General features: G+C 41.6%; 1 protein-coding gene across 4 annotated transcripts; it reads left to right on the top strand.

Moving 5' to 3' along the window:
• Positions 1 to 5,828: 5,828 nt before the first annotated feature.
• MTHFD2L (methylenetetrahydrofolate dehydrogenase (NADP+ dependent) 2 like) lies at positions 5,829 to 57,038 on the top strand. Of its 4 annotated transcripts, XM_075089938.1 has the most exons (11): positions 5,832 to 6,047; positions 16,347 to 16,531; positions 17,843 to 17,965; positions 22,689 to 22,841; positions 23,633 to 23,740; positions 29,416 to 29,508; positions 36,140 to 36,265; positions 48,960 to 49,073; positions 55,264 to 55,384; positions 56,144 to 56,296; positions 56,605 to 57,038. In XM_075089938.1, exons 1-11 carry the CDS (start codon positions 5,902 to 5,904, stop codon positions 56,657 to 56,659), a joined length of 1,377 nt encoding a protein of 458 aa, XP_074946039.1. In that variant the 5' UTR covers positions 5,832 to 5,901; the 3' UTR covers positions 56,660 to 57,038. The 4 variants fall into 4 exon arrangements, with proteins under 4 accessions (XP_074946040.1, XP_074946041.1, XP_074946039.1 ...); XM_075089939.1 differs by lacking the exon at positions 29,416 to 29,508 and having other exon boundaries at positions 5,829 to 6,047; XM_075089940.1 differs by lacking the exons at positions 48,960 to 49,073; positions 55,264 to 55,384; positions 56,144 to 56,296; positions 56,605 to 57,038 and adding an exon at positions 44,452 to 46,170 and having other exon boundaries at positions 5,831 to 6,047.
• Positions 57,039 to 59,198: the final 2,160 nt, after the last annotated feature.

Below are 59,198 nucleotides of genomic sequence, written 5' to 3'. Positions count from 1 at the left end.
TGTGATATGTAGATGACAGCTATTTTGGAGTCTACATACTTGTCAGGAAGATTTGGGATGAGATTTGGGACAAGATTCGGGACAAACACAAGTTTTCAATAAAGAAAATGCCATGAGCTTAGAGAGCCTCATATCTATAACATTAGCAATACAACATCTCTTCTGAATTTTTAACATGAAAACCATATTAAAAATTGTAACCTGACTATATAATTTATAGGTCTTTTTAGTTATGCGAATGAACTGGAGAGAAGTTACTTCCTGGGATTGTCTACAAACGAGTGTTTTACCAAAAACTTTAGTCATCGAGTGATTAGATCTATCAAAACCAAAAACCGCTGAAGAATGGTTTGGCAAGTGACAAGAATGAAGATAATTAGTGTGGGTTTGCTGGGAACTTCAGTGTGGAATTATCTTTTTTTTAAATCATAAAGACATCTTCTGCTGACTTTAGTAGCAGTGCTAATTGTATTTGCACACCAAAGTAAAAGCAACATAAAATGCTGGCTTAATGTTTTGCTGATGTATGTTATCAGAAAAATAATTTTCATTTGCGGTTTTCTATTTTTAATAGCATAAGCTTTAACGTAAGATCCACAGGAAGATCCCTTTATCAGACACAACTTGTAATGTGTGATTAAATGATATGCTAAAAGTCTTGGCAATGTTTATGATTCTTAATGATTATTTTAGAATAACCTAAAAGAGAATAAAAATGCAATTAAGATATGTCAATCTAGCTGAAGAGAAGCTTCCCAAGGCTGAAAATCCTTGAGCAAAGAGCTCAAGCACCAACCTGACACCTCATTTTCACTCGTGCAGAGTTCTATAATGAGTCGAAGTATTTAAGAAGAGTTGTGGCAGAGCAAATATGCCTGACTATTACAAATTTAACTTCTCTAAACTTGACTGGGAAATGACACAGCTTGAGCAGAATTTGCTTAAACTTACAGAACATATTACATTGCTTGCCATTCAGATAGACTTCTTGGTTTGTCTGGCTAATATTGAAAAGCAAAGAAAGAGTCAAAATATTACACACTTATGCAAAGATATTACAGAATTTGAGGCTTGCTACTATTTAGGAATAGCTGTTACTATTAATAATAGTAATTGGCATTACCATCTACCAATGATTTTGTAATAACACAAACTGTTGTTTCACTTAAAATAAAATCAAATTAATTTCCTTGTTTCTCCATGAACACATAGATTTAAAGGATCCACCAATATTTAAAAGGCATTATAAATATTTATCTCTGTGGCTAATGACTCCTACTTTATTTACTTTTTAAAAGTAATACCAGAACCTTTGCTCCAGATTTGATCCCACACCAAATGCTAGAATTTTCCCTTTTCACATAAAAAGGTACTTTCTATTGCTTCCACTTTATGTTTCTTTAGAGTGCAATAGTAAGACAGGGTGCAAAGAAAAGGAAAACCTTAATCTATTTTAATTGTGCTAGGGAAAGCTGAGAAAAAACCCCATCCTCAATATTTAGGACCTCCATAGAAATACAATGCACTGGTACTGAATGACACAATCTACCTAACTCACGTCAGTGCTTCCAACACTGTGCTCACTTAAGAAGACGTTTCAGTGTCAGACCATGCCAGACAATAAATGCTAGTTATTAATCCAAAATGCATCTATCCATAAACTTTAGCACTGTGAGAACATTGGTTTATTGCCTTGACATCTGTAGAAAGGGATGCCAAAATAAGTGAGATTAAAAACTCTCATTTAAATGGACTGGCTGGGTATTATTTCTTCAGTTTGTGCCTCAAAACTGCATATTTGAGCCAAGATTTTTCTACACACGCCATATTGACTGGTAGCCTGAGAACTCCTAATAGCTGCATGAAAAGCATAGGCAAAGAGTTTTTAAAAGATTGCCTGTGCTTTGACATCTATGTTTCACTTCAAGACCCTAAATATGACTTTGTCATGAATCTAGTTCTCTTTCATTTCCTACAAAATAATTCAGTATGTGTTTTCTATTTCAGCTGACAGCTACAGTGAACATAACTTGTGTTCCTGTTTGCTTCCCTGCCACGATCATCCGGGAGCAGGTCCTAAGGGAAAATAAGATATTAAAAGAAGCGAAGTGACTGGAGGCTCTATTATACCTTTCAGAAAAAATGACTACGTAGCAACAGATGTAGTTAAGGCCATCGCTAATGAGTGTCACGACACTGAAGCAGAACGTTGGCTTCCCAAGAAGCGTATTTAGGAAGACGGCAGCAGGAGGGCTCGGGTAAAACGGGGCTACCGTGTGGCATGAGTGCCTCCCGGTGGCCAGCTTCCCAGCTGGCATCGCAAACCACAGAAGGCCAACCCTTGCCTCTCTAATTATCCTAATACATCCTCCAGACTTTCTGTATCAACAGGAGATGAAGGCGCAGTCCGGATTACTGGTGCGTATTTTAAGACAGCCATGGCACATAGCATCACACGTGGACACATGCAGAACGTACTGATGAAGGAAAACCCTTCCAGCTTCAAGCAACATTCTGTGCTGCCTTCTTTTCCCCCTTGCACTTCTCAAGGGAAGCTGAGTGATGTTGGACTAAGGTGCAAAATACGTATCTGTTAAATAAATCTGTACCACATCCTTTTTCCTTTAGTATCTCTCCAGCTCCAGCAATAGCCGTGACTCTCACTATTGGTTACATTCTAAAAATTCCCTGTGTTCTGCTGCTGGGCCCAGGTTTTAAAAACAGTTTGGTGCTGTAGAAAGGAGACTCAGCAGCAGGTGCTGAAAGATCATGGGACCTGGAGCAGGGTTTCTTAAAACACGGTAACATGTTCATCCCAAATACTATGTTCATCCCCAATATTAGTGTTCTCTGAAAACAGAGGCTGCAGGTGGGGTGGGGGTAGGTCTACTCGAAGATTAAAAAAGGCCAGCAAACGAATTTTCTTGAAATACAAAGCTTCCCAAGGGCCACAATATCTTTTCTTAAACTAATTTTTTTTTCCTAAAGGAAGATTATTTTTTTCCTTAAATTAAGACTCCAAAATACGAGGTGCTTCACCTCCCTTCTCAGCATCTGTCTCATACAGATGTACACCTTCCAGCAGCTGGGAAGGCAAAACAGAGAAGAAAAAAGAGGAGAAGTGGACCAAACGTCATAATACTCTCCCAGGGTATAAAAAGAAATTACTCACAAAGGTTTTTGCAAAGCAACATTTCCTGATACAGGTTTTCAGAAGGTGAGAGAACAACGCTTCTTGCTAAACCACCATGTTTGACTTCCTCTTCACACACAAATAATTACTAAGAGATTATTTTAAGTAGATTTCATTGTTCATGCCCAGGACAGTATATTATAACTATAGTCCTTAATCATACATACATTAAAATACTCCAAGTATAATAGACTCTGAAACAACCTTCTTCAGAGCTGACAATGCCTAACTCTGCTTTGACTGTTATGCAAATCAAATGGCATATTTTCAGCTTTATCCTTTGTACCAATTTCACCAGTGTATTTTTGTGGATCATATGCACACTGTTATTTATTATTGTAGTATTTTCAGAAGATTTGCTATACAACGTATCCAGCAGATCTTGAGCAATAGTAATGCGGTCACTCTTTGTAGGCTATGCTCTGCAAACTGCTAATTATAAATATTTCTCCTACGGCAGTGGTGAGCTTTCAGATTTTTTTTTTTCAGGAATGATACGAAAAGGCAGTATACCATTTTGGTGTAAATGACTGATATTGGTAGCATTTTTTTATATGTGCATTACTACACGTAGCTTCAGGGTCAAACCTGAGGTTGCCAGTATGGTGCAATTTGACTGGTGTGAAAGTTAGTTTAAAATGTGGTGGTTTGGGTTTATTTTAAAGTTGTAATATTTAAGTTCCAAACACCAATGGGATCTAAAGCCTAAATAGTTAACTCAGGTCAACAAAAAAAGTTTTGCCCTCATATTACTGGAAACCAATTTTAATTTGTCTGTAGGGGCCAGTATGAATAGCAGGAATCCAATTGCTACAAAAGGTGAGTTTGCATAAAAGATAATGGGCAACTTTTTTTGTTGCTGTTTTCAGCATCGCTGACTGCAAGAATATGCTCGCCTACATTTATCAAATATTTTGTAACTGGTGTACTTGTGAAGTAAAGCAATCCTTCAGTCACAACTTGCATAGCACATTTTATCAACTGCTTTTATAATACAACCACTTTTTTCTAGTGTACTAATTTGGTAGAAAATATGTGGTGGACATTCCATTTGCGGAAAAATTTTAATGACAGCAATTCAAAGTTTTGTAGTTAAATATACAAACCTTGCATTAAAAAAAAAGAGTGGACACTTTTTAATTCTAGACAAAAAGAAACTTTTGATGGAATTCTCCTCTCTGTAATACCAACTTTTAGGACTACTGATATTTTTTTTAATTTCCCCATCATGTTTTCTGTTATCCTCTTCAGCTTTTCTTTCTTTTCATATCTTGCTTATTCTCTGTGTCATATATATACCTCCTTCAAGTAACCTACTCCCTTTTTCAGGATTACTTGCAATTCCTTTTCCCACCACCACGTAAAGTGTCAGTCTATCTGTATTTGAACATCTCTGTTTTTATGGAACCGTCGATAAGACAGTCCTAAAAAAAACAGCATTCCAAAAATGGCTAGATTTTATATAAATGAGCTTAAATATTCAATTTACATTCATAATCTCCAGTTCTTTAGAAGCTGGATTGCATAGATTAGCATTTGAAGATCTTTATTCTATCTTAAAGATCTACTATCTGTTCAGGACTGTAAATTTTCACAGGACTTCCTATATCCTCACATTCATTTTTCTCCAAACAGGATAGTAACAAGAAATAATCATGGGAGTAAGTGTAGGTAACCATGCCAATGAAGCTTGGATAAGTGTCTGAAAAAAAAGCTTTATTATGAATGCAGGACGTATGCACTAGTTGGTGTGTGAACTTTGTTGCTGCTATTGTTTATAAAATAAGAGATGGCAACCTAAAGGGGAAGATTTAAATAATATCGACAATACTGGAAGATAATAAGTTTCTAAGAGAACAAGTCATTAAAAATCAGTACGCACATTGTCTGTGGAAGCACCTGAGCCATGTTCCTGAAGCAAACACCTCACCAATGAAAAAAAATTGCCAGTACCATAGCAGAAGCTGCAGCTTCAGTAGTCTGTTGCATCTTTTCGAAGCTTTTGCCAGCTTCATAAAGGATTTTGCCAACTGTCAGGAGGCTCAGTATTGTAGCTAAGGTGCAGTTAGGATTTTGGCATGCTTTGCATATGCTATTTCTGATCGGTTTTTCTTCTTCCCCTCTACACAGAGGAATTTCTCCTCACTTTTTAGTGAAAATTAGCCATAAAACATGACAAAAAGCACCAATATGTGAGTTGCAAGGAAGTCCAGATTTCCCCTAGGAAAACACGAGGGTGCAGCTGCGCCGCTGTTTGTCTGGGTAGCTCTGACTCGGTATCGGCTTTGCCCATACCACGTTTTGGCGGGAAGAGAAGTTCACAGGAATCCGAAGTGGCAAATGAAGGCCGCCTCTTGCGCCGCCATCGCCCGCAACACTGCAGGGTGGCAGGGGCTGAGGAGGCGGGCAGCGGCTCTGCTGCTCGCGCCCTCAGCCACACACCCGCCGGGTTTACCAGCCCCGGGCTCGGTTCGCCACCCCACGGGCGATGCCCTGCCCACGGGTGTGTCCTCACAGAAGGCGCTGCGGCCTTCGCCATTCGCCCGGCGCCTCAGGCCCGCCCCGCTCCTCTCACAGCGGCCGGCAGCTCCGCCCGGCCCTCGGCACCGCGCCCTGCCCCGCCCCGCCGCGGCCCGAGGCCCGCTACTTGCCCTGGCTCCGCCTCTCGTCGCTTGGTTGCGGCGGTGTTTCCGTCCGTCGGGACCGACATGGCGGCGGCGGCCGCGTTTTCCTCCTTGTCCTCCTCCTCGGCGCTGCGCACCGGCTTGGCGCCACTGAGGACATGGCGAGCCCTCTCGCGCCCGCCGTCCCGCGCCGCCTACAGCACCAGCAGCTCTCCTCGCAGCGCCGCCAGGTACGCCCCGCCGCTCTTACCGGCGCGTCTTCATTCTCCCTCCTCCTCCTCCTCCTCCTTCTCCTCCCGGAGTGGCGGGGAGCTTTCTGAGGAACGGCGAGCCGGGCGCGCGCGCCGCCGTTTAACGGCCGGGCTGGCAGCGCGCGGCGGGCAGGGCGGGCGCCAAGCCCTGAGGGGAGGGCGGCGGGGGGGCTTCTTTCCCGCCTCCGCCGCCGCCCGCGGGGTGGCCGCCCCCGGCCCCTGCCGAGCCGGGGGGCTCCCCGGGAAAGCGGGGCACCGCGGGGTCTGTGCGGCGGGGACGGAGGTTCGGAGGGCTGCGGCGCTAGCCTTGCTGATCCAGGGGGGCTTTAAACGGTACGTTGACATGGGGGGGCCGTTGGGATGTGGCCCTCCTGCTTCCTCCCCGAGGGGAGTCTGCCTGTTAAACACTGTGCTCCTGGTACCTTAGAGAATTTCTCTGTTGGTTTACAGAGAATTACTGCATATATTAAATTTTTGGCATCTGTGATTTTCGTTGATAGCTTTTAGGTGGGTATTTTAATCTTTGCTTAAAAATATCCTTGTCTGTAGGAAGGGATCTGTGATGGTGATAGCATCATACACTGTTCCCGACTGTTATCCGCAGCGTGACAGATTGTTAACGTGCTTCACTGACAAGGCGCCAGGCAGTTAACATATACCACAATTGTATTATATTTTCTGTTGTCCTTAAGCAAGTCACTTTATACAGTAAGCCCAATACATAATAAGACAGAAATTGGTAGAGCAAGATACATGAAATTGAGGGAAGGGGAATATGACCTGCTTGGTGGCCCAGCAGACCGCAGCAAGGTCAAAGGCGATGGGGTCTCAGAACAGCTGTGAGGGAATTCCACCGAGTTACTGCCAAGCTCCGATTTTATAGCTGGTGTGAAGCCCCCAGTCCCCACACATCTTTGTACCCAGAGTCTTAATTGCCACAGCACACCCTGCTATGACTCCTGGAGCTGAACGGGGCGGGGGGGGCTCTTAGAGCAGATAAATGAGGGGCAAGGAGGGAGGAGGACCTTATGGTTCAGCGAAAATATTCACACTTCTATAATTTAAGAGCAGCACAGCTAAACCTTCATCCACAAGTTGTGCTTGTGATTAGTGTTTAGCTGCGAGAGGGTGACAGCATCTTGATTCAGTTTAAATACTTCCCCAGGGTGTTTTGTTAGAAACTGTCTAGGCTCTTGACATAAGTTTAGGCCTAATTTTCTGGCAGCTGATAAGCAGCGTAGGAAGTGGCAGAGGCATGTTATTGGAGTCTGCACAGCTGGGGCTAAGCAAGGGGTGACCACGAAGGCTTTACCTGGTTCTGCCCCTCATCTCGGCCTCATTGTGGCGTTCCCCTCTTCAGCAGATCCCTGTCATGAGTCCAGTCCCGGGGTTGGGACCCCACAGACAGCCTGTCCTGTTGCATCTCGCTGTCTTCAGCAAGGCAGGTGGTGTGATGCTCTGGTGCTCCATTGTTCCTGAAAGAGAAAAATACATATTAAAAAAAAAGAGATAAGTCTAAATAATAATAACAACTTAAATAAATAAACCCCACGTGGTCGTGCTGTGTCTCACGTAGCACTGCAACAGGCAGGGGTCTGCCAGTGTTTGCTGAAAGCCTGGATCCCTAGAGCGAGCAGGATGCACCCTAGCATAGTGAGGACCAGTCTCTGGACCTTGTTACCTCATGTGTTTCGTTTAATGTGCTGGCTGGACTGAGCCTCTCGTATCAGTGGTGCAGCACGGCAGATAGGAGTGCCTGTCTGCCTGTGGATGCGAGGGTTTCAGCTGAGCTTGTGCTTGTCAGGCTTTTCATTTGTACTGAAATTGCCTTAAATACTGACCTGAAAGTTTGCTCGGTTCAGCAGGTCAGAAGTAGCCCACACTGAAAGCATTGTCTTTGCGTTGTGTTTTCAAACATGAAAAGATTAGTAAGTGTACCATGATGATTGAAGTAAGTGTCTGACCTCCTAGATATTCAGCATATCTTGCGTAACAGAGGATTCGATTCTTCCAGTTTTGGCACAGATAGCTGTATTTCTGGAACTGTGCGTGCCCCCTTCTGTTCTGTGCTGCTGGCAACTGTTTTTTCCAGTTCTGCAAAAAGTAAATGTTCCTGTAATAATGATATTACAGAGGTTTTCATGTGGCATGTATGGGACTGACAAGATCCCATTGTGATACTCCATATGATTTTGGGCTTTTAGTGTACAGGTTGATCTAAAATAGCAGATGACATATTTGTTTCTGTAATATCCTGCAAGTCACTGGATGCACTAACGAGAAAGATTCGGTATGTGAATTGTTCTGTTGTAAATTCACACAGAGGGTCCATAAGTGGGTAGGATGACAGTGGGAAAGGATGGCATAGTAACATATAACAAATCTGACATTATACCTGGTGAAGTTTTTCATGTGGATAAAATTTAAAATAATACTTCTTAACTGCAGTGTCTTGAGTAGTTTGCTGCAGTGTAACCTGGCTGTACAGCTGAAGCTTTTCTTTTTTGTCTAGTTCATGTATATTTCCATTGAAGGACTTAAACTATCTAGACTCTAAACCTAAGACACATCAACATATCATAATATTTGCTATTTTTATATTTGACAGTTGTGAAAAACTTTCTTGAGAAAGTTGTATGCACAGTCTTTTTAATAAGTAAATAAAAGACTTCTAAGAGGATTACAGTGCAACTAAGGAAAACGGCAAGGTGCTGGAAATTTTTCCTTAGCTATATATTTCAAGCTTGCTTTTTTTGTTCCTTCCATGAGAGTTAATTTTATAACTGGGTGGTTTTGCTTAGACAGAGTTCTGAAGGCCCAAGTACCAAATGCGATAGTGTCTGTGGAGTTGTGGTGAAATATTCTTCTTGATATTTATTTCATGTATGACAATACTAGTTGATGTGTAGAAGACAAATGACAGTTGAATTCAGGAAGTCGCAGGCATTTTCAAGGGGGTCTTTGTTTTACTGAAGTTGCTAGAATTGGAAGGTGGGCTGAATTTAAGTGTATTTTGTGCCACAGGTGTGTACGTGTATGCTGCTGCTTCATCTTTCCCTGATAAAATCTCAGCACCCTATGTATCACATCTGGAGAAATGCTCAAAGCTTTAATGGTTGTTGAGTAAATCTAGACATGTGTGGTATGAATAGGTGGTGTAGCAGAAAGTAGGTTCTTGGTGCAATATACTTCATAAAAATAGATGAGCTATGTCACATGAAAAGTGATGTTAGTGCAACTGTTTCTTACTTTTGGGAAGGTAATTTCTGGAGTATGAAGGATAGAGAGTAACCTTGGAAGGAGGAGAATTAGGAACTTCTTGGTCTGGAATGGTAAATGAAAATGTATTGCCATCTGATTTGTTTCCTTTTTAGTATTTGCATCTGAACCCAGGAACAGTTTCTGCTTTTTAGCCACTGGCATTTAAACAAGTTTCTTTCAGTAACTTGGTAGGTGGTAGTAAGAAGACTGTGGTGGTATTTTGGGTGCAGTTAAAACGTGTAGACATTGAGGTTTTTTCCGGAAGTGCTGGCAGCATCTGTGTGCTTCCAAATATGATCTTATTTAAGCAAAAAGTTCTGTCAAGAAATGGATTAACTATGTTACGGGTGGGATGATGCCGCTGGCAGTTTGTTTGTATTTCTAGGATTATTTTCTTTTTTTCCTCCATCTTAAAGACTCGCAGATGAAAGAAGTTGTTTCAGAGCTCACCACTGGGTATTTCTTCCATATGCTATTAGGGTAATATTTTGGAATTCTTAATGTTCTATCATCAATGTGTCTATAAAGTTTAAACAAGTGTTTCTGAATAAATATAGTGTCTGCTGGCTTTCAGATATTTTCCCCGTGTTGAATTGTTAAACGTTTTTCATGCTTGAGTATGCTGATAGACAGACAAATATGCATCTTATGAATATAATAAAACATTAATCATATGTTGTGTTACTCCAGTTGTGTAGTCTCTTATAGTGGAGACAGAGTGCAAAACTAGTTTTAGACAATCTTATAAAGCACGGTGGTTTTGGGGGCTTTTTTTTTTGTATGGTTTTTTTCTCCCCCTTGCTGATGTTCTAGGTGCAGACTTGTTCGTTCCCCAGAATATGGTACAGAAGAAAACCCAGCTGATCACAATTGCAGTACTTTGAGAGCTGGTCTAATTTTAACATAAACCAGGAAGCTTTATTGTTTTTGCAAATGACTCTGTACTACTGTCATTGTGGCAAACTAACTCAACACATATCAAACATCAGTGTTAAACGTGTTTGTGTCCAGATATACGTTAAAGCTTCGAGCCTATCTATTTGCAGAGAGTATTGAAATGAATATTCAGGGTGGTCGGGTGAAGAAAAAGATTGCTGTCAAGCTTTTATTCTCTTAATACCTAACCACACATCTTTTAATCTACTAGGGCTTTTGGGGCTTTTTTTTCTCCTTCCCAGGGAGGTTTTCCTTGGAATTAAAACCAGGCTTCTGTTACAAATAGGTAATGCATACTTCCACGATATACTGAAATTGTACCCCTGTCTTAAAATTCTAGATGAAACTGTAAACCCACTAGAACTAATAATGATCAAGTGACGTAAGTACTGCTGTCTTCCTAGAAAATAGAGGCAAAATGCCATGACATAATTTGCTTATTTTATCTGTCAAGCAAAGTTCAAGCAACAGAAGTTGAAGCAGTCAAACACTACATGTAAGAATGAAGTAATTCATTAAGGTGATTAAATTTCATTTATTAAAATCTTTCATAGCAAGAACAGTATGTTGTGTAGCTGGTCACCATTACAGCAGAGAGAAATCATCATGAAGACTGAGATAATTCATTTTAGGACATGGCTAGATGATCTTAACTTGTACCACCTATTGAAACATTGACGTTTCAGTTTATTTAACTGAAATACATACGGTTAAGGGTAAGCACTAAATAATTGTGTTCATTTTTTTTAACTAATAAAGTAGACCAGCAGAATCGTAATGTATGAATAGCTGCTAATTGTGGAATATCTAACTGTGTAAAAGAACAACATAATAATGTCTGTATTCTAAGTAATGTAATGTTTTACATTGGTTTACCCTTGGTTTTGGCCTTGGACTTGTGAAAAATAAGGTGTTGGCTGATTTAGGGCAAAGCTATTTGCTCTATATGAGGGTGACACAAGCTTTCATATCTATTTGAAAACTTCTCTTAGGAAACATAAGAAATGATGATCATTTCAACATAAGTGGTGGTTCCTGCAGTAGTGACATTTACAGCTTGGTTAAAGCGATGGCAGTTCCAATGCAGAGGTAACCTAGTGGATATGTGGAGTGCTTTTAATAGCCTGGGGCTCATGACACTGGGGCACTTTGTTTCCAAGCCATTCTAAAAATTGTTAGTTGTGTTCCAAAGAAGATTTGCATTAGTGACACTGTACTGACATTGGGAAACTATGAGCACACGTGGCTCAAGACAGGTGCATGATCAGATGATGGGGGCGAAGCTTTCTTGCCTTGAACAGTAGAGTTCAGAGGAGGGGGAAAATTGTCATGAGATCTGCTGTTCTTTCCTTGAGAGAGAGAATAGTGCTTCTCTAACTTGACAGGCTCTTTGTCTGTAACTCTGTAAGATACAAAGCTGACCTTTCACACTCCATTTTTCAATTATTTGGTTATTAAAGTTACTCTGTGGTTCATGGTCAGTTTCCAAAGCGAAGGCTGAAAGTTCTAGCTGAAGATTTCTTTCCTGTGTACTTAGTCTTCACTGAGATTCTCCCTGAGACCTGGAGTCACTTTCATAAACATTTACAATAAATATGCATGCTATTTACCATCGGCCTTCCCAGCACCATTAAGTTACGAATACGAAAAGCAGAACTGCTCTTTGCATTGATACCTTTTTTTAAACTTCCTCAAAGTATCCTTTTTGCTGTTGGCATGCTAGAAGAGGGTAGCCCTTTTAAAATAGGCCATCCCATAACTTCTTGCTGAGGTGTGATTGTACTTGTTTGCTTTGGAATGTATGAACTAACCTGGAATAATTTTCATCTTCTACACCTGGGCTGCCCCAGAGCATTAAGTTTTCAGAGTAGTCTTAACCTGCAACACATTTGTTTTAAGGCAAGTTTTTGTCTTTTAGAATTGACTTTGGCTGAGGCTTGTAAAGCTTCAGAAAGATCCAAGTGTTGAAGAGCCTTATCACAGCGCCTCCTGGCTAGGTTATATTATGTGCGCCTTGGTCCTAGCTTATAACGTGTGTGTGTGTGAGGGTTTTTTTTCCTTCTCTATGTGTTCGTCTATGGTTTTGTGTTTTTAGCACTGTTCTTCTGTTTGTTTGCTTTGGTTTTGACCCTCGGATGACTGAGAAGATTGAATGTGCTGGCGTGAGAATGGTCAGATTTAAGTGAGGAAAGATCTTGAAAACCTAATGAGCTTGTGGCTAGATTTTAAGGAGGAGGCATGCACTTAAAATAGCCTAAAGATTAAGAGAACGTATCTTTGGGCAACGTCTTTACAGTAAAAATAGCATAGAAATGGGGTACGCATTCATACAGATTGAAAATATTTGTTGGCACCAAAATACTGTTAAATCCTTGTGTTCCTAAATGTTTGTGACATTGCCACGCAGATTAGCATTAATTGCTTATTTGCCATAAAGACTACATGGAATTAAGTGTGTTGTGCCGAAGGCATGTATAGTTAAAACATAAATAATGAAGATGAGAGCGAGACATCTGTGAAAATGAGCACATACAGAGCAGGCAATGCAGGAAAACAATAAAACCACATCTGTTGTCTTAATTATTTTTCTTTACATAAATATATTTAAGTTAAACAGGACAGAAACTTGTGTTTGGGAATCACAGAATCCCAGAATGGCAGGGGTTGGAAGGGATCTCTGGAGATCATCGTGTCCAACCCCCTGCTTGAGCAGGCACACCCAGAGCAGGGGCACAGGACCGTGACCAGGTGGGGTGTGAATGTCTCCAGGGAAGGGACAACTCAGCCTCTCTGGGCAGCCTGTGCCGCTGCTCTGGCACCCGCACAGGGAAGGGTTTTTTTCTCACATTCAGGTGGAACTCCCCGTGTTGCAATTTGTGGCCATTGACCCTTGTTCTGTCATTGAGCACCACTGAAAAGAGTCTGGCCCCATCATCCTGACACCCACCCTTCAGATATTTATAAGTATTGATCAGATCCCTCCTTGGTCTTCTCTTCTCCAGGCTGAACAAACCCAGGTCTCTCAGCCTTTCCTCACAAGGGAGATGCTCCTGTCCCATGATCATCTAGCTAGCTCACCACCAGACTCTCTCCAGTACTTCCCTGTCTGTCTTGAACTGGGGAGCCTAAAAGTAGCTAGGGCAGATGTAAAATTGAAGGAAACAAGGTATTCATGTTTTTTGTGTGCTAAGTACGTTTGTAATACTTCGCTTTCCTGACAAACAATTGGATAAATTGTTCTCAGTAGAGTGGGGTTTCTGTGGTGTTTTTTTTTTTTTTAATATTAGGCAATGTGATTTTTCCTTCCTTCCTTCCTTTTTTTTTTTTTAAAGTTTAATCTTGCTAAACTATGTCAGTTACAAATGCTAGTCATGTTGAATTAATTTATTCAATTCAAAGCAGGGGTTACAATCTGTGTGTGTGTCTACACATGTAAAGCTCTTGACCTCAAAGAAGGAAGTGAAGGATGTTTGCAGAAGGGAAACCCTCTCCTCCTCAGGCTTACTTTCTAGTAAGTAAGATCAAGTAATCAGTCGGCGGCCTTTGGTTAGGAGCTGATGAATTGGGAGTGTGTCTGTTATTACAGTGCAGCACAGTTGTGCTCGTTAGGGGAGGAGTGAACTTGTCCACTAATAACTTCGTGTTCTTGGTAGTTCTGCTTCTGGGGAGCTGGCGTTATTTTACTGCATTTTTACAGACAGGGTAGTATTTATTTTCTTCTTATATTATTAGATGCTTGTGCTAAGAAACTCTGTTAACTATATGTATGTAGCATGTTACGATTCTTGGAGTTTCATTGAGAAGATGGGAGGTTCAGTTAGTGAAGGAGATAGTGTAGATCAAAGCTTGAACTGTGGTGGAATACGTCCCTTGGACATGTACAAGATAAGAAGTACTTAGGCTTGCTCACAGCGAGCAGACAGGCAGGAAGATGGAGAAGACTCCACAGAGCAAGAGAAATAAGCAAGGTAAGGTAACACCTGTGCTTCAGAGATCTGAATGAAATAGTACTTGTGAAAGTGCTGTTGAGCTCCGGTGCATTCTATCTTTGAGCAGTCAGCTGGTGAGGCGAGCATGGGAGGTTGGCAAAAGACATTAGGAACTTTACTGAAGGGTAAGTTTTAATATTATTGTCATGACAGTGTCATTCAAGGGTAAGGGTAGGGCTTATAAAATTAAGTAAGGAATTTTACTTCTGTTCCATTCTCTCTGTGCCACCGGAGTGCTGTTAAGGTTTACCTTGTATGCCATTTGAGAGAAACTTTATTTTAAAATCAAATTTTGTGTTTGTAATGTTACTGCTTACAAGTTGTTTGTTTATTTGAAGGGCTTGAGCAGTAGTAGAAGTTAGGGAGTTGGATACTATTATTTCCAGTCCAGAAAAATGTATTTTCAGGTGTCTTGCTCTTCCCTAGGTAGCAGAGTCCTCATAGATCTGTTCTTCAGTAACCTAAAACGCAGACTGGATATCTTCATCTGTCAGTCAGATACAGAGGTTAAGTTTGGATGATTTCTTCATGTAAGACCATAGATAGTCTGTGATTTTGGGTGATCTTGTGGCTGTCCTGTCCTGTGTTGTGTCATTGTTGCTGCTGCTGTTCCTCCCCCACCTTCCTTCTTCCACACCTGTGTGCATTTAGCTTCTTTGGTCATGAAGATTTATTAAGAATGATTGAAACTGCACAAATTTTGGAAAGAAGTGAAATGCAACTTACTCTTTTTGGCTGCTTGAAGTTATGGTTTGCAATCTTATAGAACACCATATTTTAAATCAGATCAGTGAAAAAATTCCTTGCTTTCTAGTGTTCTGTCTCTTTCTGCTTTCTCCCTTCTAAGCACCACCACCACCAAGCAATGAAGTTAGTGTTTAAAGGCTGCTTGCCGAATACAAAAGGAATTAACATCTTGGCATCTGAAAGTTGTGTGTGCTGGACACTTGTTGCTTGTGTTGTGTTGGGGGGGTTTCCACATCCTTGGCTGGTGTGATGATCCAGCGATGGTAGAGAGGGAAAAAGGGGGGCTGAGGAGTTCTGGAACAAGCTTGCTCTCTACAACTGCCTGAAAGGAGGTTGTAGTGAGGTGAGCGTTGGTCTCTTCTCCCAGGTCACTAGCGACTGAACAAGAGGAAACTGCTTCAAGCTGCATCAGGGGAGGTTTAGATTGGAGATTAGGAAAAATGTCTTTACTGCAAGAGTGGTCAGGTATTGGCACAGGCTGCCCAGAGCGGTGGTGGAGTTGCCATCCCTGGAGGTATTTAAAAAACGTGCAGACGTGGCACTTCAGGGTATGGTTTATGAGAGACAGTAGTGTTGGGTCGACGGTTGGACTGGATGATCCTATAAGTCTTTTCCAACCTTAATGATTCTATGATTTTGTGATTCAAAGTCGAAGGCACGAGATTTTTTTTTTCACTTGTCCTCTGCTTTTCTACATGGGCAGGGCAACGGCTGTGGGCCCTTGACCCAAGGAGGATGTGTGTCTGCTGTAGTGCTGGTTGAGGGGCAGAGGGAGGTTACTGGAAGGACAGGGAATTGAAAGGACAAGAGTGGGGAGGGCATGACAGAAGCTCCTGAGTTAGTCACCATCAGGTTATGTGAGTTAAGTCTTAAGAAAGCTGAGAAATAGTATCATCTAGGCTTGGACAAAAGAATACTGTGAATAATCCTTTGTCAAATAGTATTTTGAAGGAAATTTGGGCAGGGAGGTGTGTTTAAAAAAAAAAAAAAAATCCTTAAACTAGAAAAACTTGAGGGCGTAAGAATGTTCTCATGTTCTGTTCCCAAATGCAGGAGTTCCACTTGGCTGGCCACATGTGTTGGGAAGGTGAGGTGTGGCAGGTGAGCTGCGCTTTTGTGTGTACTGATGGCATGCTCCTGCCCTTCAAATAAGAGAGTGGGGGAACACTTCTTTGCCTGGGTGGATATGCAGTGTCTTAGTGTATTTCAAATATGCTATTTGAAATGCTAGCAAATAAACTAATCAGAGCATTTGCAAATATTTAGCATGGTAACTGACGCTGTTAGAAGTGTCTTGTTTATGAAATTTTAGACCTAAATATTGTCTATCTTTTTGTCTTTATAGTGATGAAGCAACCATTATCTCAGGGACAAAGCTTGCTAAACAAGTTTTGAAAGAAGTTCAAAGGGATGTAGAATCATGGATATCGTTTGGAAACAAGAGACCTCATCTCACTGTCATATTAGTAGGAGACAATCCAGCTAGTCATACCTATGTCAGAAACAAGATAAAAGCAGCTGCAGCTGTAGGTACGTGTTATGTAATAGAAATAATCCTTTAGTAAACACAAGATAGTGTTGGTAAAAAACTAAATCAAAGCTGGGGGAGCCCTCTTTGTATCTTAATTTATTAATTTGGCACTGTTTTCTTCCTCATCTTCTCTGAACCTAAAGAAAAGTAGTTGTGTTCATATGTGAAGAAGCTAGTTTTAATGGCACATAAATAGTAGCCATAAGTTCAATTTTGTATCTTAAAATGTTGTTATGAAAGAGTTTGCACCCTTACCATTACAAACTTGAAACTAAAGGAGAACACTGGGCAAGTTTTTTGACAGTTAAATGTCTTAACTGGCTTTGAGAGGTTTGGTGAATGAAGATAATCAGAGAGAAATTATGTTAGTTTTCAGTTGTTTCTGCAAGACATTTGGATTATTTTGAATATTAAATAATTGCTTAAGAGCTTGCCTCCTCCGTACCTGTTAGATTCCTTCTTTTATATGTGGATTTTTCAAGCTGTGGTAGCAAACCCTACTACCCCAGAATTGATGGGAACAGTGATTAAGTAACCGGTTTCACAGGAAGATATTAAGAGCCTTTTTCTTCATAATGTCAGTAATTTCTTCGTAATTTTAGTCTTCATGTTCATCTGCTCTATCTCATGGAATATCTGTCCTGTTGAATGCTTTAGGTCCAAAGCAGAGCCAGACAAGCCAATCCAAAACCAAGGCTTTACAGCTCTGAATATGAAGGGCAAAATTTCAGACATAATGAAATCAAACAGTAAATCTAAGTGACTGATTATGTGGGATAAAGGCCAGTCACTACAACATCTCATCTCCAAATGAGAGAGTATCGTAACCTAAACAGTGAACTTCAGTCTTGTTGCTATCAGGGAAACAGCAATCTTGTGAAGTAACTTGAAAAATTTTCTTTTATGATAGTGAGTTTTGTCCCACAGAAGCAGGAAAGCTATCAGGTAAAATGCCAGTAATGCTAGCGTAGCTTTATCTGTTCAGTTTTAGTAGTAATTCTCAAGGGCACATTTGTAGAAAAGTTACATGCTTTATTTTCCAAATATTTTAAAACTGTTGTTTAATTTTGGAGCTACTGTGTCCAACTGTAGATTCCTGCCACCCTCTGCCATATGTTTCATTGTAAGATTATACTTGGCATCTAGAAATACAGCATTAAGACCAGCCAGCGAAAGCAGAGTTTTTAGCAAGTCTTCCATGTTTAAGACAGTTATTAAGCATTGGACAGATTTTTAGGCAAAATGACTAAGCTGTCCATAGGTCCATCTCCTTATACTAATATGTGTCTTCTGTTTTTGTTTTTTATCAGGCATTTCTAGTGAGATCATACTGAGGCCTAATGACATTTCTCAGGAGGAACTGTTAGATATGACGGTAAAACTCAACAAGGATTCGACAGTTAGTGGTGTATTAGTTCAGCTACCTCTCCCAGGTAGGTGCCATCTTTTGTCCCAGGCCTCATATATGGTCAATGTAAGAGGAAAGAGGCAATTTAGCCTTGCAAGTATTTGTTAGTGGCATAAGAACCTGTTGAAAGAGGAAATGCAAAAGGAAGGATTAGTTGAGATGTGGAATTTTTTGTTGTATGCTAGACTGCAATTCACGCTAAACAAAAAAGCAAATTAAATTATGAGAATCATTGCATGCTGTCAACCTCGCCTTTTCTGAAGTTCAGTCAGAATGGTATTTCAAGGAATTTCCCTCAACACACACATTTGATGTGGTTTATTTGTAGTTTTGTTTTGTTTTTTTACCATGTTGCACTGTTTTGTCTTGAACTCCAAGACCTTTTGCCATATTTTCATCCCCTATATCATGCCAAGTTATGCTATCTAGTGGGCGATGCTCCGGCCTTTTACATTGACACTGGCTTTTGCCTTAAAGATTTGTTGATGTTTTCTATGCTGTCCCTAATGTTCCAGGTGAGCTTTGTGGTACGATCCTTATAGCATCTATTATATTCTTCGGTTTTATTTTCCTTCTCTAATTTGTAATAAAATATCACTAAAACATCACTTGGCAGTTTAAATGGTATTTTGGCAGTGATAAAAGTTGCAGTTTTCATCCAAATCTATGTTAACTTAGTTAAACCACTGTATGTTTCCTAATGGAGAGGTACCTGAATTGCTGGAGTCACTGTAATAAATGGACTGGCACGCTTGGTTTCCCCTGTCTCTGTGTTTCCTACTGTTGTCTTGTATCATGAGTTTATTCCATATGCTCTGAAGGGCAGGAGCTGTCATTTTGGCATGTGTACGCATGATTTCTAGCACTAGCTGGGACTCCAGTTTATACAGTTTATAAGTATCTCTGATGACAGTGAAGCTAAACTTTTCTTTCTACGTAAACTCTTCATTTCCTTATTCTATTCTTATTCCTGGTCTTGGTCTCCACTTTGAGATAGTTCTTGCTGCTTTTATTTCATACCTACAAAACAGCAAAAATTGGGGCAGGTGTTGAGTGTTATGAAGGAAGAGGTGCTTTGTTTGTAATAAACCTCAGAGTTAGTGGTGAAGTTTTGCGCTTCATTTTGTATGAAAGCTAACTGAAGCGGGCCACTTGTTGAAACAAGTTGGCCACAAGGTGGAAGTGTAACTCCAGTAAGGAGACAGAAGTCTTGAATACCCAGTAAGGAACTCTGGCAGCTGATGGAATGTGTTCGGTTTACTTGAAACAAACACCTCTCCCACTTAGAACAGATTAGGGGAACAGGTAGCCTAGCAAATGTTCATTTCGGTAGTAAGAACTCATGCAAAAGAAGGAGCACTGACAGCATAGGGATGGAAGTCTTTGTCTGAATTGTCTAGCAAAGGAAGCGCTCATCCACTGGACTTGCAGACCACTGCTGTGCTCACCAGAAATGGGAGGTGTCCTGTGTCACTCACCTTACTTGTGTGGATACTTGGTAAAATTGTTAGGTGCAGCTTGCAGAAATGCATTTTTTGGTGAGTAGAATATCAGGTTATACAGTCTGCTCTTGAGCTGTCTGCCTTCATTGATACATAGTTCAACAACAGACTTCAGTCTTGAAACTTAGTGAATTTAAATGGAAAAAAAAAAACCCTGAAGGCAATTCTAGATACATCAGTACAAACGTCTGATGCTAGTACACTTAGGTGTTTAAGCCTTTAAGTAATTGGTTGAAGATTTTCCTGAAGAACTACAGTACGCCTGTCACAGTAACTACATGCAGACTAATTGGCTTTCCTCTGGCCTATAAAACTTGCTGGTTTGTAATTTAATCAATAGTATATTTTTTTCAATATTGCATTCTCTGGATAGGCAAGTAAAATATGCAAGTCATCATGAATGTTCAGGAAGCTCTTTCCAAAACAGATGTCAGACATAATCCTGATAAATGAATTAATTTTTTTCCCTGCAAAGGAACTTCAGAAACAGATGGGCAGAAAGCTAAGTCAGCTCACTTTCCCAAGTTCTGTTGATTTGCTTTGCAATGGAAGGAGTCAAAGCCTAGAAGTTGTGAAAACTTCATCGGTGGAGGCTGCTTATTCCAGAGTTGGGGTTCTTGTGTGGGGGTTTGGGTTTTTTTGCAGTAAACCACACACAGGTGTGGCTTTTGATCAACATTGGGGTAAAAATAGAAGCAGAAAACAGCTTTGTTCTCTTTCACTTTTGTGAGCTGGAGGAACTTACCTTTGAGGATTGTAATCTTTGCCTGAGGAAAACTAACTTTCTGTGCACCTTTTGAGTGTGTTACTTCTGATGTGGTAATAGTGTTGTGGAGAGTTTCCTATATTTTCTTTAAATTGCCTGGAATATCGCTGTGAAATGTTACAATCTTACTTGAGGTAGAATATGAAAATGTCAAAATTTTTCTCGTTGGAAACAGCAAAGTAGTATGAGACAAATGAGTACAAAGATGATGTCCTTCTGTTGTGAAAGGCTGTGCCAGCCTAAGCGCGGCCTGCTTTGGTGGAGCTGACTGTTAAAATCATATCGGTGCCTCAGTATAGCTTCTCAAAATTATTTCTGGGGAGCTCATTGCTGCTGCTGAACAGCTTCTTCCTTGCTCTGTGTCTTGTGTTTCTTGATCCATATAGTATGTTTTCAAATGGCTTTTTTCTGTGTTATTATTTTGATTGAAAACCAGTCTGTTTTTTGTATGTCAACATTAGAGGCACATCTTGTTTTTTGTCTAAATAAGAGTTTCTCTGTGTGCATGCCAGAGTAGCTGGGCAAGTGATGCCTGGTGTCATCCTCCAGGTTTGGTATAACAAGTGAAAGGGTGAGTGCGGAGAGGAACGTGGCATGGAGAGTTGCTTGGAATGACAGCGAGTAGGTTTGCATGAATATCAGCTGAGAGGAGACTAAGCATGTTCTGTGAGACTGGCAGTAATGTGCTTAAGAAATTATTTTGTTCCTCTGGAAATAAACGAGGCTATTTGCAGTCAAGTGGAAACAAACCAGGAAAATAAACTTCTGGAGGCAAATAACATCCTCTCATTAAGTAACACATTTTGAATTGGTTTTGGTTTTTTGTTTGGGGATGGCTTGCCCGAGAGAGTGTTTTAGAAGCCTCTCTGAGGGAGCGAAGGCATCCACATCCTCTGTCCTGAGGCCCGTGTCAGCCTACTTGTCCCCAGCCATGCAGCTGCATTTCTTCCCAGCACTTTGTGCACTTTTCTGAAATTCCACAAATCAGTTTGAGGCAGGGGTGCGGAATCTATCTAAAACATTCATGTAATAGGGAAAGAAATCATGCATCTATTATCTACCTATTTCTGGAAGGCTGGAGACAGACAGCAATGAGGAGGTGTTTGTCTGAGGAGTGTTCTGTCCTATCCCAGGCAGAAGGAAAAGCCTGGCTGCCAAGTTTTTGTTTGATGAACTAGCCTGCCTAAGGTGAACAAGTTTTCTTCTGCAAAAACTGTTTAATAGGTTACTCCAGATCTCTTCTTTGTTTTTTGGGTTTTTTGTTTGTTTGTTTTTATTCCCCAGGTTGACATAAAAACAAGATTATGGTTGCCTTCAATCTGGATTAGGCTAGTTTGACTTGTAAGAGAGTCTTTCATCAATGTACTTAACATCTTAATTTCCACAGACCTTTCTCATTAGGATCCAGAGGGAAACTTCCTCCCATCAGAAATGGGAGAATTAGGTTGTAAATCATAACAGTCGTGTTTAACTCTAGGGTTTTTTAAATTGGAAATCTTTTAAGAAGAGATAACCACGTTTCAAATTTTATAACATGCATGATATCTTTTAATGAGCTAGCTCCTTCTAATACAAAAATCACAAAACACCTAAGTAGAGCTAGTTGACTACTAAATTCAAACATCCCATATACATCTACAAAGTATTTTTACTGGGAATGTCTGAATTTTGTACTGAACACTAGTTTCCTTTTATTTGGCTTTTTTTAAACATCCCGTTATGCTCCCGGAATTGGATGTGGGGATATATTGCCTCACAATTGCAGAGTTATATTAGGGATCTAGCCGAGAATGGGCGTTGTATTATTATATAGAAGATGCAAAAAGTAATCACTCTGAGATGGAGGTAAAGCTGGAAGTGGAATCTCGGAAGCAGTTTGGGACATTATTACACAATGAAGCGGTACACTAAGATGTCCCTGCCCATTGCAGGGCTGTTGCACTAGGTTGCCTTTAAAAGGTCCTTTCTAACCCAAACTATTCCATGATTCTGAAATTGTGACTGAGGTACCACTGGGTTAATATGTTTGATAAACCAAGTTTGTTTTCTGGGTCAGTACGGGGATGTTCTGAGAGCTGTTCTTCTGGAATGTCTTTACGTGTGCAAGCTTTACACTTGGGTTTGTAACTTTGCAGATTGGACTTCCAGAATGCAGAAGTGACTCTGAAGTGTCTTGCTTAAACCTTTATTTTAGTAGTTACCAAGTCATCATTCTCAGCGGAATATCAGCCTCTCATGTTTGGGCTGAGTCTGTTGTATTAGCAGTGTCACAAACTGAATAACTTAATTTTCAGTAGATGAATTAAAAGGTGAAGTTGTAACTGCTGCCTTTAGAGGGGGAGTGTAGTTTATTCATAATGAGTAATAATAATTACCCTAGCTACACCAAACTTGTGTGTTTGTCTGTGTAATGATTCAGGTAGTATTGATGACACCTGACAAGCGAAAGAACTGTAATTTGAAAGCAATGTGTTTCCTAGATCACATAGATGAACGAACAGTTTGTAACGCTATCGCACCTGAAAAGGATGTGGATGGATTTCATGTTATGAATATTGGGCGTCTGTGTCTCGATCAGCCTTCTGTAATACCTGCCACTGCTGCTGCCGTGTGGGAAATCATAAAACGGACAGGTAAGAAACTGAACTATACTGAAACTCTTTTTATCTCAGAAGATGAATGAAGGATCAAGTCAGGTGTGAGTTAAAAGGTCTAGGTTATCTAAATGTATTGGGCTGATTGAAGAACAAACATTTAGAGGATGAATCTAAATAATAAGGAGTTGCCAAATAGATGTGATCTTTTGCCAGTAGCGTAACTCTTGATTAAGTGTAGACAGTAGTCCACACAGAATACTTGGTGAAACTTTGGTAACTAATTTTCTGCGTTTTATAATGTTGCAAGAAACTTTCTGTGATACCAAGTAGAAGATTTGAATATGTAAGTTGTTGTGCGGGAAGGGGAAGAAACAAGAACAAAAATGGGAACATTGAATTCAGTACTAGAAGGGGAAAAGAATGCATATGTATGTGATAGTTGTTATTTTATATGAATAATATACTCGTACTTATTGGTAGACATAAGAGCTTCCATTTCGCTTTGTAGTCAGAGAAGAGAAATTAAGTCCTTCCAAAGGGTAATTCAGTTAACCTAGATGAGTTACCAGTTTAGTTTCTCCAAGGCGAAAGCTGAAAGCCTTTTAAATGTTTTGGGGTTTTTGGTGTTTTTTGGTTGGGTTCATTTTTTTTTTTTTTTTTTTTGTGGATTCATCCCTCAAGTTTAGCTTTTCATAGATTTTCAAGTCATGTAGATGTCAGCAGTCCACAACAGCAAGTAATTGTATCTTGGGGATTGAGAAGAAGAGTTTAGGTATATTAAAATAGCAGAATAAAACTTTTTGATATCTTTTCTTTTTTTCTATAAGGAATACAAACATTTGGAAAAAATGTTGTTGTAGCTGGAAGATCTAAAAATGTTGGAATGCCTATTTCAATGCTCCTACATACTGATGGAGAGCATGAAAGGCCTGGAGGTAAGTCTATGAATGTTGTTTTAGCGTTTCCATTTGTGAAATCACTAAAATAAAGGCGACCAGAGGGTTCAGATAAAAAGAGTAAGTTTTTCTCTCTTGTACGATATTTGCAACCAGAGCAACAAAATAAATTTAATAATATATTTCCTGAGGTATTCTCAGCAGGGCAGTTTCTGGACTCCCTTTTCTCTGGTGTTATGTCATCATTTTGTCCTCTGTTTGAAACATCTACTGTTTAAACATGGTCAGCGCTGAATGTTGAGGATAATACCTGGCGGCATGGCCTTAAAGAGCTACAGAGGTTCATGTGATGTTTATACAAAGTAATATAGCTATATGCCTTACCCTCATGCTGATGTGATACTAATTTCAGCTTCTTCATACACACACCCGTATATACACACATACACACATATACATATATATGTATTTATATAAAAAAATATTTTACATAATTCCTGTGTTATGTGACATTAGTTAAGTGGTGATTATGAAAATATCCAAATGACCAACAAATTAACTTTTCAGTGTGAGCTCCATGATATTACACGTTGGTCTGGGGGATTTTTCTGCAGTGCAGTTCATATCCCCATGGAAATTGGGGGTTGAAATGGAAACGTTAAGTAATTCTAATGACAGAACCATGCATGTGCTGCTATAACTGTGCTGTAGAAAGTAAAACCGAACATAGTTTATACAGAATACTGTCTTTCTGCATCTTCATTTTGAAGTTAGAAACTGCTAAGGTGGTGTGCGCAAATGAGGTAAACATGAATGTTTAATCCCAGGTATATTTAAGAGGAGTGGAGTGAAATCTGTTATTAATATAATAAAACACTAAAAGCTTCTTATTAATCATAGAGTTGGTTTTTCCATTCAGCCTCTGTGGGAAAGTTGCTATTTGAAACTTCTCTTAGTGTTTGAGTGGTAATTACTGTCGGTGCGTAGTTCTGGTCTCATCCCCATTCCCAGGAAAATCACTAGCATTTTAGCCATTTGCTGCAAATATTGGGCTATACATACTACTGTCAGTGCAGTTTGGTGTTTGAAATAGGCTTTATACAATGCAGCATTATGTTGCAAACTACTTGCATGTTTCTCAGTTGGAAGTGAGGAGACTTAGTGACCTGTGATTCTTTCAGCAACTTGTTACAAAACCTGTAGTAGTTGCATGGATGTTTTTTAGCTGTAACTCACTCCTGTTTTGTAGCTTCCAGCTTTTGAGTGAGTTGGATTTGTGGCTTAATTCGTATTCACTTGTATCCTGGGTTTGGATGTCTTACTTGACTGCCTGGTAAGTAGGACTTGTTTTGCGGGGCTAGTCCATGAGTTTGGCCTATGAATTGAATTTATTGTGCTTCACCGTCATCTGCCTATGTTCTGATTCCTGAGGTACTACACGATACTGCACTGGCAGCGCGATTTACTGGCATTGTCATTGATGATGCTAAGTATTCCAGGTAGGGACAGATAAATGTTCGGATACTGCCTTACTGACAACACCACTAATCTAGATGTTGAAAGAGTTAACTCATTGAAGGTATCTTCACTTATTCTGAAGAAATAGATTTATTTTTACAGTAGTTTTTCTTGTTTTCCAGCCTGCCAAGTGGTATTATACAGCATAAAGCAGCTGCCAATGAGAAAACCAAGGAACATCTGTATTTCTTTCACAATAAATTAGCATTAAGTATGTGTTTGTCATGTACGTGGTGATAAGTACTCTTCTAGTTGGGTCGTCTGGTATAGTTTTCATTCCTGACTCACAGATTGGGCTGTCCTTGAAGATCTCGTTGGTATTCTGCAGTTAGCTTTCTTTTGCTTGTGCTCTCACAAACAAGAGGCCAGCTTGGACAGTGCGTGGCAGGGAAGGCAGGCTAGGCCGTGGTTTCAGCTTTATCTCAATGGCTATCGGAATTTCTGGGTGTATCATGGCAGAGAAGAAACTGAAGGCATTTGAGATAAAGCTGAGATAGACAGTGAAGGAGAAGGCATGAAGCTGAAGTATAATGGCATCAGGGAGGTGGAGCTAAAGGAAAGATTGGAAATGTGAATGTAATAAAAATAATAGCTTAAAGAGAATAATCCTTTCCACCTGTTTCCTTAGTGGCTAATAGCAGGGCAAAATTTGTGAGTTATGATTAGGGACATCTGTCATGATACAAGATGAGGTACCTTTAGTATGTGTGTCAGGTTTCTTGATGAAGTGTGTTTTGGAGTTGAAAGGTACACCTCAGAGTTGCTACTTGTATTTTTTACCAAGCAAAGGTGGGCTTTCTTCTTAAGCACAGGTTTCAGAACATTTTTAACCTGTTAATACAAATGAAGTGGAAGCTTTTTTTTTTTTGAAGGGGGATAGGGACCAGACAAGACCTACAGTTAAGTACTGAGGTTACCAGTCAGGATAAGGTTTTATCAGCAACTGGGCTAATTTGAGGAAATAACTTAATTATTGAGAAGTGATGCAAGGGGGGGGTGTGTGTGTGATAGTGGTTTTTTTTTTTTTCTTTGTTGTAGGTTTTCATTGTGTTTTTACAGATCACGAGCAAAATCGAAAAGCTGGGGTCTGTCTTCATCTGTGATGTTTTCTATGTAGAAACTGTAATGTCCTGCAGGTGGCAATATCTGATCAGATGGGAAACTTGTGTTTTGTGTAGGCAGGTCAAGAGACTGTCTGTATTTCCTAAGCTAGTGAATTGACTCAGCAGTATCATGTGCAGTCTTAATTCCTAAATATATTCCTCCTCTTTCAGCAGAAGAAGCAGTTGTTTGTTTTCTGTTTTGGCATGATCACAAATAAATGGAAAACCTTCCCTTTCTGAGGTGTCTGTAAGCTTCTGGACTGCTATTCTGAAGGTAGGGGCTCCACCCCCTGCCCCTTTCCTTTTCTCCTTACCTTTTTGGTACTGAGAGCAATTACTTGGTTTCAGGAGCTGTCTACAGACACATTCCTCAATAAAATTTTGATGGGACAACATCACTCATTATATTTCTCAGAAGGTGTGAATATTTTCAACTTTGGATTTTATCCACTGGTTTTTCTCAGCCTCTCTGCTAAGTAGAGGATAAGAGGTCAAAAGAATCTCATTAAGTATATATTTTTGGAAGGAATGGTTGTGATTTTTGGCAAGACGTTCTTCTTCTTTGGCTTAAAATAGGTATCAGAAGGCTCCTCTCTTCTTTTATTCAAGCCTTTCTTTGCAGAATCCAGTGATAAGTCTATTTGCTTTTCATGTGTGAAGGATGGCCCTTCAGAAAATCCCTGAGTTTTAGCACAATTGATAGAGCATTAGCTAAGAAAAGGCAAGTGTGTCACAACAAAGAATAGGCATGGTTCTTCTGCAGGGGACAAAGTGATCTGTTGTTAATATGTTTGGAAAAGGAGGCCTCCAAAGAAGGAAGACTCGGACCATCTATACAGCTGGCATGCTGCTCACTCAAAAGAGTATGTGCATGGCCTGCGTACAAAGGGATCAGCAGCTGGAGAGACACTGCTTTAGACTAGCAAAATGAGGAGTATCAGTGAGTAATACTTCGGTCCTGTTCCAACTATTCTATCTTTGAGTTGTTATTTCACGATCCCAAAGGTATTCGAGGAAGAAAGCTGCAGGAATCTTGACATGCAGGCTTCAGGTACTGGCTGGGATGTTGCTGTCACAAGAAGGATTACTGCGGGGAGATGTTTTAAAGACAATTAGTTGTCTAAGCTCTCAATACACTTAAACTCATGGGAAGTTATAGAAAGTTGGTGAGAGTTATCTAACTTCCGAAAATTGCCCTTATTTCATGGAATTGCTTGTGCACTTCTGTACTTTTCCGTTCTCATTATCTGAAAATGTCTTGATCTGGTTCTCTTTGAGGAGGTGATATGCACTGTAGAGACTGAAGGAGAAGAGGGATCAAAGACGAGGGGAAAGAGCAGAGAAGTCAGAGCACAGACAGGTTGAAGATGAGATGCTTGAGGAAGAGAGTTAATGAGCTGAGATGCACAGATCAGATCAGTTAGATGCATTCCAGAGGAAGCAGATGTGGTGGTAACGTCTGAGATAGCAAAAGCTTTTAGTTGAATGGTTAATAATGTGGCATAGGAGCCTATGATGAGTGGAAGGTGGAGATGGGGGGGATGCAACACCTGAACACTGTGGGGTACAAATAGTTGACATGGAGAATGTTGGGAGGAGTCTCCTTTGATAGCTGTTATCTTTGCTGTTTTCTTGGGCAGCCCTTGAGGGATCACCACGCTTGCTGTTGCATGCAGTGTGAGACTTCAGTCCCTACCCCCGTGACAATTCATTTTGTGTGTAGTGGTCTCTCCTCTGGATCTCAATCAAGAAGCACAAGGTTTTTCATCTCTTACTAGGAGGGTTTATTTGTAGCTTCTTGCCAAGAAATGTGGATATAGGCAGGAGCAGCCCCCAGATCTTCTGAGTGTGCCCAAAAGGATGCGTGCTTCTATTTGTGGTAACTTCAAACACTTCCTACTCTGGTGTGAAGTAAGGATTCAGCTGTCCTTGTTTTCTTGGGAGACACAAGAGATGGTAGGACACCTACAAAAATCTGAGCATATTTTCATCCAGTCTTTTCCAGTCCTGTTTTTGTGCTTGAGCTACATAAAATGATGACGTGGAATGCTTTGAGCGTGTGGAAAAAATATGCGTGGGATGTATTGATTCCTTAAGTGGTTATGGTGAGAAATCTGTTTGGATCCCTCCTGTTGGAATTGTGTAGATAGTGATGCTACTGTTGATGGTGTTCCGTATGTGCGTTCAAGAATGTCTCTCCGTGATGAAATCTGATAGCGTTCCAGTCAAGAGAGGGATTTTGTTGCCTGTCCGTTGCATGCAATTCTTGGTTGGCAGGGTTTCTAAGGAAGACCCTTAGCTCAGGAGCATCCTTGTTTTCATAGCTACTAGAGGCATTCCCTACACAATTGGGCCCTACAAGGTGAAGAGCCTCAGTTGTCGTCAGCTGTTGTTGGCCAGATGATCAGCCGTGCTAATTCTTGAGAGGGCGAATATCAGTGAGAAATAGTGCCACTTCACTGAACTTGAATTACCAATTATTCATTGGGCACTCAAAATCTGGCAAAAAAAAAAAAAAAAAAGGCCAAAGACTAAACTTGGACTTGAGAGAAACACTATTATGAGGTTTGGTCACAGGCACAGGGAAGACTGGTTTTCCTTCCTGTTAATATAACAGAATGTCAAGGAAGCATATAGGGAGCTTTAGGACTGATGAATGACAAACGTGGGTGAGGACAGAGAACCGGCCATGGTGATGCTGTGCTTGAAACTTTAGTTGTGACAAACAACTGAGTCCTATGGCACACTACACAAATTGTGCTTAATAAGGTAGACGCTGGCTTCAGTGCTGGGTTTGCTTTGTGTAATTCCACTGAACGTAATGAAACTGATTAAGGAATAAGGTAGTCCACAGTGTATAAGTGAATTAATCCTGTGGGAATTTTTAAGAATAAACGTTTTTTCATACAGGCGAACAGCAAGTGTTGTGAGTGTTCTGCCTATGCTGAAAGACACGATGCATCCCAAGAGAAATCTGGTGATCATCTGTACTGGTTTTCATGTACCAAAGTCAGTCAGTCATTTGCACCTGAAAGGAAATGCTGTACAGCCGTTTTATATGTGACAATTAATTGATTGTGTCTTACGTTTCAGGTGATGCTACAGTGACCATTACTCACAGATACACACCAAAAGAGCAGCTCAAGATCCATACACAACTCGCTGACATAGTAATAGTAGCTGCAGGTAAAACTAGTTGTTGTTAATGCTCCAATCACAATGCTTAAAACCTAAAAAGTAGTCTTTTCTGTCTGTGTTGGTGGCACCACTAGCTATTTGTCAAATAATGGGTTCTCATGTTTGCCAAGGGTGTTGCAGTAAGTAGGATTTCTTGCTGTAAGAAGGGCAAGTGATTTGGCTCTTTGTTCTTGCCCTTCACATTTGCAGACTCATAAACAGTTTCTCGTCACATGTGACACCTTTCCCTTAGGGAGACTTTAGAGTGAACTCAAGATTGGGAACCAGTCAGTGCATAGTTTATACAGGTATAATTATGTAAATTAAAACATTCTCTGTGCTGTGCAAAAATCATGAGTCATTTCAATTTTGACAGGACGGTTTCTTCAAATCAGCTGGAGGCTGCATTCATAAAACAATGGTATCATTCCCTTGCTGTTAGAATTAAGGGCAACTGCCAAATTCACTGGTAGTTTTGGTAACTTATGTTATTAATGGCTGAATTTTTTTTTTTTTTACAAGTATCATGTGAAGAGGGAGAGAATGGTAGTTGCATAGAGGAAGGGGTCTGAAAGATCAGCCTCTATATTCTTAAAGCAATGCAGAGTGAAATACTTGCAGTTTGACTAGTTTAGAACTAAGAAACAAGCAGAACTCCGCTTTTAAGCAACCTCTGTTTTTGGTTTACAGGTATTAGAAATACAAATTAATTGTAAAAACCAAACCTGAACAATCCAACTTTATAAAAGCCCTTGTAAAATTCTGTGTCCCCTCACAGCTCAGGATATCCTCCTTCTCTCATACCATTTTGGAAGACTACAAGGTTGTGTCTTTTCTTTTTTCTTTTCCCTGCCTCCCTCTTCACCATCATCAAGACCAAAGTCTTGCTCACTTATTTTCTAGATGAAGACAGATAGGTACCTGTCTTAAGCTCATCACTTCCTGTTGAAGTGAGATGTCTTTTGCTTCGGGGCTTAACTGCACTGTCTCTTTCCCATGCCAGGTCAAGACTAAGAAACAGCTCAGCTGTCCCACATGTGATTGCTCAACTGTGGGCCCGACCAGAATTCACACACTGTGAATGGAAGATGATAGTGCGTGTGCTAACTGGGAATGAACTATTAACTTTTCATCCAAATCCACTGCTTCCAATTTAATTATCACTTCAGGTTTTTATGCTGATCATAGTTTGTCGTCAGTTTGCTTGTGGTTCGGTAGCAATTCAGCCGTGTTTGTTCTTCTGTTTTCCTTGTGTCATTTGTAACAGGAGCGTGATACAACACATTACACAACGTGAGATATACTTGGAATGATGAAAAAACCTAGGGCTAGATTGTGCAAACAGTAAGCAGCCCTGCCCCAGTGGGTGCTCTGGGGAAGATTACACTTTAGAAAGGTGGAATCCCTCCAAGATTCCTCTTGTTGCTTGAGAATTGTGCACATTGCACCTTTGGGATCCCGTGTTCCCCGGAAATGTGTGACCTGTTCAGTGAGTGTTGCAAAAATGGTAACTTCTACCCTGCCAGGTGGAAACAGCTGCTGTCCTAGTCCACTGTGTGAGATTTGCAAATGGAAAACAGCTTTTTCTGTGTGTCTCCTCAAAAGAGCAAGATTCCTATTCTCATTCTCCTCTTCCCACCAAATACTTATAGAAGAGCCATCTGCATTCTGGCTCCTGGTTCGGTGACTTGTTGCAGTGAGTCTGTTCATTCTGATGTGGTAATCTATCTCTGAGTTTTCCGTTCACTTGCGTTCATGGTTTTTGTAATGCTTCAAGTCAGGTGCTTCTGTTTCACTCTTGAGTTTGAGCATACCCATTTTTATATGTTGTCTTTCAGTCATCCCTAGTTTTCCTGCTTACTTTGAACATAACTATCCCTGAAGTTTATACCTTCCCTCTGGTTTCCTCCCAACTCCTTGCATCATAAGTTTCAACAATGCTGCTCTTGTCCAGCCTACCCCTCCCTAAAATCTGTGTGTCCGCTCTTTCAATACTACGCAGCTTTTGCATCTCAAGCCAAAGCATCTTGTTTCCTCCTAAGGACACCCAGCTCTTTGCATCCCACCGGAGCCTTTCCTGTCTTCCCCTGCTATCCCTGCCTATACAAACACCCCACCAAGTCTGTTTGTGTTATTGGCCCACTCCCGTAATAGAAGAACAAGTGCAGCTTTACCTGTGGTGCTTGTACAGCTACTGCAGTACTTCCAGGGCGGTGATGGAGGCATAGGAAGTCTTTGACTGGTCTGCCTCATGATTCTACTGTCTTGGCTTTCCAGCCTGTCTTGAGAGAGGAGATCATCTACCTGCTAGGTTTGGAGAGAGGGTAAAGAAGAGAAGGAACAGGGGTGCCAAATGCAAGGTGAAATTCTTCTGGGACTAGTTGTGCCATCCCTCAGCATGTGGTCTGTGGTCCCCTTGTATGGGAAATGCTGATTTGTCAGACCCTTTTATTCAGATAGTGGCTAGTTAGCTTTGTCAAGACATGGCTATTACAGTCCTTGTACATAAGCTGGGGTTAGGTAGGGCTTTGTTTCTCTTTCATTTAAACCATGATTCATAATTTTCTACAAAAATCACCACTGGAAGATTTTTCCCACATTCTTCAGTCGGTGCATTTTAGGAATAGCTGCTCTAATGCTTATCTCTTCCGACTTGGTATGTAAAGTAGGCTTAAGTAAATAGAACTGCTTATTTGGTTTGGGGGTTAGTTTATTTGTTGCTATTAAGTATTTGGCCTATTATCAAACCATTTTACAAAGGGTGTAACTGTGCAGCTTCCGTTAATATGCTTCCATCCCTATCACACACGGATCATTTACCCCCATAAGGCTGAGGCATTATCCAATTACCAGCCAGCTTGCAACTGATTGCATAAGAGTGTGATGAAGTAGACACAGCCAGATGTTATCAAATGGCATAGGAAAGAATTTGAGGTCTTGGCTTGCTCAATGTTGGAAGCAGAGTTTCAAGCTTGTGTCCTATGGGGGAGTGAGAAACGGAGAGCAAAGAAGGCTCTTGCATTGCCTGTATCTAAATGACTAACTGGCTGTGATCCAGCACTTTGAATGAAGCCAAAGCCCTTGTATACCAGGGCTTGCCTCCAATAAAACTGCAGTCTCAAACCATATGGATTTGTTTTCTTTCCCTCTTTTTCTTTTCCTTCTCTCCACCTGAGAGAAAGCTGCTTTGGTGGGGGGAGGGGAGCTTAGACTCCCCCTTCGGAGGTGCTCTGTTACTGGGATGACCATTCCTCACAGAACATGGAACTGACAGAATTGCTCAAAAATCAAGGTGAATTGTAATTTTGAACTTGGAATTTCCCATCACTCAAAGTTGGAGGTTGCATGGTAGAAAAGAAATCTAGGAGGTCATTTCAAGTGAATACAGAGAAAAGATTGCTGCTGTTGCAGGCTAAAGCAGATGATCTGCAAGGACTTGATATTCATGGCTCCCCTATAGCATGCTGTGACTTCGGTCTCGCGTACTGCCTTGCCTTAACATCCCGGGAGATGCTTCATTTATTGTGACTGTGCTGGCGTAAACTTTCAGATGTCTGGTCACACATGATGCTGCCGTTTGTAAACAGCGCTAGTACATTTGTTCTGAGATAGCCTTTTCTGCAATTAAAATTCCTCTTGGCAAAGAGGGATCTTGCTGAACTCCTGTTCTTGAAAGGGAGGCCATCTCTGTGCATGATGTGGAGCTGTTGGCATGCCACAGAGGTCTTACTTTGAGCTTCAGCACACTGGGGAAGCTAGATGAGATTGATCTCCTCCAAGTAAATGTGTGGTGCTACCTGCAGTTTGACATTCCATGCAGCAGTGATCTTTACCGAGTGGAAGACATTTACTGCCCACGGCTACTGCCTTAGAAAATGGTGTTTTGCCACCCCCTTCAGTAGGATCCAGGTCAGATTTTGTGTGTAATTCAGTTGTCATTTTTGGACTGAAGTTGTTTCAGTACCTAAATAACTGTGTTGGTGTCTCTTGCTCTCATCTGGAACTTGAAGTGATCTTTTAGGTGTTTTGGGTCCTGACTGCTGAACATCTTAGTGATGAATATCAAGATACTTTATATATAAGTGTGCTGAAGAAATATGGTGGGTATGAGAGAGCTGAGGTGACTTGTTGCAGCAAGGCGGAGTTTCTTAATAGCAAAAAACTTGTACTCCAGGATGCTACATGAATATAGTCCACCGAGAGATGATTAAGGTGTGTTGTCCTGAGGCCAGGCCTTTTTTGATCAAGTGGGGAGGTCTCCCAGTTTGCTACAAATAACAGTACATGGTGTTGTGTAGAAGCTCCCCTGCGAGAAGTGGATGTCGTGCACTGGGATTACCAGTATCACAGTTAAAATAGCTTATTAGTTGAATGTGTTTCCTAACCCCAAACCAATCCCATTGTACAACTTTTGGGTTTTGTGTTTGTTTGGTTTGTTTTTTTTTCTTTTTCTGTAGTACTAGTAGTAACTGACATAGAAAAGCCTCAGCTGTCCCAGATTCAGTCTCAGGCTGCTGTCTTCCACCATTAAAGAAATTTTGGTTAATATGTTTGCCAAGCATCAGTGGTGTTGCTGTACGCTTCTATGGGATAACTTATCTTGGGCCGCATATCTCCGGGACACAGGGCTCTACCCACCCTGGGGACAGTGATGCACAGACATCAATATGATGGATACAAAATGTTCATTTATTTAGCTGCGTCACACGCTTATATAGCTCTTGCACTTCCTGTTCCTGCCACTCCTATGGGGAGGAGTCTATCTTTCTGTCACACGCCGTGATCTTCCGGTCGCCGATCCCTGTCTATTCCCCTACACAGTGGCTACTTTAAGGATAATGAGAGAGTGGTGTCTCCTGCACATTGGTAACATTTGAATGTAGGAGGTCTTCCCGGTTCCCCTTTGCTGTGTCTATGTGGAAATAGTGGAAAAGCAGTGCAAGAATGGTCTTTTGAAACCCCATGTAGTCCATACTAGCGCACCAAAGGTGATACGTTGTGCATACTATTTCAATCTGCATTTTCAGATCTTCAGTGGTAGAGACTACCTTAGTCTCTCCTCAGACTGTTTGCTTCAATTTTCCTCTGTTCTTGTGGTTAAAAGGTTCTGGACAGTGCAGCAAGGGAAAGAAACTAAGTCTATTATTTTGCGTCATGTTGGCCACGGAGATGGAAAAAAAAGCATAGTTCCCCTTCTTGTGCCAAAGTTTTTAATATTCTTGAAGGCTGTCACGAGATCTAAAAGGGTCATTCTTTGCAAAGTTTCCTCATAATCCTCATTGTACTGGGTGTTTTATAGAGATGTGAGCAGACGGATCAGAGGAGTCTAGCACTCAGAGCGAGAGTATGGTGTCCTGGCTGATGTCATAAATGGAAGAGATTAGGGCTTCTATGCGTGTCTTGCAGTAGCATGACTGCGTCTGTGTGAGTTCACTTGATCTATCTTACCCCACGTTCTTTTGCTGAAAAATTAGAGCCTACCCAGTTGTTTACTGTGTTGCCTTTGTGAGGGATAATTATTTGGATATTAACGTGGTGTCTTTCCTTCCTCCCTGTTGAATGTTGAATGACTTCTGATGCCTTGCTCCTTCTTTTCCAGTGGCACTTGAAATATAAGTTAGTCTGTTTAAAGTCCTTGGCAGCTTGGTGTCATCTGCACCTTGTGCCACTACTAAATCAGTGTTCTCTAGCATTGCATTAGTAATGTTATAAACACATACCTGGCCCTTCTGGTCCTCCCTCCACACATACTTTCACTTCTGTGAAGTAGCATTGGAGCCTTTTACCCAGGTATAATCACCCAACTGGTTTTCTGTCCAGTATGTTTTTCTTCCTTGCTTACAAGATCAGGGGGAGAAAGTTTGAGTTGAAAAGCAGTTGCTTCTCTCGTAAAGGTTGAGCTGGTGCTTATTATGGGTAAATCTGAGCTGGCCATTTTATTTCTTCTTGTTGTCTATCTGTTGCTTACAAATGACAGGAATCAAAAATAAGATGGCAGGATAGATCGGATTCTCTCACAAAGCTAGCTCTTTTTTTTGTAGTTGTCATATTTCATGTAGTTTTTGTTCATTATTTAAGTAACTGCTTGAATCATTGTGCAGCTAACAAATAATGTATATGAGAAATCAAAGAATTGAAGAGTAACAAAAATCCAGTGCAGATATTAAAAAAAAAAAAAAAAAAAAAAAAAGGTTAAAGACACTGCCATGAAGGTAACCTACGCAGCTTGCTTCAGCAGTCGACAGGACTTCTGGATCAGCAGACCTCTGGCAATACTAACGGTTTCTTGTGGCTTGCAGAGCATCCAGCTTTTTTTTTGGAAATGCTGCGAAATGGACTTACTGCCACAAACCAACAAGTACTTTCTTTACTGACATCATGTTGGCTACATTAGTGACAGCAGGTTTAGCTGGAAATATTTAGTCAAAATGAACAAGTATCACCTTTTCTTCTCATAATTACAAACTGTGTGGAACTCACAAATAATTGTTTTCTGTGTGTGATGTATCAAGAAAAACTCAAGTGAAAGAACTGTCTTTTTTTGTGCATACATACAGGTGCATGCACAGCCCTTGGAATAATTGGAAACTGGTGACCTAAAACCACCTGTCCATGTTAATCAAATGTATCTTGATTCCAGGTATCCCAAAGTTGATTACGACTGATATGGTCAAAGAAGGTGCAGCTGTGATTGACGTGGGCATCAACCATATCCATGATCCTCTTACAGGAAAGACTAAATTAGTTGGCGATGTGGACTTTGAAGGTCAGTCAAACACTCCTTATATGAACCTGCTGGATAAATGTATCGAAGTTTGTGGGATTCATTCACGATAAGTACTTGGAATAAGCCAGTGTTTCAAATGAGGCAACACTTACTGGATTTGTTCTAATTTATTTACTTAAACAAGAAAATAAACAATATTTTCGTATTTCTTAAGAAATGGTATGTTATTTTAGAGAGGAAGTGTTACCTTTAATTACACGTATGACGTTTAAGAGGAGTGGCAGTGTGGTGGCAGAAGATGCTTGTCTCCAGGTTTCTTAAATCTTTGTCTCTGAAGTGTTTCAAGAATAAGCAATAAAAGCAGTTTCTGCTCTTTCGCAAGTGTAGGGTCTCCCACTGTTAATGGCAAATATTACTATACCGCAGCTTCTCAAGTCTTCTTTGACTCTCTCATTCTACGCTTGTATGTGAAAATGATGTCTTCTGCTTTAGAAGTATCCTTTATATAAAGCTAAGGCTTAATATGGGTTTGTCTTGGGCTGTTGAAAATCTCGGTCCAGGCAAGCCTAACAGGTAAAAATTGGTGTTAATATATTGATCTTTTTATGTTTTATGTGTTGCAGAGCAAGTTTACAATGTAACTTGATTAAGTATCTCTGCTCTGGAGGAGCTCCAGACTGGAATAGCAGGATTGTTGCCGTTGAAAATTAAAGCTTATTGGCAGAGTTGTGTGTGGGAAGCTTAGACAGCATTTACCCACATTATTAATGGTTCTCAACAGTTCCTTATTTTGATAAGTATGAAAATCACCCACGGGTTTTTTTTTTTTTCATGGTTATTAACATCTTGGCAGGCATAATGTCTCAAAGCTTAATTATATTCAAAATGTTTCTAGCCAGCTGTATGGATTTGTAGTTGCATCACTCCCTTAGTTCCTGCTGCTTTTACTCATCATACGTGATACCTGTCTGTTAAAGTCAATGAAATTACCTGCATGAGTGTAGCGAAGCAATTGTCTCGGCATGCATTTGCAAATGCATAACTGTATGGAAACAATAGAGCTCCAGTAGAAACATATTTTTAGAGTGCAACTTGAGGTCTTTTTTGTTTTGTTATCTTACTTGTACTATGTCAAGTGAAAGGTTATGTTTTCCATTTTCAGAACGGAAGTACAGAGAATTTTCAGGATTTTTTGTTTGTTTTAGCAGGTGTGGGAGGAAAAAAGCTACAACTTAGAGAAACATGAAATTTTATCCTTTGTGTTTGGTTTTTCTTTAAAAGTGAGACCTTCTGAATGTGATATAGGTGCATATAGGTGTAATATAGTGTAACGTAGGTATAGGCAAGGCTGTGATTCAGAGTTTCAGCAATGCACTGTATATGTCTCGTCATGTCTGCTGTGGGTTGTTCTCAGGATTTTACCTGGGGGGAGGGAAGATCCAAAAAAGAGGGAGGAACTTCAACTTGGATTATGCCACTACAGTTGCAAGTAGCATTTCACTGTGCGTTGCCAAAGGGAAATTGTTGTTGGTTCATTGGTATCGGTGAAAGTTTCACTAAATCTCTAACAACAACAAAAAAACCTGTCCCAGTGTATACATTTCTAAATACTAAAAAGTAAATCACCCTTGCCACGTATTTGATTTGGCAGCTAGGAAATAGAACAAGCTAGTGTATTCATGTAGCAAATCATTTTATCCTTTTCCTCTGTTTGATCACTTGACTGAGTTGATATCTAAGCCTAAGCGAAAAATATTTTTGCAGGTTAAAGCTAGGTACATAAATGGCTGGCCTGACATACAGCACCGGTTTGCCATCATGTAGCGCACCAAAAACCTATTGTCTCATCATCCGCTTCTTGAAGTAGAAAGATGTGGCTGTGGGGAGAGCAGAGATTTAACTGGGCAATCAGAGGTTAAATTTGGTTTATAAAAAATAGATGGAAATGGCCTACTTCATCAGGTCATCTGACTGAAAGTCTCCTGTAGTGGAAATGAAATTTATTAGATGGTGGAAACTGGTTTGACTCAGGTGTCATATCCTAGCAGTACTTGGATGCCATCCTCTAATCTCTAGGGGCTAGGTTAAACACTGAAGTTTATTTTTGCCTCTTGAACAACTAAAGGATGCCGCTTCAATTTTTTTTTTAATGTTGTTCATTATCAAATTCAGTGCAATAAGCTCTTGGAGGAAAAAATCCTACCACAGGCCAAGAGAATTTGATAGCTGCTGAAAAAAATGGGTTTTGAAGTTTTGAAATCTGTTATAAAAATCTGCGTTTGAGTCGCATCTGCTCCTGCTGTACGCGACAGCTGCATGCAGTCACCCGCAGCCAGAGACCCTGCCCTTGACAGCGCTTCCCACAGTGGGCTGAGGGCTGACTGCTGGCATATGCTGGTGTGCATGTACACACTCTCAGGCCAAGGAACACACTTTGCCCTTTAAAGTCCAGTAGATGAGGGGGAGCAGCAAGATTCTTTAGTTCGCTTATAGAAGTTTAATAGTATTTGACATACGCATATCGCTATTATAGCTGTTGTAACGGTTGGCTTGGTACCTCTCTGGTATGGCATTGGGGTGCCTCTGTGCTTGTCAGGCTTAACCATTTACTTTGGGCAAAAATCCCAGGCTGTATTATCGAATATCTTTAAGTAGTATTTGGGATTTCCCCCATCCCTGCATGTCCTCCTTAGTTTGACACTCCAAACTGTGTCCGCATCAGAAAGGGGATGATTGTTGTTGTTGCCCCAAATAGTGTACTGTGCAGTTCAAAGGTACCTAAAAAAACAGGACAGGAAAACACTGTGCATGTGGAGGTCGGCTGTGAAGCACTGAGGTACCTAGCCTGATATTGCTAGGGTGTCTTAAACTGAGTGTGCATCTCTCCATATATAACCAGCACAGCACGTTCATTGTACCCATATTTATGTTAAGAATTTGCAAAAACATATGGCCCGGGGAGGGTGTGTTTTGTAGCTTCTGGGAGCCACAAGAGGGAGGGTGAAGTGACAGGGAGGAGGAGGAGAGGTGGCATCCTTAGATTACGGCCAGCACCATTTTAGTTACTTTCAAGCAGCAAGTTGCAGTCACAGAAAGGGAGACATGTTGTATGAACAGTGTAACTCATGTGTGGGTGTACTTGGCTCTCTTTTATAGGGCTTTTGTTGCCACAGCAGTAACGCTAAGCGGGGAGGAGGGCTACAAGGGCCAGGAACATGAAATAAAACTGCAACTCACCGAGAGCATTTAACTGGAGTGGCTTTTTCAGGTGGAGCACCATTTCCAGGAGTGACTGGTAGAGCAGGGTACTAACCTTTGGAACTGGAACTGGAAATGCCCGTGAAACCAAAGTGTACAGAACTCGAGTGGGATTTGCTTTAAATGCTGCCTATATTTCTTTGATTCCTCTCATATCATTGAGATGCAGATGGTAATGCTGGGGTTTGGGTCTTTACTGGATGTCTATATAGAAAAGAAATCCTTTATGTAAGGCCTTCATAGGTGATGTAGTTGCGATACTAGTGGAGGGGTTAATTTATGAGAACTGTTCTCCCGACTCATCTGTTTTGCACAGCCTCAGCAGTGTAAAAGAGTTTCTGGAAAGTGGGTGCCAGCAGGAGCAGAGAGGTGTTCCCAGTACTGAATAGCAGAAGAGAGAGCCTCAACAAATGGTCCATATGGTGAAGAGGGATGGGCTTATATTATGCATTTCCTTTGAACGAGGGATAATTGTACATAGTGAATGCAGGGAGACCAGGGAAATGGTGTGTTGAGTACTATTAAGGTGGAGAACGGACCAGATTCACATATTGCTTCTGGAAAGACCCAGTGTACCAGGAAAAGAATTAGTTGAATGAAAACTGAGGAAATGCATCCTGTCGTCATCAGCTACAGGACTAATGACTACAAAGTCATCGGGCAAGTTGACAAGTCTCTTGAAACTTGTTCACACAGTTTAAGAGATTTACCATGATAATGCTCTATTCCAATTTCTTAATGGAAATCATGATCCTGCAGTTGTATCTCAACTACAGTTTGCAGGAAACCATGCTTCGTGACAGCAGTCGCTGCCGATGGTTGTTTGCTGCCGCTTTGCGTTTGTTGTTTTACCTTCCAGGGTGTAGGCTTCTCTTTAGCTTATTGAATCCTTTCCAAATTATCTCTCTGTGCAGCTTTGCCAAACAGTGGTCGTGAAAACAGAACGTGGATGTTCCAGCTGCTTTTGCTGTAGCTTTTGTTAGTTGACTTCTCAGTTGATTTTGAAGACCTGGCATTCATTTCACAATTAATAGAAGTCCAGTCTGTGTAAACTTGTCACCTGTTGCGGCTCTGCAGAAGTCAGGAGAAGCATTGCCCGTTGTTATGCTCCAGTAGTGCAAGAAAATAAGAAGGTTGTCATTAGGCTGTGACTGCCAGAAGGTCAGACGGACTGGTTGCTAACTGGTGGCAGTAAGCTGCTGGATGGCCGAGTCTAGGTACTCCTCTGCAGAAAAGTAGGTCGTTCAGGGGTCTAAGGAAGTCATCTCTGATATCTTGCATTTCTGCTTCCACTGCTTCTTATCCCAAGGCCAGAGGGATATCCCATCCACCTGTCTGTGCTAATTAGCAAAGAATTAGAATGTGAAGAAGCTGTTGTGCATAACTTGACGCTGGGTTTTTCTGCCCGAGATGCCTCTGTTGCTTGGCTTCCAGAGGTACCAGAGGAACAAAGTTGTATGTGCTATTAGAGTTACAGTACTGTGCCATAATTACTTAGGTTTCCTTTATATGGCTGTTAGAATAGCTGCAGTAAAAGAAACAGGGCTAACATTAAAAAAAACTATGAGAAAAGGGGTGGATGCTTACTGGTTGGTATCCCACAGTGTGTAGTGAGAAGAATCCCAGAATGTGTAGAGCACAACATGGGATATCTACCGTGATCGCTGAGCACGTGATTTGCACTTATGCAGTGCTCCAGGGATGGAGTGATCCAGAGTAGCTTTACAGGGACTAATAAAGCTTTGTGGAAACAGTGCTTAGGCAGGAATTGCTCTGCATCACTTAATGCAAATGCACAAGACCCAGAACTGCCTTCAGGTTGAGACTTGCCCTTGGCTTGTGTGATTAACCCTATTAGGTGTCTGATGTCCTTAGCTTTAAAGGAACTTAGGAATGAAGGGCTGTTTCCAAAGCAGTGGATCCTGTTTTTCAAGGAAACAATCTACATTTCATTTCTTCTGAAGAATCAAAGGAAGATTTTTATGGTCCTACAGAAGCTGCAAAATAGCAGCTCCTCCCCCATAGACACCCAATTTACATACCAACGTTTTCAAGATGGGCAGAGAAACGCTTGGGAGAACAGCATGCATCTCAAGAAAGCAGAGCGAAAGCTAAGGACAAAGTTATGCTATTGCTGAGAAGCAGAAACAAGACGTTCCGAAGGAACCGACAGTGCAGCACCTTACTTGTGACGTGAGATCGGTCACACTGAACTGCTGTTTTGGAGCTGTGCTTTGGCCTACTACGCTTCACAAGGAAAGGAAAACCTAATTCCATGTTGAGGGCCAGGTTATTTTTCCCCCTTTGGTCACTGGCGTTCAACTTGGAAAATTGCATTCACAGTATCTGTATTTACTCTTACAGATGGAAACTTATCAGATGGTAGTTTCCCAACATAGACACCTGTTGTGCATTTAAAAATCTGGATCAGCTTTTTTGAATAAACTATCCAGGTGGTTTTATGCTGATACAAAATATGTCTTCTGCCACACTGACCCACAGGGATTGCCGTAATGATAGAGTATGGGTAGAGAAAGTCCTCAACAACTTGTAAGAACAGTGTACAGTGTGTTGGTAACCATACCCGGCAGCAAACACTAGAGGCAATGAATGTTGTACACGAGATTCATTAGAAGGCTTTCTCTAGGTGAGGCATGGTCCGGTTGTGGATTGTACCTCTTTGGAAGCGAGATAGGAGTAGTTTGAATAATACCGCAAGAAGAGGTATGTAACGTTGCCATAGAAACAAACTTATTGCAATTTAAAATGCCTAAAATATTTTTGTGTTAATTACTGTGTGTACTTCAGATGTGGGTACATCTCAATAATTGTGAGATTAATCTGAGAATTTGTAGTAACTGTATTATCCGTAAACACCAGTCTCAAATGGTAGTTCAAAATAGTGTAACTATTAAAAAGGCAAATTATTTGTGTTTGAGAATATTAAGAATAACTGTCGTAAGAAATCCTAATTCATTTGTTACAATTTACATGTTAAAAAAAACCACATTGCAATTTGTTTACCTTCCCAAATACTTCAACAGTGTATCTGGTGGTACCAGTCAACTGAGTAATTAAAACCCTCCTTGTTGTAATTGCCATCTGTCCTCAGTGAGGCTTAATCTTCTGTTCCTTGCTTCAGTGAGATACTCGCCTTTAACTTCTGCGAATGCTTTTGTTGGGTCCCTGACTTGGCGAGTTCAGACGGTGGGCGCTTTATTTCATTTTCTCCCACCCCCCCTTAAAATATAATAAATATTCTGTGCAAAAAAAACCAATATCCAGCTTTTAGAATTCTGTAGCAATAATTCTTAGAGTGAGACCATGTTGGTCTCGACAGCAAAGCACCGCATATGTTCAGAATGAATACACTTAAAGCAGAAGCAAGTTATCTTGTTTGTATCACAATCAAGGCACATAGTTCTCCGTCCATTGATCTCTTCTCATAGCCAGGTATAGGTGCTGCTTTGTAGTGACTTGGGTGGGAACTTAGGTGCTTGTGTCAGAGTAGTGCTTGCTCAGGTTTCTCATGTGCATGTGTTTGCGCCTTTCTAAAAACAATGGTTTTAAAAGTGGGGTATGAGTTTTTGAGAAATGATTTCTAAGCAAGCAAAAAAACCCCAAACTAACAAACAAAAAACCTCTCACGGTGGCGCCTGAGGATAAAAAACCTCTGTAGTGATCAGGTTAGTACTATGCCATTTGGACTAATCGTTATTAGCAAATAACTGCTCATTGGTTTGTCAGGCAATGAATTCGGGCCAGTTGCATGTAATTCCTTTGCAAGCAACCTGCAATTCCAGTTGATTGTGTTTTGCACAGTAGATAAGGATATCAAGTCGGGGTTTATGGCTACGTTATGCAGATTGCTCGTACAGAGGTTAACTTGGCAGGTGTTAACTTCAACGCTTAAAAAGAAAAAACCCATACATATTTACCTCTTAGGACAAGCATTCAGTGTGCATACTGACTTTGGATAGTCTGATGTGGTTCATGGTTGGAGCTAATTCAGCTGTGAGAGTTTCCTTTGTGTTTGAGACTTTGGGAGGACCTGTGCTTCCAGATCCTAGTTCAGTATTAAAAAAAAAAAGTCTCCTCTGGAGGAGCTGAGTGTTTATGGCTGAAGCTGCAATGGGACTTTTACCACTAGAATCTATTTTTCCTTGAAGACAATTCTCGGTTTTGTTCTTAGTATATATGGTGAAGCAGAAGAACAAAACCAGGAAACTACTTTCTCCTCCTGTGGTTTTGTGATCACAGAATGTCTTTGTTAGAAGGTTCAAGCCAGTGTGGGGGAAAGAGGCTGAAGAGGAGACTTTGCTGCTGCTGGTGCTCTGCTGTCGATAGTTAGAGCACACTCCTGCTTTGCAGGCCGCTCCTCAGGAGCACCACGGTTTGGGGGCTTGTCTCTTTGCCTACAGAATGAGATCCCCAGCTGCCATAGCTCTCCTGGATACTGAAGGTGCAGTATTGCATTTGGCAGATGGGGATGATGCAAGTCCGTGCAGCCCTCCTGGGGCTGTCCTGCCCTGGTGTCACCCAGACATTCCTGAGCCCGCTGGTCGGCCAGGTCAAACAGTCAAAAACTGCCCCTTACCAAAAACATTTGGCGGGACTAACTTCCCATCTGTCTGACCACAGGCTGCATGAGCGTGTGTTGCTCCCATGAGGAAAGGGCAGCCTGCTGCAGGCAGATTAGCTCGGGCGGGTTGTGAAACCATGCTCCGGAACTAGCCCTTGGGTAACAATATTCAGATGAAAACAACTGCCTTGCAGCCCCAGTCCTGACTATTCTGTCACTACCGTGGCTGTAATAAGACTTCTGCCGTAACATTTCCCATATTCTCCAGTACTTGCCTAGTCGCAGTCCTTCATGCTCACTGCCAGTTAGGCATACGTGGGCAACTAAAGGGAAAAAAAGTTTTTTGAAACCTTCTTAGTCAATACCTTTTTCTCTTTTCTCTTAGAAGTGAAGAAGAAGGCGGGCTTTATCACTCCAGTGCCAGGAGGGGTAGGACCTATGACTGTTGCGATGCTTCTGAAGAACACAATCATAGTTGCTAAAAAGCTCATTTATTAGAGCAAGCGCGCTACCCTGGAAGAAGAAGCCAAGTTGTTCTATTTATTGATACACAAAACATTTATTTTTTACTACAAATATATTTATTTCTACGTTGTATTTATTTTTTCATGTAAAGTATGCTAAACCTGATGGTTTACAAAATGTTGAAATACTTTTTGTTACCTCCTACTGACTGACTGCGAGCAAAAATGAATTGAGAATGCAGCCTGTGCAGATAACGTTGTTCGTGGTCAATGATGTGTGTGAAAAAGAAGAATGAAGCATGAATTACAAATATACCTGTGTATCTGGGGATGGGGTGCAATTACCAAGATCTTTTAAGCACATGGGACCCTCGGTTTTTATCAAACAGTATAAAAGCTATGTTTCAACACGCTAGATATATTTTAAAAATACAACTTGGGTTCTGAGGTCGTGAAGCACTCCAGGTGTAGTTAGAAGTCTTGAAATATTTTGGGTTTTTTTAAACACTAGGAGATAGCAGCAGAAATCTTGAACCTGAAAGGCACTAAAGACTGAAGTTTTTGTTTTGGCTGTCAGGTTGACATGAGTGCAAATGTTCAGTACATGTTTTAAAACAGTCAAGTCAACTTGACTAACGTTGGTGAAATTTGGACCTTAGACATGTACAAGAGGTATGCATAAGTAGTTAAAATTGCGGTCAGAATTATTTTCTTTCCATGTCTGGATTTGTTGGACAAAATGTTTTGTGGGATGAGGGTATTATGCACCAAATAAACCTGAATAGATGACTGGGCTGAATCAGACTTTAATTAGGTAGAATGTAGTTAAAACTACTATGTATGTATATGATGTATAAGGGGGCAGGGGTAGAAGAGGAAGAGAAAAGCCAAAGTGTATCCCTGTTGAAGTATTTGTGCTAGAATCTTAAGCCATTTAATTACTCTTATTTTCTGAAACTGCATGATGGGGTTTTTTTAGTCCATGATGTAAGACTCAATACTCTGACTCCTGGGCTACAATGTTACATTGCTTAGGGAGGACTATATGGGATAATAAGATCAGTATGTTTCTGTTCCCAAGAAGTTCAGTTCCAAGGTGGATCTAAAATAGTCTCAGTTGGAGTGGAGTTACTGCTGAGATGCCAGTGGAACCAAGCGTGTGCACTGTTGATGTGAAGAGCCTACCCAGTCCCTGCTGAAGTCAGTGGGAGACAGGTTGGACTTTCATCTTTGTGTTTTTATCTCAGTTGGGACAGCTTTGATTTATTTTCATCAAGAGCCTTAGGTGCTTGCCAGTAGGCTATAGATAACTTGAAAGGGGGGAAGAAAAATTGTGGCTAAATACTACTGCCGTTAAACAAACAACAGTGCTTACTATAATAAAAGAAACAAGATGGAGCATCACTTCTGTGCTGATTGTTCTTGTGATGGACTTTCTGAGAATTTTGTTCAATGCAGTGTCGACAGAAGAAGCTAACAGAATCATGACTAAATATACCGTGCCAATAGTGCAGACACTTGCTTATCCGTTTAAATTTAAACGGTAGTATAAATGTTAGGAAGGTCAAGGTGCCTATGGAGATAACACTTAGACCGATCAACCCATCGTTGACTAGGACAGAATAAAACTTGTTCACTGATATGTTTATCTTGGTAACAGATTTTAATACAGTTTTGGTGGTGGTTGTGGTTTTTGTTTCTAATCTGCCTGTTAAGAGTGCAGTGAATGGAGGGATTTTGCATGTTCGGTCATTACTTCATCTGTTGATGTTGCTGTTCTAGATTAATGTTTGTGTTCTGTGATTTAACTACAATAATTTCTGCATTTTTTTTGGCAGAATAACAATTTATGGTGTTTTGCTTACATCTCTTGGGTGAGTCTGCCTCTCTCGTGTCCTACAAACAGTTTATTGTGCATCTTAAGCTTTTTTCCCTCTTTTGCCCTATGGCGGATGGGTTAGCATTACACAAAAGCCAGCAAGACTGAGGTTTCACTGACCAGCGTGCTATTTTCAGGGCTGCCAGACACTTCTGTGAGAGTATTCTCCACTGGGAGAATATCCAGAGGGAGCATCCAGAGGGAAGGGCCTATTAACCAACCCAAAGAGCACGCTCCTGTGCCAGGCCTGGTCAAGTCCAGTCCAAGCATGAACACCCTGTGGCGGACAGAGGCATGGATGGCCTTACCCACTGAAGCCTTCTCACAGGCCTGCCGCGCCCAGCTGTATTGCCTAATGATGAAGCCACCTCTCGGATTCAAGTGGGATTAAGCTCCCATTGTGTAGATGTATGTTGAAAGCAAGACTCATGAGACTTAGCCCTGGTTGGGACTGATAGCAGAGGTTATCCAGGTAGGCAGAAACAGTCCTGTCGATCCGGGGAGTGCGCAAGCTGCACTCGATCAGTGTGCAGGCATGCAGCGATTCAGGATAGCAAAGGAAGGGAAGAGCCTGCTGGAATGCCGTCCTTGAGCAGGAGAACGCTTAATTAAAATGTGCATAACTAGCTTGTGTTTTTCCTTTAACATTTGAAGTGGGTAGATATAATCCTACAAATCACTGAGGAGAGTGCAGCAGAGAGGGAGAACTGGAGCTGACCAGAGTTGTTACAGTATTTATCAGAAGATTCTCAGTTTTAAAATATAGAAATTGTGAAATGTTTTTGTTGCTTGGAGCTCACAGTTGAGAAAGCAAAAGTTGTTGCTGGGGTGAAGCGCGTAGCTCTCCTTGGGTGAGAGCCGGGTTGTTGATGTGTGTGTATGTTACTGAACTGGGCCGTTTTGATGATCTGCTGTAGTATGTTTGGCTGCGTAAGTACCTTTCGGAGAGACCAGTCCTACTTGTTCCAAGCTGCCTGTGACCAAGGAAGTTGGACAGCGTTTGGGGCTGTGGAGAGTGGTTTAGTATAAGAAATGTGCTTGGCCAGGTATGGCTTGGAGACCTACAAACGCTTTATGTAAAAAGTACGATTGTTCTCATTATGCATACCTGCTTCCTTGAAAGGGCAGAGATGGGCTTTTATGGCAGAAGAGTGGCAGGAGTAATGAACAGATCGCCTAATACAGGAGGCAACAGCTCACCTGCTCTTTCAGTCTGTGTTTTCTCCCCACCTGTGCTTTGCCAGCTCTCGACTTCTGCCTCGCGCGACCGCATGTAGCTCTAGCCAGCCATCCTAGGCCTTGCGCAGGGCTGGTGGCCTGCCTCGCTTCAGAGCATTGTGCACACGGAGAGGCTGGAGAAGTGATTAGCGTGGCCCTCGGGCTCAACAGAGCATGTGATCAAAGGCCTCTTGCTGGCAGTCACTGATGGAGAACATGATCCATTATCTTTGTGTCTGATCCCTTTCTAATCTCAGCACTAGCTGTTCTCGCAGTTCCTCTTCTGGATGGCAGGAAACTGAGTTGCAGGGAGGACTGAGGAAGGAACACAGGCAAAGCAGGGGCTGATCATTGGACCCTGAACTCCGGAGTAGCATCCTGAATGCCGACCATCCTGGAAGTAACACAAGACCTACACTGCTAAGGGAAAGGAAGATTACGTTTGTCACAATACGTCAATTTTCATTTTGCTCGCCTCTGTTTCGCTCTGTTTCGTTGATCTGCTCTGGCAGATACCAGGTCTCTCTTTAATACTGTATCTTTGCATGCACAATTATGCCCACAGGTAATAGGAAACCAGGGTTTCAAAAGAAAACCTGATCCCATTGCTAGATAATAGCAGTTTCCTAAATAAATGTGTGGTTGCCCCCGGGGTTGAGGTTGTTGCCAGATGCACCTTTTTTTTGATTGGTGAGAACAGCAGATGACGCTTCATGGCATATAAGTGCAAGAGAAAACACGGGCGCACAGATAAGCAGAGCAAGCGAGTCATCTGGAAGGAAGAGCTGAGAAGGTGTTAAAGCAGCTGCTTGCCATGGCGTTTGGAATGCTAATCTATATTTTGCTGAAAGGTAGGTTTGGAGGAGGGTTTTCCGTGTCGTAAGGTACAAGGGTTGGTTGAACAATAGTTCGCTCTTTCTGAAATAGGCAGTAGGGGTGGGAAGCATGCAAAGACATTGCGAAGCAGAATGACTTCAGCAATGTAAACCTGAATGAAATTTTAACTGATAGGGTATAATTTAAACTCTTTGAGAAGAAGCTACTTAGAATGGTAAACAGGTGTAACACTGTAGCGTATTGCAGGTATCTGTGTTGTAAATTATGTGAGGTAATAGACTGCAGAATAGGATAGGTATGTATTTTGGAAATTTGCAAGCAATAGTTAGTTTCCCCACAATCATAATTATGCTGTGGCAAAAGGAAGTTTGAGACAAGAATGTTTTCAGTGAATTGTTATTATATTGCTGCATTGTATCAGATTTGTATTAAGTGGGTACATGTTTTCTGGGTGAAATGAACCTTGAATAGATATACTGAGTTTTTCTGTTACAGTAAGCATCTATTTGCATTACACAGCAATGGGGGCACTGAGTGAAGAGTCAGCTGTTACTGTTTCATCCCTCAGCACAGGCTTATGGAATAATTGGACAAAAAACAACACTGAAGGTATTTTCTTTTTTCCTGTTTATCTCTGTTAGTCTGTCACGATTAAAAAAAAAAAAACCCAAACCAAAAAAACCCTCAACAAACCCTGTTATGGTGGTAGCTGCCGTAACGCTCCTGTCACTTGGACTCCGGTGAATTTTGTCTGTTTTATTTGTGAAATCAATTGCTTTCTTCATGGAGCCTTAAAAACCTCGCTGAAGTAATAGCTGCCGCTCAGCTGGGATAGGCTCAGCAATGACGAGCTAAAGGGTCAGTTATTCAAAGTCAGTTAAAATTTGGCGAAAATATTTTAAGGCTAATTGGGATAGATGATCTATGTTTCTGATGTCCACTTCTGTTACTTTTAACTAGTGCTTGGTTTCTACCTCTCTTCAGTGTGAATCTTTCTGCACACAAGTGAGAAGGCAGCAAACGTAACTTCAAGTGATGCCTCCCAGTACTGTTACTCAGTAGTTTCTTTCTTCGTTGCATTTTGCTTTCGGCTGTCACAGCTTCCACATCCTTCTTCAGAGTGCTAGCTCTCTCTTTGCTTTCTCTCTCTTTTCTGACTGAAATGTGAACTCAAGGTATTTACCTGCCAACATCTGACACCAGAGCGCTGTGTTTATCCTGCAAGCGGCATTCTTGATGTTACTTCAGGTGCTAATGATGTCATTACTTTTGGAGAACGGTGCGATCTGGAACTGAGGTTTTGGCAGGTCAGTAAAGGAGGAAAGGATTTCACCTGTGATACTTATTAATGTCTTTGTACTTTAAAAAGAACATAAACATGCATACAAATCATCTTCTCTTAATTGTAAGTCATCACAGGATTTTTAGTAGATCACAGCTTTTTTAGTAGACCCACCAGCTTTTTGTTTTTCTCTGAACAAGTCAAACTGTGCTTTTCTCTAATTTGTCATAGTGGTGCAGTGTTACAGGTATATCTACATTCATCCATACACATACAATATATGTGGGTTTCATATGTAGGTATGTGAAGTGGAGGAGACGTTGATTTCTGGCTGCAGTAGTTTGATTTGTCAGCGTAGCACTGGGGTCTGGTTTAGTGGCTTCGGCTGTGAAATTATTCTTCCGGAGTAGCACACAGCAAGCAGGAGTATAATGAAGTAGAAATATGTTGTCATTCGTTAAGTACCATGTTTGTATTACTTAGAAAGCAGGAGTTGTTGGTTATATTTTTAAGAAATCAGAGGCTTGTTTACAGGGACGCAGCCATGTCTGTAAGTGTGCCATGTACCTTTATGCTAGCTGTGGGTGTGCAAGACACCAGCACTTTCAGTTGAGTGTTCCCCTCAAAGACAGAAGCAAATTCACAAATTTGCAAGCACACTATTACACAGGTGGTTGAAAGTGTATTTTGGTGGACCTTGTGCAAAGGCAATGAAAAGCCAGAAAACAGCATTTCCAGAAAGAAGATTTTAAAAAAAAATGCTTCAGGAGTCACCAAAGAAACTGGCTGTATCTCTCTGAAGTTGTCTTGTAGCTCTTATTCCCGTGCAAGTTAAGTTTATAGTAAGGTTTATAAGCAAGGTTCAGTAATACTGGATCCTAGGAAAATGAATTCCTGGTTAAGTGTCACTGCAGGAACAGGCAGTTCCTTGTGGGATTGCAGGTCCTCCAGGGACTGAGGTGTAGTTTGTGGACAGCCATTAATTTTTGCTCAATCCATTTGCCTCCTATTTAAAGGATCATGTCCTATTTCCTTGTTTCATGTTACATAGGCTTTATTTGTCACCAGTGCTGGGGCTGGGAAACGTTAGGCTTACTGACCAGCTGGGGGGGAAAGGTAATGGAGAGGATGCCTGGCTGGGAGCTGACACGACAGGGATAAAGAACCTGTGATGCCGTTTGGGCTGAAGGGGAGCCTTGGTAGCGAAATGGGCAGCTAGGAGCAGGGAAGGGCTTGGTTTTACTGGGGTTAAAAATGAGATCCCTTCATTGCCATGAGCTGCTGCTTCTGTGCAGCCTGTAAGGGAGGCCCTGAACCTGGGGCTGACCCCTTCCCTCCCTCCCCTTTCTGACTCTCCTGTTCCTCCCCGGCGCACCATACTTGAAGGCTGAGCTGTCATGGTCTTAGTGGCTGACTCTCTTTGTTGCCCGTCTGTCAGTTATGGCATGCCCAGGCTTCCAAATACCTGTAGTCTTGATTTCATGTCAGATCTTGCCAAGTGTATCTGTTTGAATGACTCAGTTGCAGGCAACTGTCAAGTGCTTACACAGCATGCTTTTCTTTCCTCACGTGACATGAAAGGGCACATGGATGAGTTTATTCAACAGCTTATTTAGTATCTAGGTGGATATTATGATATGAATTAGCATAATGCTCTGGGATGGGTTAGAAAATCGTTCTTTTTGTTTTCAAGACTCATCATTCTTTCAGAGGTAATTTGTATTTTTGCAATGTCAGAATAATTAGCAGTTAGGTTTTTCTGTGTGCACATATAAGATGCGATCTTGCAGGCCACAATGGACAAAGCTCTTGCTCGTAACAACAAGAGAGGAAATGTATTGTTAGTTTGTCGCCTGTGCAGCAAGATGTTGGTCTCAAATGCTTTCTAGTGTCGTGGTTTAGCCCCAGTTGGCAACCAAGCCGCAGACAGCCACTTGCTACCCTCCTGCCCCAGGTGGGATGGGGGAGATAATCTGAAGAGCAAAAGTAAGGAAGCGTGTGCGTTGGTAAGAACAGTTCAATAATTTAAATAAAATATAATAATAATAATTGTAATGGGAAGGGAAACAGAGAGAGAGTGGAACAAAACCCAAGAAATACAAGTGATGGAACTGCTCACCACCTTCTGACCAATACCCAGCCGGTCCCTGAGCAGCGACTGCTGCTCCCCAGCCAACTCCCCCCAGGTTATATACTGTTCCCGACATCATATGGTATGGAATATCCCACTGGCCAGGTGGGGTCAGCTCTCCTGGCTGTGCCCCTTCCCCTCTCAGCTTCTCGTGCACCCAGCAGATCATGGGAGGCTGGAGAAGCCCTTGAGTATTGTAAGCACTACTTAGCAACAACTAATCCATCAGTGTGTTATTAACATTATTCTGATACTACATCCAAAACACAACATTGTACCAGCTACAGTGAAGGAAATTAACTCTTTGCCAGCCAAAACCAGGACATCTAGGCAGGTTCCTGCTCTAGGCCAACCTTAGTTGCTAATGACAGTGCTAACTTTCATAGCACTTGGGGGAAGAGGTTTCGCATACCTGCACAAAGCAAGGTTTCTTCCACAGGTTGGTGGGTGGAAGGCTGCCACCTCTTGGCAGCGGTGGGGTAAATGAGGAGGGATGTTCTGGCTATGTGAATCCATCTGGTAGAAGTTTGAGTAGAGGCAGCTGGGAATTTCGTGCCTTTGGTGTACAGATTTGTACCTACCTTGTTTATTTTTTGTTCCCGGTATGGCAGAGATAGAAGTGAAGTATTAAACCTGTGCAGTAGACATCTTCTCAGGGCCTGGTAGCAGAGTAGTGCTTTGGGCAGCTGGCAATACTCATTAAGGGATCCCGTTGAGTGGTTACGTTTAGCAGTTTAGTAGTGCACTGTTCAGCCCCCTTTGTGCCGAAATGGTGACTTGAAACAGTTGGTGTGTAAGTGTTTGAGGAGAGGCATGGGGTAAGTGTGAATGTGCCGCTGCCTATTTCCTGATATTCTTCCTTGCAGAGCTTTGGTAGCTGGTCTGCAAGTACAGTAGGCTTAACTGAAAATGGGCTTTTGCAAGTCTCCTGCAGGTCTCCTGCATCCTGGATCTTCTTGGCACACTGAGCTTTGCAGCTGTGTTTACCACGTGCTTTGTTTTCCATTTGCTTTCCCCAGCAGTGAGCATGGTATAGTCTTGCCGTGCAGAAAACAGTATCATCCATCCCTTGTCATAAAAACAGTCTTTTCTTCTGGAAATCTGTCCTTTCTTAAGTTCTTCTCTTCCTTAAATCTGTCCCTCCAAGGCCTGGTCCTGAGCTGACTGTGCTCTCAGCCAACAAGCCTGTCCCTGGAGCTTGTCGGCAGCGTTCCCGGAGCCATCCAGAAAAGAGCCAGGGCTTGATACGAGAGCTCACGTATAGCCAGCGCCAACTTCTTCCCTTGCAATTGTGTGGTTCAAGGCTATGGGCGTGTCTCCCCTGCACAAGGCTTTCTATAGCAGATGTACTGAAACCAGAATGGTGTATGGGGACGACGTAACGGTAGTAGCACAGCGCTCACTGCTGGGTGATGCTGCACGCAAATCTGGCCTGTGATACAGGTATTCCCATGCCACATCCTAGCGTGTGGTAGAGATAGGGCCTCAGTCTTGGCGTATCCTTTGGTGTGTATGTATTATCACTGGATTGCTAGGCCAAAACTGGGGATTTGGTTTTCAGTTTCTAGTGTTGTGTTTCTAGCTTTTAGGTCTGCCATCTCCACAGTGTGAAGAGAAACTCGTGAGTTTTCTTCACAAGAATGGATAAGATGTCCTTTTTTCAGCCCAAAGAAGTTTATTTTAAGACAAGACGTGTTTCTTTCCTTCTCTGCAGCTTTTCCCAAGCGAGTGTAGTAAGACATGTTCTTTTCATGCAGACTAGAGTTGTTACTTGTTCTCACTAAGTGTCTTGATAAGCTGGAGGTCTGATTACTCTGTCAGGTTTTAGAGGGCACTGTTTTCAAAGTAGTGCTGTTTGATGTGAGTAGCAGTGATAGCATCGTGCTTCTTAGGTGTCCAAATGACATGAATCACAACCTAAGTAGTGAATTGCTCTAATGTGCAGGCGTAGAGTAGAGCAGCTGTTTACCATCACTTGTCATCTCTGTGATGAAGCTGCATAAAGAATAAAGGCGGGGGGGGGGAACCCCAAACCCAAAAAATGCTTAGTTGAGCGCACAGGGGGGATTCCTGCCATTAAATGACTCAAACTGGAATTTGATCAGGAGTTTAGGGGGTTGTTGGTGTTACTCCTGAAAAATGTGCCGTGGGATCTCGAGTTGCCAGCGGGACGGGTAGAGGCTTACAGGTATGACAGTCGTTCCATCAGCGTAATGTCTCCAGACCTTGATTCAGCACTTAGTCAGAAAGGAAGGTTTCTGCTTGCTGTACCATTGTTTAGTCATTCTGAGCAGACACTGTCACCTTCCTGCATGATGTTATTTTTCTTGTGGTCATAACTAAAAGCTGGTGTTGACATACACTCAGTTAGGAAATCACCTTCAGCCATGGCTAAAACAGTCCCCTGAAACAGTAAGACATCGTGTGGACACCCCACCCCACCAGCAATTCCTGTAACTGGGTAGAGACACCAGTTCAAACAGATACTTGCTTTGATGGTAAAGCTTTTGAGCTTTCTCTTTGCTTGCCGCACCCCAGCTCCCATGTTAGCGATTCATGCCAGCCTCTGCAGTCCTGCACAGCAGGGTTCCTCCCTCCTGGGCTCAGGTGTTCTATCAGGATGTAACATTGATACAAGATCCCCAAGAACAGTTTGGACTTCCTTTATTCCCATTACAGCTGCCATGGTTGGGAATAATATAGTAATTTTCTATGATTTTAAAGCAGAAGCGCATTTACTGACCTGGATGCATATCATTTTGCCCAAGTTCAGAAATGTAACAGTTGTGGACCATGCTTTTGCACAGAAAGACCATCTGGGCAGTCTTGGGTGCTTACAAGCATAACTGGACACTCTGCTAACAGTAGACCGTGCAGAATGGATGGAGGGAGCAATCCCATCAGTCATCACTCACTCGCTGCTGTAGAGCTGGCAGGCAGGAGTGTTAGAAATGTAATAGCTTGTCTTGTGATGGGGAAAAGAAAACAGGAATGAATAATTTGAATTCAGACTGGGAAGCATACTGGGCATAATTCAACGCGCTCATTGCGTCCTAAGCCCCTGATATTCCTGGGGTAGTTTTTCTGATGGATTTCAGGTTGGATTGTGCTGGTGTTACTCCGGGTGAATGTTCCATAATAATTTTTATATGTGCTTCTCAAAAGCATGTAATTTATTAACAGTTTGTTCTTTTTCTAAAGCTCTGCTGGAATGTCGTAGAAGCTTGTCTGCTTAGCGGTGTTTGAATCTGCTCATGAGACACATCAAAGTATTTCTATGTATTAAGTGTCATCTGCAGGCAATGTCTGTTCAAGTCGAGTTGTGAAAATATGTTTAAATCATATGATTTTTCCTCAATATAACATGACTTTTTTCCCTTTCACAGTCGACTACACAGAGCAACCAAAGCTCTTGAAGCTTATGCAGACCTGTCTTGAAGAACACCACAGCTATTGTATCAATGGGCTCTGTGCTTTCCACAGCGAACTGAGGAAACCCATATGCAAGTAAAGAATACTGCTTATAAGTATCATACTTAGAAAATAACAGTAGCATTGTTTCTTTGTCTGCTACATGTTACTAATGCAATGTGACTAATGTGCAATGTGCAGAGCGCAGCTTTCAAGTGCCAGTCAAGTGTTTGCAGGCTTAGAGTTTGGCACGGGCTTGAGTCCTGTGGTGGCTGGGGACTGTTAACGGGGCAGTAGTGCTGTGCTAGTGTAATACTAAGGAAGGGAGAGGGCAAATTCACAGCTTCGTAGGTCACTGCCACGATGGCATCTCAAATCACAACTGGTGCTAGAGAAAGTAGTAGAGCAATAAGCAGCTTTTCACAGTAGACACAATGAAGGGGACAGGATCTTGCAAGATGTCAGCTGTAATTCCCGTATTCTGCAACTGTTTACACACCAGTCGGGACTACGGTGTCCTTAAAATTTTCTAGAGTCCATACTGGGCAGCTTTGGCCTTCAGAGACATTATGGCAGCTGAGGATCAGCAGAGCACAGTGTTCTTGGCCCACGCCCTCTGTGATGAGGGTATGTTTAGCCTGCTTTTGCTGCTGTGACTGCAGTACTTGAGCTAGCTTTAAACTAGATGGACTGGGGCAACTGGTAGTCTTGGTGGAGCAAAGAGGTTCTGACTGAGCCCATCCTCATTTAGACTTGTTTGAAATTTTTTAAAGCTGATGAAAAGTAACACGTGTTTCTGAAATACAAAACAAAGCGTTCTGAATAATTTTTGCATGGTGTATATTTATTTTGTAGGTGCCTTGCAGGTTATAATGGAGAGAGGTGTGAACATTTAACACTAAATTCATATGCACATAATTCTTACGAACGCTACATTGCTGTGGGAATTGGTGTAGGAATACTGACAAGTGGGATACTCGCTATCATCTACTGCTACGTAAGAAAGAGGTATGGGAGATATGTAACCTCTGATTACATTCATCTGAAGTACCGTGGGCAGGAATAGAGAGTGCAGAGTTCTGAGGGCACTGGGAGTGGGTTCTTGCCTGTTACCGATCTACGGTGTGATCTTAATGGAAGTGACACTCGACACCTCTGCTTTCCGTCCTGCCAGTCCGCTCAAATGGTGCGTTTGTCTGAAACATGGTTTTCATTGGGGCTGCATAAATGAGTTAGGTGATTAGATTTAGGTTCTGTTCAGACTCCTGTGGTGTTAGAGTTGTCTGATGAAAATCATGTGATGTTGTCCATTTTAGATGCAGGAAATTGAAATCACCTTACAAAGTCTGCATGGGCGAGACGGCGTTGTGAACATCTGGCGTTGGGACACCCAACCAATTTGCCTGTAAACGAGAGGAAGTTCTGCTGGGAAGGCCACCCTGCCCCATCTGGCAGGTACCCCAGCCTCGCCAATGATATGAAATAAAGGGAATGACAGCACAAGTACATAAAAGGAACTCCTGCAGAACTGATGGGCTCCATTCACTTTTGAAGAAAGACTTCCTCTTTTTAGTAAAGGTTGCTAGATGAGCAGGTCCGAGCACCTAAGGATACTTGCAGCCCTCTCAACGCTCTCCTGTGGCTGATATTTGCTGAGGGGAGGTTTCAGCTGTTTTCAGTCATTTCAAGCCCTAGTACAGTGTTCTGCTCTTGTCTTTCCAGTCTTTTTTTTTCTTTTTTTTTTCTTCTACTTTTTTCTCTGGAGGAAAAGAACAACCTGTCTCGCAGTGGAGTTGTATTCCGAACATCACTGCTGACAAGAAACCGTTTGGGTTCTGATTTCAGTGACTGCTGCCTTTGTGTGTGGATAAACAGCCCTCTTCCAACACAGCAGTTAGCTTTGGTGTGCTAAGCCGTGTATAGGCTGCTCTTGCCATGAAGGACAAAATCATGAAATGCTTTGGACTGAGGAAAGTGGATGGTTCTCAAAAGCTTACTTAAACTTAGGAATAGAGTGTAAGCAACTCCCGGAAAATTAGATCATGACACCTCTGGGCATGGCAAGTTCCTACTGTTTTCATAAGCAAAGTAATCGGGCATCTTTTTCAAAATGGATTATTGAGTGTGCTCATGACAAAGAACTCTTCTCTCCCCTAACATCGCATAGCAGCTCATCGCATGCACGGAACTTCAGGCAGAACATGGCCTTGCCGCATCGTGATTTCAGCGCAAGACTTCAGTTGCTAGAGAAGCTGGAAATCTGTTATGGAACTTCAGTATAGCTTTGCCCAGGAAACAGGCTGTCGTTGTTCCATTCTCACATTATGTGCACAATGTAACCGCTGAAATAAGAAAGAGATTGCCATACAGGCTTTGTTCCGCTCTGGACAAACAGATTAAGTATCAGATGCTTCTTTATCTTCACATTGTCTATGAAGAATCACAAAGGTAAAAAGGTTTTGTTAAAGGAGAAGGGAAGAGAATTGGTTCTGAAGACGGTGGCACTACCTGTGACTTCTCACTGACAGTTGGAGTGTTTGCCAGTGCTGATGAGACTGGAGATGGCTCTGAGAGGCTTACATTTCAGCTGTTGCACATTGTAGACACATCTGTTATGCTTATTCATCTACAGGAAGAAGGCAGTTGGGTACTTCGCGATTTTATGGGATGATATAGGCTCCTAAGTTTAGGTGCCCTGCTGTTGTTATGTGAGTTAATTTTCACAACAGGATGCATGTCATGTTGAAAAAACCCTTTGTATTTGTGAGACTACAATGATAATGCTAAAATGTGTATGAAAGACTGGGCTTTGAAAGGGTAACTGTGCATTTAGCCCTAGAGTGTTATGAAGTTCAGTGGGCTTCTCACACGGGGGAGTCCTGGTCAGTAGCTGAGTCATCTTGGCTCTCCATTTGATACCAGTAAATAAAGCAAAATGTCACATACAGTTTGGTCAGAGTCCCCGTGCCACAGTCTGGAGCAAGCGACAGGTTGCGTGCACAGGAAGGGTTGTTGGTGAGGAGCTGGATGGAGACAGACACCAGTCCTTTCCTCTACGTATTGGCCTGAGAATTTTGTAAGAGGCACTGAGCTGATTTTCCAACTCTCAGCCTTTTTGCTTTCTTCATGTCAAGTTAAATCTTCAGATTTCTGTAATTTTTGCTCCTTTCCATTCTTCTGACCTTTCCTAAGTATTCACTGAGAGACAACTTCTGCTTTTCAGGATGTTCCAGTCAGCTTTCAGTACTTGCCGTAATGTCTTCTGTCACATGCGTGTACTGAGATTGCAATTAGATGTGACTTAGACTGTGCGCATCCACATGCAGACACACAAAAACCACCCTTCACCCTTCGCACACATTGGACAGACTGAACAGAAATACCTATTAGAAACATGAATGTCATCAGGAAAACACAGGTGAGAGATGGTTCTCCTGGACCTCACAGAAAAATTTAGAGCTAATAGGCCAAAGGATGAAAAACCTCTAAGCTCTTGTTGTATGGGTGAAACTCCTACTCTGCAGTGAGTTGTCTCTTCCTGCATGCAAATTGCGAGCGTCGCATTCACTTCTGGAGGACCAACCCTTCTGCATCACAGAGGCTGTGTCTTGGAGCAGACACGCACAGTAACACAAGTGGCTCAGGGTGTACGTGCAGTTGTTAAAGGAGTTCTAAGGGCAGGAGTTTGAACAACTGGACTTGCATTTGTCCAAAGAAAGCTGTCGGGGAGAGATGGATTTTGTTTGGTTTTAACCATTTGCATGTCCTCTTACTGACTTTTTTGGCACCCTTTACATACCAGTGGCCAAGGAAGCACCTTGCAGGATATGCAAGTGCTTCTTCCAAAAGTATTTACTCATTCCAGCAAGACACTCTGTACCTATAGAGGCACACAATTACTTCCTTTTTT

Source organism: Phalacrocorax aristotelis, chromosome 4, assembly GCF_949628215.1.
Source record: "Phalacrocorax aristotelis chromosome 4, bGulAri2.1, whole genome shotgun sequence".
NCBI lineage: Eukaryota > Metazoa > Chordata > Aves > Suliformes > Phalacrocoracidae > Phalacrocorax > Phalacrocorax aristotelis.
The sequence above is the reverse complement of the archived record's forward strand: the minus strand, read 5'-3'. Positions and strand labels throughout refer to the sequence as shown.

Excerpts from the sequence above, each read along its gene's own strand:
- MTHFD2L (XM_075089938.1), top strand. The coding sequence starts at position 5,902 with ATGGCGGCGGCGGCCGCGTTTTCCTCCTTGTCCTCCTCCTCGGCGCTG. Across the intron at positions 17,966-22,688 it reads AGTTCAGCTACCTCTCCCAG|ATCACATAGATGAACGAACA; the intron begins GTAGGTGCCATC and ends TGTGTTTCCTAG. Across the intron at positions 56,297-56,604 it reads TACTGCTACGTAAGAAAGAG|ATGCAGGAAATTGAAATCAC; the intron begins GTATGGGAGATA and ends TGTCCATTTTAG.